We start from the raw sequence: 69,876 nt of genomic DNA on the forward strand, positions 1-69,876 counted from the left end.
TCACACACTTTCAGCCTAGCCTAAACCTACCTCACAGGGTTGTTGTGAGGATAAAATGAGGGAAGTACGCTGCCCCAAGTTTCTTAGAAGAAAGGCGAGATAACAATATGATTGATAGATAGATATCCTCTTTCTTAATCCTCTTTCTTAAAGAGGATTAAACTCCTCCTTAAGAAAACACCACTTCTTAGTGATGTTCTCACTGGGTTGTATCCTAATTTCTTATTCTGTGACTAGAAGCTCCTTCACAGAAGGGGAGTTGTGCTTACAGAAGGACCAGGATTCCAACCTCCCATTGCTGAAGAAGATAACTGCAGTTGTGGTGCAGAATATCTTCAGGGATTTGGCTGGCACATCCGTTCTTGATCCTTGCTTCATTTCACTACTACTACTACTACTAAATGAGGCGGTTCCCATGATCAGTGGGAGCTGCCTGGAGAGGGTTTGCGGGGAGAGTGGGGTGGGCTAAGCCAGCTCTCCCCACAGATGATCCAGCAGTCGGCTCTGGGTGGCCGAACTGGCCGCCCACACAACTACTGGCTCCGTTATGGAGCCGGCAGGGGCGGGGGGGATCAGGGGCCGTGCGGCCCCCATAAGGTCCAGCATGCCCTGCATGAGCACGCAGGGTATGCTAGAGAGACCCCTCGAGCCAAGAGGCTGCTTTTAAGCCTCCTGGTCGGAGGTCTACTTGTGAGTTGCCGCACCACGGAGCCGCACTGCCGCAACTCACGATCGTAGAGCTCGTGTTAGCGGAGCACTTACTCCGCTAACCTGGGCTTAGGGGAAGGCTATTTAAATGGGTGATCCGCTTAAGAACCACCGGTCTCGCAGCGGAGCCCGATGGTTTGCATGATGGGAGAAAAGCAGGCTAGCCTCCGCTAGCCCAATTTCCTCCCATCGTGTGAATAGCCTCAATATTTATATACTGCTCTTCACCAACATTCTTAATGTAGTTTACATAGAAAAATAAATAATACGTAAATAAAATGGTCCTCTGTCCCCAAAGGGCTCACAGTCTCAAAAGAAACATAAGGCAGATACCAGCAACAGCCTCTGGAGGGATGCTGTTCCAGGGCTGGATAGGGCCAGTTGCTCTGCCCTGCTAAACATAAGAGAATCACCACTTTAAACGGTGTCTTTTGCTCAGTTAGTGGGGGGTTTACTAGCAGGGAAGGAGCTGGATGTCAGACAGTGATCCCTCCCCTCCTCACACTCTGCCACTGATGTTCATGGTCTGATGTTTCTGTTAGACATGACTGGATATCTGAATTCAAATCCTACCTTAATTCTGCACTTACTGGGCACGAGAAGTCGTGCTTCCTCTGTACCTCAGCTGATACTTTGTGAAGTGGGTAATAGAATGGCTTTGGGCAAGTCAATTTCCCATATATAAGATGGCAGTAATAGCCACTCAGCTCAAAAGGATGTTGAGACAGGTGACAGATATAGATATAGATATAGATATAGATATAGATATAGATATAGATATAGATATAGATATGATCATAGTAAACAGGAGAGTACTGTTCAGGATTTCCACATTTCTACCTACACGTTGAATATCCCTAATCCGGACATCCGAAATCTGGAATGCTCCAAAATCCAGAAACCACCACGGCGTGTGCCCGCAGCACTGACTCGTTGCGGCTGAGCGCCTCGTAACAAAATAAACAACAAAACACTTTGGTGCTAGAGACTTTAAATAAAACCTAAAGAAAATAAAATACAGTGTACAGTAACCTTTCGTGTTTAGACTTGGATCCCATGCCCCAGATATCTCATTACAGTATGCAAATATTCCAAAAGCCGGAAAAGTCCAAAATCCGGAACACTTCTGGTCCCAAGCAGTTCGGATAAGGGATATTCAACCTGTATTTATTGCAACACATCTGAAATCAGGGAAGTCTGCCTTTCATGTTGCTATAGTGTTTGCATAGTAGTCAGAGCAAAGCCATGGAGAGGCCTCCTCCTGAAGCAGCTCAGTAATGGTAGGTTGGAGAGATGAACAGTTTAGCAATAGAGCATAGATTGATTCACCTCCTTCCAGTAGAAAATCTACTTAGACCTTCTGTGGAAAGCTCTTTGTAGTGAATGGCACCTGTGGGTTACTAATTTTGCAAACTGCACCTTTCTTTGCTTCCTGTGTTGTTCTGTACTTTCATATTACACATTTGATCTTGTTTCTGCTTGGCAGTAGAAACTGAATCTTTGGTGGTTTGTTCAGTAACATTTTGGCTATCAGCCAGTATTGACTCAAGGACAAATACTAGTTCAAGGGTCATATTTTGGCAAGGGACATTCTCTTATGCAAGTTGCCGGGATTGAATCATTATACCACACCATACATTCACATGTTTATTACAGTTCAAGACCAGAAAACAAACAAACAAAACAATACAGGGGAAACATTGACCAACTAGTGTTGCTAGTTCTTAAAAATCACAACTGATTTGTCCTGCAAGGGCATTTATTTATGTATCTGTTGATTTGACTATAGAGTGCCCTTACAAAAATTGCTCAGGGCAGTTTACATTAAAATAAAAACAACTAAAATAAATTGTTACAATCAGAAACTATAAAAACAACAGAAAACAATTAACAATTAAAACATTTAAAAGAGTATATATATATATATATATATATATATATATATATATATATATATACACACACACACATACATACACATATACACACACACACATACACACACACCCTGGAAAACCAGGCCAAATATTTCCACTTTAAAAAAACAGTTTATAAACCCTGGAAGGCTATGCCAAACAGATGGGTTTTAAGAGGTTTCCTGAAGGTCAATAATGAACTCAAATTACAGATTTCTGCTGGGAGTGCATTCCATAGCCCAGGAGCGGCTACAGAGAAGACCCACCTCTGAATCACCTCCAGTCGTGCGGATGGTAACTGAAGACGGACCTCCTCAGATGACCTTAATGTGCGGTGGGGATTGTGCAGAAGAAGGCGCTATCTAAGATAACTTGGACCTAAGCTGTTCAGGGCTTTAAAGGTAATAAACAGCACTTTGTATTTTGCCCGGAAACGTATCAGCAGCGAGTGTAACTGTTTCAAAACATGCATAATATGGTCATAACTGTGCTTTAAATATAGTATGTTCTTGATTGTATCATTTTAAAAAGTTTTTGGAAGTTTTTAAAATCCCACAGAATTTGCTCCATTAATTATTAATGCAGACTATGATGAACGAATGAATGAATACTGTAGCTCTATTACAATCATTGATCAGATGTACATACAAACAAATAATACTACATTCAGATAAGAATTCAGTCATACAGAATACACCAACATAGAAGCCTCTTGTAGTGGCGTCTAGGAAGCAAGGCTAGAAGTTAGCTGTTGGAGGATCTTAACAGCAGCCATAGAAAATTTGGCAACATTGTAGGTGATAGAAGGACTCCTGTGGGTCAAATGGGCCGTAAGCCAGAATTTGGCTTTTAAAAAGCCAAATCTGGTCACTCAGCGTCCTATCTGCATGAAGGAGTGTGGTGTAAAATTCAGCAGTTTGGCTGGGGAAGTGTGATAGCAGGGGAGACATAAGATTACACCGACTATCATTATAAAAAGAGCAAAACAGCAGCACATGGTGGACAGAATCGACCTCACCTGAGCCACAAGGGCAAATTTGACTGGTCAGAGGGATTTTCAAAAACCTTCCAGATAAGACTGCTGATGGTAGGGCATCTTATCATGCTCTGAGAAACACCCTGTGATGGCTCGGTAGAGAAAGTGACAGTAGGTAGCTAGCTGGTTCCTGGTTAAAGTCACCAAGGCGCCCTCTTATGGTCTCTGAAATGGGGCTTAAATCGTTCTGGTGTTCAATGTCCAAGATGCTCTGTTTGAGGACCTCCTTGGCTGGATGGTAATCTAATGAAGATAAAATATTCAGTAGAAAAGCCAAGTAATGACAATTTGCCCAATAGTGCTTATGTCCAGGTGAACTGAAACCTATCGGCCAGCACAAGGGGAATCAGCCCCAGAGGGAAGAAATGGATCTTGAGCCAATAATTGAGGATTAAAATCCATGCTTTTGTTTCCACCCTCTGTAGGCCTGTTTCCAACCTCAACACTGCATTGGAAATACTTTGGGGGGCCCTAAATACTGCTCTAATAAACTTCGATTGAATGATCTCCAATGGCCTATAATTAGCATAGGGGCCCAGTTGTGTGCCATATAAGAATTGAGCCAATGATTTAGCAGCAAATAGCTTAAATGCCGCAGGGATAATCTCTCCACCTTTGGAGTGAAAGAATGTTAATGTTGCTGATGTGCTCCTTTGTGCCTGTTGGGCAACATAGCCCACGTGGCCTTCCACGACCCTGTGGCATGAAAAACCACACCCAAATATTTAAAACTATTGCTCTGCTCTATATGATGACCTTCTATATACCAATTAAGTCTCTTAGGCCTCTGGGCAAAGACCATCACTTTGGATATCTGGAAATTAATTGCCAGGTGATTGTCCTTGCAATAATTAGCCTGGAGCCTAAGCACTCTCCTAAGGCCCTCTGGAGTTCGTGAGATGATGGCAGCGTCATTAATGCAGACTATGATTGTATTGGCTTTTTAAACAGCTGCTACATCATACTGCTGGCCCATGTGCAGCTTGTTTCCCATAGGGATCTGCACGAAGTGCGATTTGAAGTGTGATTCGAAACACATCCCTTGCATCTTTAAAACAGAAGAGAGCAGGTGCATACTAGCTCCTCCGCTGCTCACCACCAATTCAGAGTGCTCCTTCCGGCTATCTCCATGTGCCTTCCAGATACCATCCCAAATGTAGCCAGATAGCTTAGCCCTCCATTTTCTCCTGCTGTTCAAGAGCAGAAGAGGAACGAACAAAGGGTGTCCTTGGCCACCCTTGGCAGTGATGCCTGCTCTCGGTGGTGTGGCGGGGCAGGCAGCCACATTGTGGTTTGGTGACCAAGGCCAGCCAATAATTGTGGAATGCCCCTCCTAGAAACATTGTGGGAGATGGTTCATCCACAAACTGCCCATAATTTCATACATATGTGATATTTTCTACAGCAAACTTAATAAAATGATGTCAGAGGAATGAATGTAGAATGAACACATGTACTTAGCACGGTGCAACTCACAGAAGAGCTCAAGATGGATGCTGATGTGAGCATCCATTTTGCTCATATCAAATTAAATGCTTCCCATCACATACCCACTCTCAGAACATTTGGTTTCTACTATCATTACAGCATCAGCTGCGGTGGGGTAGTGGAGAAGCAGCTTGCCTAGGGAGCAAGAGGCTGTTAGTTGGAATCCCCACCGGTGTGGTTCCCAGACTGTGCCTAGTAAATATATATTTGTAGTCACCAATATCGGGCAGCAACAATATAGGAAGGTGCTGGAGGCAGATGCTCACTTCAGTGACAAAGGCATCATCTCATACTGCATGGGAGATGGCAATGGTAAATCACTCCTGTATTCTACCAAGAAACCACATGACTCTGTGGTCGCCAGGAGTCAACACCAACTCGATGGCACAATCTATCTATCATTACAGCATGGGCCAAAACCCCCTACAAAAAAACGGTATAGGATAGTTGTGGGTCATGGGTTAGAAAAATAAGTGGCCCTGAACAAAGACATATTCTGCTGGTAGATGATTTTTATCAAAATTGTTCAGAAGCACTGCCCTAATACACTAGAGGTGTGTGAAACATGCAACAAGATTTCTAGGCCTAGTACACAATTTGTATTCAGGCCCTACTATGTGACAGTCTAGTATGCTGTATGAGCTTTCACAGTGCACACTTGCACTTGAGCACAGAAACAATCTTTCTATGCTGTATTTTAAGAGTGTACTCATATACTATGGAAGTACATATATGTATATGACAAGAAGTATCCTCTGGACCAGTGATTCTCAAACTTGGGTCCTCAGGTGTTATTGGACTTCAACTCCCATAATCCTCAAGCAAAGGCCACTGGGACTGGGGATTATGGGAGTTGAAGTCCAATAACACCTGAGGACCCAAGTTTGAGAATCCCTGCTCTGGACCATTGTGGGTCCTGATGTTGCTAAACTGGCTTGTAGTGCCAGTAGTGTAGCATGGTCAGCTCTGAAGCCTCAGCTGCATTGTGTGAGCACTTCCCCATCACCACCCCTAGGCTGCTAAGGAGGAACACTGGAGCTGACCAACGAGGTATGGACACCATGGCTGCACCTGCATAGATATCTCCAGGGTGTCATTAATGGCTGTTGACACCAGTGATGGTGTTATCAGTAAGAAAGGCTTCTAGAGGCCTCTGCCAAGTAGGGTGCCCACTTTCTTGCTTCCTCTACTGTTTCTCAATAACTGAGGAAATCCCTGTAATTAAAAAAATAAAAAATGATATGAATTCTCAAAATCGATTTCCATTCATGTTTGGTGACCTCTCAAACAGGCCAACCTGTAATCCATTGCAGTAGAAAATTCAGGCACATAGGCACACATGTGTTCCAGTCCTGAAATTGCAATTGCTATCCCTTGGCACTGAGCGCCACTTTCTTGGTCCTCTCCCTTCACTGAATTCCCTGATAACATGTTTGCTACTGAAGATTCTAAATAAAAACAACTTGCTTTCTAGAGTTTCAATGGGCTGTGCCTATTCAATAGGCTGTGCACACTTAATTTGGTTTTAATCATTTAAAGAGCCAGCATGGTGCAATGGTTAGAGTGCTGGACTAGGACCGGGGAGAGCCGAGTTCAAATCCCCATTCAGCCATGAGACTTGCTGGGTGACTCTGGGCCAGTCACTTCTCTCTCAGCCTAACCTACCTCATAGGGTTGGATATAAACTGCAAAACAAAACAAAACAAAACCAAAAATAAAAACTTTAAATTCTTAACTCTAAATATTAGGAATGTGCATGGCAGTCATTACTGGAATCACTTAAGGCCCAATTCTAGTAATGATCAAATCATGCACCAGGGGGGCGCGCCCTGGATCGCAGTGAGCTGATAATTTTTATCAGCTCATGCACTGAGAGGGGCTTATCTTTACTGCAAATCCGGCTGTTTCTAAAGAAACCGACTGCCCAGAAGGCTGCCACAGTGGCAACGTTTCAAATTGCTACTTTGTCTTACCTTGTCACACCCTAAAATACAGCAGGGCAGGAAGTACGCCATTGCATTAACGGGGCGGGGGGGGGAGGATGGTTGCACCCTATAACGTAAGCAAAAGCAATGATTTGATTTGAAATGCCACCAACACAGCTGCCTTCTGTCCCAGATCTGCAAGAAAGGTAAGCCCTTCATCCTCAGATAATATCTGTTGCAAAGCTGATACAATGCAACATTGTATCGAGTTGATTATCAATATCAGGAACATTTTTCATCAGAATAATTTTTGGTGAAAAATGCCCCAATAGGAACTGGATCGAACTGGATCCCATTAAATATTTACATATATATTTAGTAAATATACTAAATATTTCATTTTTTAAAATTCAACCTGTCGCTTTTTGTTATTCAAGCCAGCGTGGTGTAGTGGTTAGAGTGCTGGACTACAACCGGGGAGACCCAAGTTCAAATCCCTATTCAGCCATGCTGGGTGACTCTGGGCCAGTCACTTCTCTCTCAGCCTAACCTACTTCACAGGGTTGTTGTGAGGAGAAACCTAAGTATGTAGTACACCGCTCTGGGCTCCTTGGAGGAAGAGCGGGATATAAAATGTAAAAATAATAATAAAATAATAATAGGCTCTTTGCCTGTGACATGCAGTATAACAATGACAGATTCCTAGGAATGTGCATGTAATATATTTGCTGTGGGAGGAGCAAAACATTGGATTTTCCCTGCAAAGCTTCACTGTTGCCATGAAAAGAACTCTGCTGTTTGCAGAATGCAAGACTCACCCTCTTTTCAGCCAAAATATAAACTCTAATTCTGTATCAAATCTAATGCTGTATCAAAACTAATTCACAGCCCTTCATGGATGTTTTGCAGAATAGCTTACCCACCCAAATAAACCACATCCTGGATTTCCTAAACAGCACATGGTGGAGGAGAAAATACTGTAAAAGTTAACTTTCAATTTCTGAGAAATGCTGGCATTCATCAAGCCCATCCTGCTTTCAAAAGTCCTGCTTTTAATCTCAGAGATGTGGCTGGTTGCTGACTCTGCATCCATTGGCGCAGCAGCTGTCCTTCTTTATCAGAGACACACAACTATTTTTCAAGTGAGACTCCTTGAATGTAGCATTTATGTTTGCTCATTTCACGTTTGTAAAATTGATTGGCTGGCTTGACAAAGTGTGTGTGTGTATGTCTGTGTGTGTGTGTGTGTGTGTGCGTGCATGCGTGCGCGTTGAAAGACATTCAGTTTAATCTGCTGAGATGATCACAGGAAAGAGAGAAAAACAAGTTTTCTCAGAGAAAAAAAACTTTGCTTATCTGTGTCCCGCTCAGTTCTTTTAAAGTTTTACCATTTGCATGGCCAGCATAAAGGCAAGACAGAAGAGGTTTTTTGGAGGTTATTTTGGAACATAAGAAGAGCAATGCCAGGTCAGAGCAAAAGTCCAGCATCCTGTTTCCCACAGTCGTCCACTGGATGCTAGGGGTGTGTGGAACCAGTTTGATTTGAACCAGGTTTGACTTGAACCGGGCTGCTTCAACCGATTCAAACCCAAACCAGACCGGCCTCCCAAAAGAGGGGGCCAGTTAGGGTTTAGGCCAAACCAAGCCCCGGTTGAATCAAACCAATTCGAACGGCATGGCAGCCACCATTTTGTCTGATGTGTTTACAAGCTCTCTCCCTTGCTGATTGGTTTACTACCAGTGCCTTCTGATGGGCTAGCAACCTCCTTTCTCCTGGTTGCCTTGTTAAACCCTGTGCAACATCAGCACAAACAGCATTCACGCATCTGTGGCCTCAATTTGCATGGTCAGTATGGTGTTGCTGACCACGCTAACGGCAGCCACGCATGCATGAACACCATGTACATGCTGATGGTGCTTGGGGCTTTTGGGGATGCACACTGCCCCAACTGGAAGCTGGAAGGGATGGCTTAGGCACATCCCTAATAGCCCGTGTTCTCTTACAATGTGTATTCTATCTAGATCTTCAGATTAGGTTAATCCAGCCTTTATTAAAATATTTGCCAGGTCATTCTGATGAATTTTTATATCATATATCTCTAATCTGATAACGATTTTAATATTACACACTGAGGCTATTCACCCGATTGTACAAAATCGGGCTAGCCTTCTTTCTACAATCATGAGAACCATTTTCTACAATCATGAGAACCATTGGGCTTGGCTGCGAGCCTGGTGGTTCTTGAGTGGGTAACCCACTCAAGTAGCCCTTAAACTCAGTTTTTGGGATCGTGAGTAGCCGCGGCACAGCTCTGCGGCGCAGCTACTTATGAGTAGACCCCCGGCTGGAGGCTGAAACGGCTCAGGGGTCTCCCCAGTATGCCCTGCGCGCTCATGCAGGGCATACTGGAGCTTCCAGGGGCTGCACAGCCCCCGATCTCCCCAGCTCCCACCCTGCTCGTCTGTGGGGAGAGTGGGCTTAGCCTGCTCTCCCCACTTAGCTTTACAAACCGGGTCTCACCGATCGTGAGACCCAGCTCACTACGTAGCCAAATTTTGTTTTCCAGCCACAAGAGTTCAACATGCCTTGGTAGCTCCTCCTTGACTGTACTGGTGTTGGAAAGTCTTTTACAAGTAGCTATATAGTTTTTAGTGTTAGCATTCTATTTATGATTATATGTTTTATTATGCTTCTCTCCAGACCTTTTTTATTGAGTAAATTAAAACATAGAAAGAGGGAACTGCAACAAAAAACAGACGTTTCAATGTATATACGTCAGCTTCAGTGTTCTATATCCCACTGTTTAAATGCCACACTTATAACCAAGACTTCCCCCATCTGATTAAACACCTGGGTAATACATAACAAATGGGGGAGGAGAGAGGAGAAGAAGGTTGATGACTCACAGCTATGCCTGGTTATTTCTGACACCAAGAGAGAGGCAAAAAAAAACCTGGAAGAGGGAGGGTATGACCACAAAAATGTTATCTGCACCCTTTAATGGCCTATGTACTTTAAGATTTCCCTCATTTCTTCTTTGCTTTTAACCTCTGCCTGTAGTTTATCCAAATATAATGCTTCCCTTATCTTCCTTTTAAGTGTGCAGTGTTCAGATTCTAAAATGCTTACTTTGGGAGGCATTGTATTATGTTTATTTTTCATATGTATCGACCATGGTTTCCCCCTGTTTATGTATTTAGAATCTGCTAGGTGTTCTTTGAATCTGGTGACAAGATATCTTCCTGTTTCCCATATGCAATTTTCACCACATTCTCCGCCAGTGATTTTATAGACAACCCCTTTCTGCCTGCAATTGCCTTCCCCATTTTCACAGTCTGGGCAGGCTTTAGTTTCACACTTGTATATCCTGGATTTCACTAACTGTTGCTTCAAGGTTTTAGTGGTTGAGCACACTACATTAGCCGTGATCCCATATTTCCTTAAACTTTTCTGGCATTGCCTAATAAAATTGTTAGAAATAAAGGGAATCTTTAACACAGGTAAGCCTACCTCATATTTGGAACTCCCTGTTCTTCTTAAGGGGAATTTATATCCATTTATCTCTGCTAGATTCTTAGCTTTTTCTATCATCTGTCCCTTCCTGAGATGAAACTTCAGCTGCTCTTTTAACTATATTTTTCACCGTTTGTACTTTGGTTGTTAGTGGATATGTCGAGTTACTATTTATAATTAAATTCTTTTTGGCTGGTTTTCTGTACCATTTAGTCTGTGGATTATCCTTCCTTACCCAGACAAATTTCTATTTCCAGGAAAGGTAACCACCCTTGACTATCTGGTGCTTCCTTGTTATACTTATACTCCCGCTCCTGTTCATATTGTCAAATACCTTGTCTGCTTGTGGTTTATTTCTGGTTATGTTTTATTATGATTGACAGTTCTGCTAGGTTATGTTTATTCTGGTCTAAGACTGTAATGAAGGCAAACTAATCCAATCTCTCAGCTGTGGTCGTGTGCCAGTGTGTGCTGCTCAGCCCGATTGCCCGAGCTCCCTCCTGGTTAGACTCCAGCCGAAGACATCGGATTGGCAAGAGTTTGTTTTTAGGTTTTGTACTTTGGTTTGTTTTTAGATTTAGCATTTGGTTTTAGGTTAGAGTACTTAAAAAAAAAATAGGGCCACGTTTGGGGGGAAGGGATGTCTTCTAGTGTATTTTAAACAAAGTTTTATTATTGTTTTATTGTCTTTAAGTTTTTGTTCATAATTCTTGGGTCCCAGGACAAAGGGTAGTATAGAAATGAAAGTACTAAAATAAAATAAAAAAATACAGGAGTTAGGCAATGAGAACCCATCAAGGCTGGTAGCACAGCATTTGTTTAAAAGCCAGTGCCATAGGGGACGGGAGAAAAGTGAGGAGGCCAATGAGTGAGCAGGCCAGCCTGACTGTGTCTTTTCCACAATAATATTTATGTTATTCAGTAACAGATCTCCAGCCTTTGGACTCTTCCCACCTTCCCATGTATATGATTTGTTAGCATTTCATAGCACAGGGAGCCTTGAATTAACTGACTTAATGATTCATTCAAGAGTATTATCACAAGGAACGTCCTCCTTAACTGATGTAAATTCTATCCTTTGTATGTATGCCTGCTGATTTCACAGAAACTTTTCTTTCCCAAACACTGGTGAAAATGAGCTCATGGGCATTTGTGGGACTTTTCCCAGGGGCGGGTTGCAATTCTGTGGAAGGAGAGCTGGTCTTGTGGTAGGAAGCATGATTTGTCCCCTTAGCTAAGCAGGGTCTGCCCTGGTTGCGTATGAATGAGAGACTAGAATTGTGAGCACTGTAAGATATTCCCCTCAGGGGATGGCACCACTCTGGGAAGAGCATCCAAGTTCCCTCCCTGGCATCTCCAAGATTGGACAGAAAGATTCCTGCCTGCAGCCTTGGAGAAGCCACTGTCCGTCTGTGTAGACAATACTGAGCTAGATGGACCTATGGTCTGACTCAGTATAAGGCAACTTCCTATGTTCCTAGCCCACTTATCTGGGAGTAAGCCCTATTACATTCAGTCGGAAATTCTCTTTCCAGCGGCGGAAATTCTCTTTCCAGCGCCCCCCCCCCCCTTCGGACGCCCATGAATGAGCTAACTTTGCTCCCTTGATATCATTACAACTTTAAGTTTTGCTTAGAAAATATACAAAACTTTCAGTGCTTGCTCTCCTGAAAGATACATTCTGCTCATAAGCTTGCTACCCTTTGTGAAATCCAGTTCTACATGATCACATTAAGGACCACTCAGTTAGATGTCTTTATAATAACATCCCATCTTAATTGTGTGACTGTGTGTGTGTGTGTGTGTGTGTGTGTGTGTACATTGTAAGCCTATTAACATCTTATGTTGTTGTTACTCTAGTCTGTCCCTAACTTTATCAAATACAGGGGCAGCTCGGGGGGGGCATGGGGGGAGCAAGCAGCCCCCCCATATAAGTAGCTTGCCCTCCCACTTACTCCCCTTTCTGTTTTAGAAATCTAATATGTGGAACACAGCTCACCCACCCATAAATGCACTTTGCCCCTTATGTGCCCCCCTCAATTTTTTTCTGCTGCCACCACTGATGAGGCCTCGTGACCTATGCTACCCAATGGGAGGATTTTCCTGCATTTCCCGAGATTTTAATTCCCAGGGCATTTTCTGGGAGATTGGGATTTTTTTAATAGTCTGGGTGAGGTCTGGAACCTATCTGTGTAAACAGCATGTTTCTACCTTTCATGGTTTGGTCTGGGAGCTTCATGTCAGTCACTGAGTGAATCAGTGAGGACTTGGAGTTTGCAAGCACCTTACCATCTTATCTCATGTTGACTCTAGTCTTTTCCTAGCCTAATGAGGTTTCATTTACCATGCTTTCCAATGGCAGATCCCCCCCCCCCAGATTTCCTGGGCAAGTAATGGCTTTTTCTGTGGGTTTGCATTTATTTGGTAGTCTGGGAAAGGTCTGGAACCTACCTGTGAAAACAGTATGTTTCTATCTTTGTGGTTTGGTCTAGGAATTTCATGTCAGTGTGTGAGTGAGGGGTCAGTGAGTCAGTCAGTCCCAAGCAACTTTGTATTATAGATAAGGGAGCGAGAATGATTTACAAGGAAACAGGGGGGGGAAAGGTGTGTAAAAATGTGGTGATAAAAAGTTCTCTTCCAGCCTGCTTGCAGTACAAAATAAGCCAGCGTGGTTTAGTGGCTAGAGTGCTGGACTAGGACCAGGGAGGCCTGAGTTCAAATCCCCATTCAGCCATGATACTAGCTGGGTGACTCTGGGCCAGTCACTTCTCTCTCAGCCTAACCTACTTCACAGGGTTGTTGTGAGGAGAAACTTAAGTATGTAGTACACTACTCTGGGCTCTTTGGAGGAAGAGCGGGATATAAAATGTAAAATAATAAATGTTAATAATAATAATAATAATAATAAATAATCTGCTGAAATAAGATCCTCCCCATCTCTGACAATTTTTAAAAAGTCTTTAAAGACATATCTGTTTACCCAGGCATTCTAATTAAATATTGTTTTAATAATTTTAACATTGTTTTAAAATATTGTTTTAAAATTTTAAATTGTTGTACTGTTTTAACTTTTTCTGTTGTTTTGTTTTAACTAATGTTTTAACCTTTTCTGTTGTCATTTATTTTGCTGTGTTGTAAACCGCCCAGAGATGTAAGTTTCGGGTGGTATAAAAATACGTTAAATAAATAAATACAAGCAATACAACAAAAAGGTAATTGACTACCGTTACAACAGGAAGCTCTACAGAGGAAGCTTCAGTGAAGCTTGGCCTGCCTTATGCAATAAAGAACTGTATGAGTTCTTTACAGCTCTAGGTATTTAGCTTAGAGAATGGAAGGAAGAGACCAAACCTTATCCTCCAGCTGAGCTCATTCAGTTGGGACAGCCACAACTTTCCAAACCCCATCTGGGAAAGCACCCACCCTTCAACTGTCCAGATTTTAAAACACGTCTGCCTTTTTCTTCCTATATGTTAGCTAAGTGTCTTCTCTTTTCCATTGCACAGTCAGTGCAGAGACATTGCCTACTCAATATGGATAGAAGCATTTGTGGGTTTTAATCTATATTTTCCTTTGCAGTGACGTTAAAATCTACATTGGTGGGACAGATTCATTCTCACTGAGGCAAGAAAAGGAACTGGTTCAACCCTGCCAGATACCTAAACCAGATAATTGTGCCAAAGTACAGCCGAGCTTTGACACAGGCACGATGCAACACCTTGCAAACAGCAGTCCTGGAAGGGAGAGATCAAAAAATTCCATACAAAGAACGTAGTCTCTGCAAATCGGGAGATATTGAAAGATATTGTTAATGTGCTCCTTTACAGTCAAGATACATTTGCTCACCGAGGCTTTTAATGAGATACCGTTTTAATATTTTGATGGTTTAATGTTTTGACGGGTTTTTAAAAATATTTTGATGGTTTTTAATAGTTTTAACATTGTTTTAAATTTTACATTGTTGTAATGTTTTAACCTTTTTATTCGTTGTTTTTATTGTATAATTGTAAACTGCCCAGAGACTTGCATTTTGGGCGGAATACAAAGATGTTAAATAAATAATCAATTAGTCAATTTTACCAAGATTTAGGGTATAAACATATAACCCCTTTTAGCACCTGTCATCCAGATTGTACAGATTCTTTTTCATCTTGCTTATCTTTTATCACGTGCCATGCCACTGTGCACATGATTGCTGCTGCAGCGACCAGCAAGGCATTCCGGAGGCTGAGAGCATCAAAGAGCGTGGTGTCCACAACGAGCTGTGTCGATGAGTGCTAATCGACAAGGCACCCAGTGCATTGGGGGATTTCCCCGGGAGACCAGCGCTCTAGGCGCTTGGCTCTACATCAGCGTGGGTCACAAGCAGCCTGCGCTGACACACAATGCCAGAGCCTGGGTTAATGGCGCGCTCGCTCCGTTAACCCAGGCTAAGAGCCGGGCTATAGCACTGGCTTTGGGACCGCAGCACCACTGGGATCTGCATGGATCCTGGCAATTCTGCTCATGAGAACAGCCTCTTTATCTGAAACAGTCCAGATTCTGCCACTAGTTATCTCCTTCAATTCTCTCATCGCCCATTTGAAAGTTTAATCTTGCTGCAGCCTTTGAATTCTCTTCAAAAGAAGGCAGAAAGTTCAGCGATGTTGGCTGATCCCTTGCCTACATTCCCTTTCCTTTCCAATTCCCACATCCACACTCAGCTGCCTTTGTTTACGACGACTGGCTTTGTTTACAGCCATATATCCCTGGTGTTTCTAGTCACTTCTTCCCTTTTTGCTGCCTAAGAAGCAACCAGAGATGGGTGGGCCTATGGTTTCGCTCTCCCTGGGGGCTGCTTCTTGACAGCTCCTTCCTCTCGAGCAAGAGCTCCCAGAGAGGGATCATCTGACCCCCTCACACAAAGCAACGGTAGGCAGTGTGGCCGGGGGAACTCATTCTCATCTCGTGTCTGGGAACAGGCACACTAAGCAGACACCGATGGGATGCAGTCTGATTGAAAGGAAAACAGAGAAGCCCAAAGGCCAAGGGAAAAAAGGGGTTGCCTTGTTAGACCCTGGCAGACAACACAATTGAGGAGCCAGCGTGGTGTAGTGGTTAGAGTGCTGGACTAGGACCAGGGAGACCTGAGTTTAAATCCCCATTCAGCCATGATACTTGCTGGGTGACTCTGGGCCAGTCACTTCTCTCTCAGCCTAACCTACTACTTCACAGGGTTGTTGTGAGGAGAAACCTAAGTATGTAGTACACCGCTCTGGGCTTCTTGGGGGAAGAGTGGGATATAATTTTTTTTTAAAAAAAATGATGGGAATGTACAGTAACCTCCAGATTCTGCCTTAGTCAAGGTATGCAGGAAAATGCAAAAGGCACCAATCAGGAAAAAGGTATGAATTGGGAAAGAGATTGTGCCTCACTGATGACACCTAATGGCCAAATTCTTGGAAACAAAATGCCAGAACAACATATTGAGGTTGTTCACACAACACGAGCTTACCCAAGCAGCCCATGTCATTTGGATGACTGCGAGGCCTCCTGACCCAGCAGCTGCACACCCGGATAGCCCAGATTTGCTACCTGGGCAAAAAGTGAGAGAGGAGGGAAAGGAGTCTATCCTGCCTCACTTTCTGGCCGTCTGCAGCGCAAGGGCTCTGGAAATGGCTTCCGGGATTGGCGGCCATAGAGCCCCGAGTACAGCACAGCCAGAGAGAGGAGTGCTACTGCACTGCAGCAGGCTGCCCCTCTGCTGCCTGCACAATACACTGTGGCATGCAAGAGGATTTCCTCCTCTCAATCCCATGTTGGGCATCCACCACTGCACTGGCCATGTGGGCTGCGGAGCCCCAAAGAGGCATCAATCATGTGGGATAAGGTAGGTGGGGCCCTGCCTTCCCGCAGCCCACCCCAGCCACTCTGGCAGAGTAAGATTAAGGTGGAACATAGGAAGCTGCCATATACTGAGTCAGACCATTGGTCTACCTAGCTCAGTATTGTCTTCACAGGCTGGCAGCGGCTTCTCCAAGGTTGCAGGCAGGAGTCTCTCTCAGCCCTCTCTTGGAGATGATGCCAGGGAGGGAACTCGAAACCTTCTGCTCTTCCCAGAGCAGCTCCATCCCCAGAGGGGAATATTTTACAGTGCTCGCATGTGGTCTCCCATTCAAATGCAAACAGGGCGGACCCAGCTTAGTTAATGGGACAAGTCATGCTTGCGATCACAAGACCAGCTCTCCTTTCCCAGGGGACCCAAAAGGCCAGTGCTCCCGGACCCCCATCTCCAGGGGGACCCTGCCACACCTCCACCTGCCTGCCACCCATTTGCATCCCTGTATCATCTGCTTTTACAATGCTGCTGCTGATCTCTGCTGTCGCAGCAATCCCATGCTTCCTTAACTCAGCTGTGGCGCTTGCTGCTCCCCTGCACATTCTTCTCATGCGCTGAGCTGCACCATCCAGTTGCTAGCAGCTCCACTAGGGTCTCTGCCTCATGCTCTGCAGCACTGCCTCAGGACTATGTGTGACTGCAGCCCAGCCCTCTCGTCAGTCCAGACACTCCCTGCCTGTCCTCTCCCTCCTGTCTCAGCAGTTTCTTTTTAAATTAACCAAGTTAGTTCCATCCAAATTAAATCCAAAGAACTTTATTAATCTGCTATAGTGGCCAGTGTACTCACATAGTAAGTATCTCCTATTGAACTCAGTAGGGCTTACTTTTGAATAAATGCATTCAAAATCAGGCACTAAATGTGTTTGGGGAAGGAATTCTCATAAATAAGCCTTAGTTTTCAGTAGAATCTATTTCCCAGTCAAGCCCCGATCCTATCCACAGTTGTTTGGAAAGACGTGCTATTGAAACCAGTGGAACTTGTTAGGAAGTAGATGGTTTTAGGAAGAGATGGAATTGCTTATTCTTAGGATGGCTCAGCTGTCTTTATTTTCACCACTACCACCCTCTTCCAGGTGCCTCTCCTGCTGCTCCTCAATCAAATTTTGTTACTGGTTTGAGCATGAGTGGCCAGCACCGGCTCAGCTACATATAGGAATGTACATTTCTCATTTTTAAAAGGACAGTTCTCTCTTCTCTTATTTCGGGTTTCTCCATATAGCTTCTCTCCTCTTCTCTTTTTGTGTATGTTGGGGTTTCAACCTAAAAAAAGAAAGAAAGAAAGAAAGATTAAGGAATAGAGAACTACAACACTTGGTTTCAAACTTTTACAGTTGGAAAGACTTTATATGAATACATTATTTGACAGGGTCAATAATTTAGACCTCTAGCCTTACAGTGATGCAGAAGCAAGTCCTACTAATTTCAAGGGAACATACTGTATTTCCAGATAAGACTGCAATTGTGACCCATTACAATTAACAGGTGTTTCACCATTGACTTCAATGGGAGCTACTAGATTGTCTTTTTAAGAGATTCAACCCCAAATGGGGTGCTCTAAAAAAACACACCCCACTATGGAAAGCTTCACCTACTGAGGCAAACCTACAGACCTCTCTGCACGGGGGAAGTGACATCAGATGTGGTTCAACTACACTGAGAGATGATGCTTCCATGTGGCAATTTGCATGAGTGGCAGAGCCTTTAAAAAAACAAAACACACACACACAAAAAACACCCACCATTTTAAATCACCCCTCAAAAGCAGTGCACAAGAGCGTTGACAAAAGATGACATACAAATGTCAGGGGCATAGCTATAATTAAATAAAGAACACATGTTTAATCAGTATGGCTTTTGTAATCAACCCATGCTCTTATGCTGGAACTTCATCTAGAACTCTGTGGATAAATAGTTCGGCAAGGTGGCAGCGTACCTTGTCTCCCTGACTTGGAGTGACCAGAAGTGCTGTGTGTCTGCACATCACAGGCGGGCCTGTGTGGGTCATGTGGGCGAGTGATGTTCGCGTGCCCACCCACGACGCATGCGCACACCGCACTGCTGGTCACTTCTGGTCAGGGAGACAATGGGGCGGCAAGGAGAAGGAGGTATGCTGTCGCCCCGCCGAACTATTTATCCACAGAGTGCTGGAGGGGGAAGCGTGTGGGGGGGGAGTGCACCCTCCCCCATCCTTAAAGCCACCCCACCCCCATGTTCCGAACCTGTTCGGCGTTCTAAGAATAGAACGCCAAACAGGTTCATCCACATCCCTAGTGTATAATGGAAATATGCAGTTCAACAAGACTTTTTTTGACTTCATCACTTGGGTTTGGGAAATAAAAACAGACTAAATGCAGAAATCACTTTGCTATAGCATGAAGGCAATTTTTCTGCACATGCAAATACACAGACTGAGTGGGGCTGGATTGCAGACACAAAAACTGGCAGTGCTACTGCTAACTGCCCCTTGCTGCAAAAAAGAAACAAACAAAAAAACAACAACCGCAAATCCCAAACAGCACACCCCTGCAAGCAAGGGGTTTCTCTTTCTGAAGCCAAAAAACCAAAGTGCCTTTTTCAGAGACCTCTTTCCCCTTAGATCAAAGCCCAGCCTGGGTTTTTGTTCCAGCTGATGGTGGTGCGACATCATTCGCTGGCCATTTTTTAAAGACCAGAACTCATCAAAACCTCAGAGCTATTTTGCACATTCAAAGGACACGTTTACAGCATTATCATCACACCTAAATGAATTAAGCAGTTTACAAATGTGTGAAATAAATAAATATCAAATAATACAGTCCTAACAAGGCTCTGTGGTCACCAGGAGTAGACACCGACTCAACGGCACACTTTAGCTTTCACACAGCTTCTAGCCCCAAAAAGCTCAAGCCCACCATAAGGAAAGGAGTATAAAGAGAGCCAACAAAAAGCAGCAATAAGTATTCTGTATTTTAAAAAAACCTAACAATTGCTAAGATTGTTAAAATGATTCTGTTCTAAGACTCAATGGCTCAAATTCTGCACTGGATGACACGAATGGATCAGCATCATCCTTGCGGCTGTGTGCATCTCAAACAGTACCCATGGTGTTGAGGAACAGCCCTGTTTGTTTATTTTGACATATACAACATCCTCTTCCTCCAGAAAGCCCAGAACAGTATACATGGTTATGTTTATCATCACAACAATCCTGATGTAGGTTAGACTGAGAGAGAAGTGACTGGACCAGAGTCACCAAGTGAGTTTCATGCCTGAATGGGGATTTGAACTCAGGTCTTCCTGGTCCTAGTCCAACACTCTATCTATTACACCATGTAATTTCACAATTGCAGTTGCATGATGCTACATCCATTATTTCCAATTTTGCCCTTTTAAGTAGCAGAAGAACAGGGCTGCTCCATAACACCACAGGTTATGTTCGAGACGCACACAGCAGCGTGGGTACTGAACCGTCCTTGTTACCCTGTGCAGAATGTGAGTCAGTATAAAAAAATTATTAAAACAAAAAGAAATAAATTGTTAGCTTTCAAAACCTTGTAGAAGAGTCATATTGTAAGGAAACACAGGCATATCTTTTAATATCTGAAATGGAGGAGCAGCAGAAAGTTCTAAGAGACCAAGCATAAACATCTTGGCACAGATTGCAGATTTTAGTATAGAATGTAACTGTCAAAATGGATCAAAAAAAGAATTTAGAAGAGAGAAACTCCAGGCAACAGACAGAACAAAAGGTTCTCAATGCAGTTTACATATCCGAAGGTATGAGAAAATGGTTCCCTCCCAGTCCACAAAGGGCTCACAATCTACCTACCTACTTACACAGACAGACAGACAACACCAGCAACCGCCACTGGAGAGATAATATGCTGGGCTGTATTAAGACAGTTACTCTCCCCCAGCTAAATTCAAGAGAGCCATCACTTTCACTTTTTAAAAAAGGTGTTTCTTGCCCAGTTACCAAGGGTGTACCCCTGCTTAATTTATTTTCACAACAACCCGGCAAGATGAGGCTATTCCACGTGTTGCCTTCTCCAACACGAGGAATAATCTTTACAATGGAAACAGTATGTTTTGTTATCTCTGTCTGTTTAGCTTTATGTTTTGATTTGGGCCTACTGTTTGGTTTAAATATTGTTTGCTATATGGACATAGACCCACCCAGGTCATGGAAAGGAAATCAAAACAGGTTAAAATATCAAAGTATTTTGGAACAATGGGCTATTTTTTTAAAAAAAAAATTAAGACACAAAGGAAGAGGTGTTGGACCTCTTCAAGGTTGAGCTTTCTTCTTGATAGAATCAGAAGACAAATGGGTCTCTCTCTTTTTTTGCAACCATCTGCGCAGGTTAGGGAATTGATATATCCAGCAGCTTCCTGATCCATGTTGGTACACACAGCCAACCCCACCTCCCACTTCAATTAAAAAAACAAACTCTCCTCCACAGCCCCAGCAACAAGAGGATAGTGAAGGAGTTACTTGCCAAGGGAGACTCACTGCAAACTTTCCTTCCCAGGAATAAAAAGACCCACTAATGTCAAAGGATAAACAGGTTTATTTATAGCACCCGGCTTGATCCAGACTTGTGGAAGCAACATGGCTCTCCACCATTTGTCCAACATTGGATCTCAGCTTGAGCTTTGCAGAAGACCCAGTCTTTCCCAAACTCTTCATGCTCCAAAACATGAGGTTAAGGAGAAGATTTAGGAAGGGTATGGGGAGAGGCTGCCTGCATATTGCTGCAGCAGCAAATGGATGCATCTCCCTCCCTTCTCCATTTGTAACCAATGTGTTCTGCTTGGAAATAATTAAAACCAAATAGAGCTTAAAAGTACTTAACTAGATGGATCCTGGTCAGCATCACTGAGCCGCTCCTGGAAGGCCCAGGGCCTTCAGACAGACCTACTGCTCATCCTTGAGACTACCTCTGTGTCCATAGCCTTTGTGAGGCGTTAGCCGAAGGACTCTCCCATAGCCCACCAACACAGGAGGAGGCCCATGGAGTCTAGTTTGCCAAGGGCCCCCAATACCTGAAGCCAGGTATCAACATGTGAGTGATTGTACCTGTGTACAGGTGAAGGATGCTGGACTAGTTAGGCCTTTGGCCTGATCCAGCAGGACTGTTCTTACATTCTCAGATCTACACCTGTGTACACTGTACACTCATTGTACGAGTGCTGAACATAACATGTGAATGGGCCTAGTTGTCACTGTTTTCTATATGATAAAATAAATGAGCTGTGTTGTAGCTTCATACAGTGGAGAGGGGATAAATTCAGTCTCAGGCACTATAGTCTCCAGCGCCACTCAAGGACACCTCAATGGTGTCCTTGATTGCACCATAAACGGTACTTAATTTTTTCCCATATGTGCATGCTGCCAATCATTCCTTGAGGGAAAGTAAAATGTCTTATTTAGGGATAATGGCCAACATGCTGACTAATGTTGTGTGTGTGTTGTGTGCAGCCAAAGGAAGAACACAGGTAGTAAATCCATAAATCCAATAAATAGAGTAAAGAGTTTCCTGGCACTTTAAAGGCACAGAAATTCACTGTGGCAGAATAAACCAGTTAGCTCTTAAAATAACTCAATAACTTTTGTTGGTTTTGCTTCAGGATTCAAACATAGCTCCTGCAATGATCAAAAGTGGGTAGGGATGTGCACAAATATTTTGGCAGGGCAGGAAGCGGCACCTTTAAGCATGAGTAAAGCAAGTCCCCGCTGCTTTTCTAGGCACGATGCTGCGGTGCTCAGAAGCCAGTACACGGCCTCAGGGCTTCACCAGCAGGATGCACATGGCCTCCACACATGTGCAGCGGCCATGAGCATGGCCAGCATGGTGTTGCTGACCACACAATTGACCTCCAGGCATATACGGTGGCCATGTGCGTCCCGCCAAAGTGCACAGACTGCTGGGTGAAGCCCCACAGCCACGTATGGACTTCTGAGCGGTGCAGCAGCAGAACAGCAGGTAAGGTCCTGCTTTACCCATGGTTAAAAGGTACTACTCCCCATCCTGCCGACCGATTCAGCAGGCTGTAACAAACTGATTCAGCATGCCTCTACTGGATGCACCCAATCAATTTGTGCACATCCCTAAAAACGGGGGAGGAGATACAAAACCCCTCCTCTAGCTGTGAGAAGTCCATCCACTTTTTAATATGAGCAGATTCACCCAAGGGAATATTCTGGGAGAGTAAAGCGTAAAACCCCTCCCTACGAGAAAGGCTTGAGCAGTCTTAGGCCTTCAGAAGTGTGTGACTAGGGCAGGACCCAATAAGGAGCGAAACTCTATAACAACAACAAGGATTTATTAATAATAAGATAAGGAAAACTATAGAGGCATCCACAATCAGAGCTTCCATTCAAGTTAAGTCTCCGCTTTCCTTACAGGAGTTGCTAGTCCAACCTCACTCCAAGGCCTCGAGGGAAGAACTGAATTCTAGCACACCCCTCCCCTGCCACTCTATGGGCTGTTGTAAACCCTGCCCCTCGCTCTGGATTGGGCCACCGGGATTTGATTCTCTGGGGCTTTCTTCCTTGTTTGGAGAAGCCGACCCTCCAAGCAGTTACTCTTGTTGAGGCCTAGTTCTCCCTCAAGCTTGGCTTTCTGCAATTTGTCAGTATCAAGAATAAATATTTGAAAGGTAAAACAGCACCACTAAATTACAAATTTATAATTTATAATAATATACCACTGTCACAGGAACTCAGAGATGACAAAACAAGAGATAGAGAAAAGCAAGTTATGAGCTAGGCAAAGTTAAATTCTTTCTAATCCCATTGAGGACAGAGTTAATAATTAACACCCACCCCATATAAATAATTTGGATCTAAAATTGCTTACATTTGGCTCAGTCATGCCCTTTCCATGTCAAATTAACAACATGCAATACACTGTCACATCACCATTCATGTTGATATTGCTATCAGAATCTGGAACCATCAGTTACCCGCTGTGACGTGTTTAATGAATTCTTTGTGGGGAAATAGATTCCGTCTCCACAATTACCTCAGTGTCTGATGTGAAGGTGTCCAGCGACTCCTCTTGTGTGGTTAAGTTGGATCAGTTCCAGTTTGTGACTCCTGAGGATGTGGACAAGCTGATTGGAATGGTGCGTCCTACTACCTGTTCTCTTGACCCTTGTCCGAAATGGCTCATACTATCTAGCAGGGAGGCTGTTGTAGAGGGCCTGGTAGAGATTATAAATGCTTCTCTGAGGGAGGGCAGGATGCCTCCCTGTCTTAAGAAGGCAATAATTAAACCTCTTCTAAAGAAGCCGCGTTGGATCCCTCAGAGTTAAGCATTTATAGGCCTGTCTCCAACCTTCTGTGGCTGGGAAAGGTAATTGAGAGGATGGTGACCTCTCAGCTCCAGACTGTATTGGAGGAAACTGATTATCTAGACCCATTTCAAATTGGCTTTTGGGTGGGCTATAGGGCGGAGACTGCCATGGTTTTCCTGATGGATGATCTCCAATTGGCAATTGACAGAGGAAGTGTGACTCTGTCGGTCCTTAATTGCCTTCTTAAGACAAGGAGGCATCCTGCCCTCCCTCAGAGAAGCATTTATAATCTCTACCAGGCCCTCTACAACAGCCTCCCTGCCAGATAGTCCCCAGCAAGGGACTTTGTGATATTGCCAGAAATGCTGCAGTTTGGAACAGTGCATGAAAAGCTAATCCACAATAGACCCATTCACACATTATGTTCAACACTCGTACAACAAGTGTACTGTGTACACAAGTACAGATCTGTACATAGATAAAGCCATTCACATGTTATGCTGAACAGGTACAGCAGCACACTTCCTATCTGCACCATGCATTTGAGGGGCCTGTACCCAGTTTCACTTTTAAAATGAACACAAGTACAGTCATTCACACAAACCTGAACAACCCAATGTCTGAATCAGGCATTCGGAAAATGATTTCTGCCTGGGTGGTGTACAAGCAACTCTCTGTGTGTAACTGTAGGGTAACTATAAGCCAGATACAGAAGGGATCGTGGGTGCTGGCCAGTGTTCCCTCTAACAGTGATCCCCAGATGTTGTTGACTACAACTCCCATAATCCCCAAGCAAAAGCCATTGCAGCCAGGGATTCTGGGGATTGTAGTCAACAACGTCTGGGAATCTCCATTAGAGGGGACACTGCTGCTGGCCCTATAGGTTTCATTAGACACTAGAGTACTACAGATGTATATCCTTTCCAAGGTCAAGAAGGATATTGTACTTCAGGATCTTCAGATCTTCAGGATCTGACACAGACAAACTTGCATTTGCATTGGCAACAAGGATATTTGACATGAACATCAGGTCAACAAAATATCTGCTTTCCCGAATACGACTCAGAGCAGTTTAGAAGTCTAATGAAAATGCCAAGTGGGGGAAAATTTCCAAGGGACAAAAGCACAGGTTTTAACACTAAACAAGTAACTGGCATACAATGGCGACATCTGGCGGGAGGAAAGAGAACAGATACATGGCGGTTTCAAGCACTGACGCTCAAGTGCTTGTAGAAGCTGTGGAACCGAAGACACTTTTCTTCACGTGACTTAACTTCCTGAAAGTGTTGCATTTCTCAGGGGTGTAGGAAGGACGTTGGAGTGGGCCCTGGGACCAAAAGTGGAGATGGGCTCCCGCCCTATCTTCTTCTTCAGAGAGGTGTGAGGGAGAGAGCCAATAGCAAGCTGTCACCCAGCCAATGGGCCCCACTCCCCCAGGGGACCAGGAGCACCCCCCCCATTTAGTTGTAGCTATGCCCATGGGGCATTTTCAGACAGCAGGCTTTACTGAGGGGTTACTGCAAGGCTTTACTGAGAATTTGAATTTGCCCCTCCCAAAAAACCAACACAAAAAGTGGATTTTTTTAAAAAAAAAATAGGGCTATGTTCTGATGCCCAATGAAAAATCAAAATCATGTGTGGAGTGCTTCCCAATAGCTCACAGGGACTTCAGTAAATCTAGCCGATATGTGAATGCACACCCTCCATTCCGGAGGAGAAGCGAGCTAAAAGTCCCATCTGAAATGTTCCTGGTGTTTCTCCTGCACTTATTTAAAGAAAAGGCAATCGCCAGCTGAAATGGAAAGACAATCCTTGCTTCTGTCGCATGGATTTCAATGTTAGAAGCATTGATGCTCTAGATAAAATTGAAGTGTGTATATACATTGCATTGTACATTACATAAAAGTGTGACACTCCACTTTTAAAAACTTTAATATGGTATTAAGGTTTTGCTCACTGCAGCGCTAAAGGTCAGCTCAAACTTTACTTCCCCACTCATCTGCACATTTAAAAACTCACACGTGACCTACTCCTGTGAGCAGTGCAAATTAGCACAAGGTGGTGGGGGCGGGGCGGGGCGGCCACAGAGCAGTTTCTATAAACAGGAAGCACTCTGACGCTCAATCTTTGTGATCAGGCATTTCTGATTTCAACATTCTGTGACTCCTCTCTTCGGATACCTCCACCAAGGGGGCGGGGTAATAATCAGTGGCAAAGCACCTTCTTTGTATGTAGAAGGCCCCCAGTTTAATCCATGGCATCCACAGGTAGGCCTAGGAGCAATCCCCATTTGAAACCTTGGATAGCTTTTGCCAGTCAGAGCAGACGAGGTGGAACTAGATGGACCAAGAGTCTGGCTCAAAAGAACGCAGCTTCATGTACTGATATGTATGGTTCACACAACCAGAACACTTACGGAATCTGCCCTTTCCTTAGCAGCACAAACCAATGAACACTGGGCATGAGCCCAGGGGCGTAGCTAGCCCGTCGGCTGCCTGTGTGCGGCCGTGGCGGGCGCCCCGATAACCCCGCCCCCTGCGTCTGACGTCAGACGCAGAGGATAGCCATGCCTGACGTCAGACGCAGGGGATAGCCCTTCGGCAGTTAAACAAAGGCTGGTGCCCAGGAGCGGCTCTTCCCTGCAGGAAAGAGACGCTTCTGGGCTGCGTTGCGAACACAGCACCAGTCTTAGCTCCTGAAGGGGCCGGGTGGCAGGGAAGGGGCCTTTGCAGGGAAGAGCTGCTCCTGGCTGGCACTGCGAACGCAGCACCAGCCTTTGTTTAGCTCTCGAAGGGGCCGTGCGGCCCCTGCTCGGGAGCTAAACTCCCACCCCCACTTCTGACGTCAGATGCAGGGGGCGTGTCAGGGCTGTGAATGGCGGCTCCTGATTGGGCACGGCCCGGGTTATTTGAACCCGTTCGCCCAATTATAGCTACGCCCCTGCATGAGCCCCTTTGAACATAGACTTGTTTCTGAGTAAACAAGCATGACATTCTAGTGAGTGAGTGAGAGAGAGAAATATTCTTAGGTTAATTTGTTTTAATTTGTTTGGAAGCCACATTCTCTGCCAAATGGCCTTCAAAGTTGTTGGCGTTCCAGTGCATCGTTCTTTTACACCAACTGTCATAATGACCACTAGGGACATTGGGAGTAGAGACAGTGAGTCAGGGTCTCCCTTGCTTTTCTACCTCTCTCTACATCTGATATGACTCTTCAGGTATTTCCTGTGCTGAATCAGAATTCCCTTCCTTTCCTCTTAGAGAGCAGATGGAGATCTCTCTCGCGCTCTCTCTCTCTCTCTCCCCCCCCCCACCTATTCATTGAGGCAAGTCTCACGATCAGTGAGACTCGCCGTAAGGAAGTTAGTGGGGAGAGCAGGCCTAGCCCACTGTCCCAGCAGACGATCAGTCCTGCAACCCTAGGCGGCCGGATTGGCCACCCACATGACTGCCAGCTTAGTCACAGAGCTGGTGGGGTCTGCAGGGATTGGGGGCCACATGGCCCCCAGAAGTTCCAGGATGCACGTGAACATTTGGGGCATCCTGGAGAGACCCCCCGAGCCCAGGAGCTGCTTGCCGCCTCCCAATTGGTGGTCTCCTTTAGGGGTATGCCCAAATGTTCTTCGGTGCCGGTGGGGGTAGTTCTTTAAGGGCAGGGGAGGGCGCACTCACCCCTCCCAGCGCATTTCCCCCACCGGTGCTCCGTTAATTTTAAGCCCCTCAGGGCGGCAGTGTTCCTCCCTGCCGCCCCGTTTCCCCCATCGGCCGGAAGAAGCAAGCGTGTGTGCACCTGTTGCTTGCACGCACGTGAGCGACTGGTGCACACGCGCTTGCTACTTCCGGCCTCTTCCGGCTGATGGGGGAAACGGGGCAGCAGAGAGGAACGCTGCTGCCCCGAGGGGCTTAAAAACAACGGAGCGTCGGTGGGGGAAATGCAGCGGGAGGAGTGAGTGCACCCTCCCCCACCCTTAAAGAACTACCCCCGCCGGCGCCGAAGCACCGCAACAGCCCTTGGAGCCGAAACGTTTCGGAGGCCTTTATAATGGCTTCCCAAACGTTTCAGGCACATTCCTAGTCTCCTTTTGTGTTGCTGCAGTGTGGAGCCGTGCTGTGGCAATACACAATCAAATAAACAGGGTTAGCGGAGCACTCACTCCACTAACCCCGTTTAAGGGGACAGCTGCAGAAGCAGGTCACCCACTCTGGAGAAACCAGGCTCGCCTGTGAGCCCGGTGGTTCTCACGCTTGGCTGAAATCGGGCTAGGCTCCCTTAGCCCAATTTTGGCCAATTGTGAGAATTGCCTCATTATGTAGTTCTTTAGATTAAGGATTAGGTCTTTCCTATCCAAAGGTGTTCTTCACCAGTAAATCTGCTTGATAATTTTTTCTACAAGACTGCAACATAGCTGCAACAACTAAACTCCGCATTCTACTCCTTAACTGGAGTGGGTGGCTTCTTTAGTGCTCTGCTAATTAAACTGGGGGATAAAAATTACAACCCCCAACAAAAGTGGCATACAATAAAAAAACAAATCGCAGCAATACATTAAAAGTTAGTAACAATCCCTCCAAAACATGATTACTAGATTAAAGCAGCAACACGTTAAAACATCACACAGCACAGCCATTAGTTAAAGGGAAACACCTTTACAAAACAAAAGGGTTTTCACCTACCATAGGAAGGAAGGAGGGAGGGAATCAGGCATCTCTCCTGAGTAAATTCATTCTATATACACTGGGTACCCCAACTGAGAAAACCTGGTCCCCATTCTCACCAACCTCTCCCAAACAATGAGATGAAGCAATGAGATGAAATGCACCATCTTCATCTCCTTCTCCATGGGGACCACTGCCTCTGTCAATTTTCTACCTGCTATGCAAGGCCCAGAGCCTTGGATTTCTACCTGCTATTCCAAGGCCCAGAGCCTCTGTTTTGGGTGAAGGGGGAAACCCACCGTGACAGCAGTTAAACAGCATTAAAAAATTACAACTATCCCATGGCTTCAGCCCAATCTTCTCAACATCATCCGAGACAACCAGATCCGGAGGTTAAAGGGAGAGGTGCGCCTAGGTAATTTTGGAGCCTGAACCTAAAGGCCTTTGGACACGCTGCCCCCCACTGCAAGTTAAGCATCATCCCCCCTACACACACACCATGAGATAAGAATATAAAACAGGTGTATTTATGCAAATAGGCATTAGCAGAAACATTTCAATAGTAACTTGACATATTCTCATCTCACATATTTCTTTCCCCACTCCCCGCTCACTCGAAAGCACCCGGCCCAAGTCATAATCACACTGGGTTGCCTGGTGCAGTGCAGGCCAGCAGCAACCACACCACCCAGGACAGACTAAAGAGGATGTGGGGGGCCCCCAGGGAGTGTGGAGGCCCTGGACTTTGGTCCCAAAGTCCAGGGGTAAGTGTGCCTCTGGTCAAAGAGACTATACTATATGGCAGGGTTGCAAAACTTCAGGTCTCCTGCAACTGTTGGACTCGATTACAAGTCCCATCATCCCCAAAATTGGCCACTGTGGCCAGGGACGGTGGGAGTCCCACACAGCTGGAGGTCCAAAGTTATCCATCCCTGCGATATGGCAAGCTGCAGCTACCAAACTCACGCTGTGAACGGGACAGGAGCTCTGCAGTCCTTGGCACCTGGTCACCCACCTAGCCATGCCTTTGCCAGCATGACAGTACATTTGCAGAGGAGCAGCGGCAGCAGGGGAAGCATGCCTTCATCTCCCGATTGTGTGGCTTCCAGCGGCATCTGGTGGGCCACTGTGTGAAATAGGATGCTGGACTAGATGGGCATTCTTGGGCCTGATCCAGCAGGGCTGTTCTTATCGTCTTCCTACGGTTAGCATTCAGTTACTGACCATAGCAAGATTTCAAACTCTTGTGTGTGAGGTTTGGCCGGCGGTCTGAGTTCTCAGAGATCAAAAACATGTTCCTATGCTCAAAAACCTGTTTTGATAAATCCAACAATCCTTGAATAAATGTTTTGCTTGGGAATCATCCATAGCCCATCCCAAACCATGTTGCAATCTTATGCAAACATCTCCCCTCTCGCTGAGCTCCTGGAATGCTTCCCTTTCCAAGAGCATGTGCGCATGTTGCTATGCCAACAAGGGCTCTTCTTCCAGGCAACCGTGTTTGTTTCAGTCTAACTTTACAACAGGTCAGCAGCACTGAAAGGAAACAGATGTTCCCCTGTCTTAAACAAAGACACTGGCCTTAAATTACCTTCCAACTTTGGTCCCAATTCAAAACTACGTCTCAGCATGACAGCTCGTTGTTTTCATCACGATGTACCAATGTTACAGCTGTTTGCAAACAGACATGCTCTTTGACTTCAACAGGCAACCCACAAGTGCTGACAGGATCAGAGCCTGAAGCAGCTACTATGCTCTCCTGTCTTACAGCTTTGTGAGGAAAAACAAGCAAACATATTATGTGCCACCCTTTAAAGCTGTGAAGCTGTTTCAGTCTCTCAGTGACTCCTAGTCTGAGAGCTATAGGCCACCTCCAGCCTCAGAGGCAGGATGTCTTTGAATACCAGTTGCAAGGGAGCAACGAGAGGAGAGGGGATATGCCCTCACCTCTTGCCCGTGGGCTTCTCAGAGGGAAACAGGATGCTGGATTAGATGGGCCTTGGGCCTGATCCAGCAGGGCTGTTCTTATGTCCAGTCCTGTTTCCCCTTCTGTCTTCTCTATCTCTGTGATCAAGTGAGGATGGTGCCTACCCAGACTTGCCTCTGCCTGAAAGAAAAATACTCAGATTTGCCTCTGCCTGAAAGCATGTCCTTCCTAATCCCAGATGTGAGGAAGCTAATGGTAATCCCTCAGTAAGAAGGAATAGACTCTCTAGTTAGAGGTGCACCTAGATAATTTTAGAGCCTGGACCGAAAGGCCTTTAGAACCCCACCCTGCAAATTAAGCATCATCATGCTCAGCCAAGCAACCATACCACCCAGGACAGACTAAAGAGGATTGGGGGGGGGGCTGTGGAGGCCCTGGACTTTGGCCCCAAAGTCCAGGGGTAAGAGCTCCTCTGTCTCTAGTACCTGCATGCTCCCAGGTACCCTTATTAGCAAGGCTTCATATGTCCCTCAGCACTGAGAACGGAGCACAACTGAGCCCCCTGCCTATCTCTGATGATGAAGCATGGCTCCCTTTTCAATGGCATTCTGTGCCATTGACAGCAATGATGCCCAGGTATTTAGGAGGTGATGCTTTCCTCATTACTCCATTTCTGAATGGAAGCTTTACTTACTTAATTTCTAGACATCAGATTGCTTTGGGAGCAAAAGGAGTAAGGTCAGTGGAAAAGGTGGCTGCCTGTGAGCATCTTTTACTATAATCAGGTAGTACAGAGGCTCCCAGCCTGTGGGGTTCCAGATGTACAATAAAATGTAGCTGGGAGTTGTAGCGTTCAGCAACATCTGGAGTAACACAGGTTGGGAAACCCGGAGCTGGTACAACAGTTATTGGTCAGGCTATTGCCAGGATCTGCAGGAGGTCATCATTCTAATGCTGAAAGACTTATACTGGCTTCCAAATTGCTTCTGGGTGCAATTCAAGGTGCTGGTGATCACCTTTAAAGTCCTTCAAGGTTTGGGCCCTAGGTACCTGAATGGTACCTGCTGCTCCAGAATGACTCTGGCTGCCTTACAAGAGTATGGGGGGGCGGGGGGGGGATTGTGGTGATTCCACAATCTATGTGGTGATTCCTCAAGTAGCAAGGTTGTCACGTATGCAAGGCAGGGCCTCTTCAGTGGTTTTCTATAGACTGTGGGACACTGTCCTGTGTCCTCCCAGCTGAGACCCATACTGATCCCTCTCTCCTAGCCTTCCACACTCAGCTGGAAATGATGTGGCTTACCCAAGCTTTGGGGGGTTGGGTAACAGGAACTGTGTGGTTAACTCACTGCTTTTTGCCATTACTGCAGACACTGATTTGACTTCAGATTTTCTTTTATGGTTGTTTTTTCCCCTATGTAATTTTCCCTATGTAAATTTTAATTTCCCCCTATTTTCCCCTATGTGGCCAGGAGATTGTTCTATGAAAGGCAGTATATTAAATGGAAAGAATAAATAAATGCATACACACAACAGCACATTTCAATGTGGAAAATGCTTCATAATTCTTTTGGCATATGTTTAGATGAGCTGGGTGTGAGTTGAGGCTGACAGGTAATGAGGGACCCAAGGCCCTGGAACTGGCTGAACATATTCCAACCTGCAGCCTCCTTACCTGCTCACGGAGCAAAGAGGCACCTTTCAAAAGTGGTGATTCTCTTTTTTGAGCAGCGGGAGAGCAACTGGCCCTACACAGCCCCAGCAATGCATCTCTCCAGTGGCTGTTGCTGGTGTCTATCTTATGGTTTTGGTTTGTTTGTTTGTTGTAAGATTGTGAGCCCTTTGGGGACAGGGAGCCTCTCTTTCTTTCTTTCTTTCTTTCTTTCTTTCTTTCTTTCTTTACCGCTTTGGGAACATTTGTTGAAAAGGTATATACATATAAATATAAACTTAAAATTAAATAAATTTAAATTTGTTGAAAAGGTATAGAAATATGCATTGAATTGTATTGTATTTTTTGGCATGTTCATACCCATTAATATCCAGCCAATGCAGCACATGTGCCTTCTTCTATGTGTCAGAAGTGGCTAGTGACAGTGACCAGTTACTGCATGAGACTTAGGCTAGTATCTGACTCACACCCTGGTCCCAGGCATGTTTACTAGGATGGAGGTTTCACTGCATTCGATGGGGCTTACTCTTGGGTAAGAGTGCACAGGATTGCAGCCTAAGGAGCCTGTGTTAAAGTTGCCAACAATTTTGCTAACAAGACCCATGTGTCTTTAGCAGCTGCATGATCACCAGATATCTACCAGGTGAAGCTTTTCCATCTCTATCATGCCAGGAAAAGATTTCCCCAATGAAAGTTCTGCTTCGTGCCTGGTAAAGGTACAGAAGCCTTGTGGGGAGGGGCTTGAGATTTTGCGATCAGCCACTACAGCAGAAAACCCATTGTTAAAATACTTGGCAACTGTAGTTGCAAAAAAAACCATGTTTGTATAATGAGCACAGGAGATTGAAGGAAAACCTGCCCTGCACGAAGAGCACTGCTTGGCCTGCTTGCATGTCGCTTTTGTTTGCTGCTGAAACATGTATCGCCAGCAGAGGGAGCTGGAGGACAACCTTTCCACCTTTTCAAAGCTTCTAGATAGCAACAATGAAAAAGGGTCAGATCGTCGTTGTAGTAAGCATTCCGGCGAAGTCTTATTGTACCAACTTGTAGATTGGAAAATACAGGTGTATCAACTATGCCCTTCATTGTAAACATGCCATAAATGGCTCCATTATTTGACCTCCAGTGCATTTACTACAAAACTGTAATCCTATGTGCTCTGCAGTCATTAGAAGTGCCATTGAATTCAACGGGACTTACTCTTGAATAAACCTGCAGAGGATCAAGCTGTGTTGTAGCATTTTAACAGTGGCTTGTGGATTACAGCCTACAGCACACAGAAAATATCCTATATCTAGTTTACAAGTAGAGTTTTTGCCCCTAAGTCTACCATTCTATTACTGGAGAGTACACCTCATGAAATCCAGTGCAACTTACAAATGAAATAAATGCTTGCTACCACAAGACCAGCTGTGCATGACTTGTCCCCTTAGCTAAGCAGGGTCCACCTGATGTGTGAACACTGTCAGATATTCCCCTCAGGGGATGGAGCCGCTCTGGGAAGAGCAGAAGGTTCCAAGTTCCCTCCCTGGCAGCATCTCCAAGATAGAGCTCAGAGAGATTCCTGCCTGCAACCTTGGAGAAGCCGCTGCCAGTCTGTGAAGACAATACTGAGCTAGATAGACTAATGTTCTGACAGTATATGGCAGCTTCCTATGATTGTGTTATTCTAGACCTTCCCAAGGAGGAGAAGGAACCTTATCTACTACTAATGCATGCTACTTGGTGCCTTGTCATCTGATTAAATAATGGGTTACATTTGAGTGGGGAGGGAGGGCATAAAGGGAAGGCCTTGAGAAGTTCCTTTTTCTTCTTGCAAGAGCTATCCTTTGGTTAGGAGCAAATGAAGCTAAGCTCTCTAAATGCAGTGTAGGATATCATGAGTGGCCCAGGGGGAGAATAGCTGCTGATGCATGTTTTAATGAAGATGCTTGTGGGGGAAATTGCCATGAAATTGCTCTTTCCTCTTTTGCTTTTTTCTTTCTTGCTGGGGGAGTATGTGAGCAACTGGACTCCAAAGACATTACTGACCTCTGCTCTCGATGTAGTGGAAGATGAGGGAAGGGTGAGTATTGCTATTGCCTTGAGTGCCAGGTTAAAAGGCACTTGCCCCACAAGTGAGTTGTGAAAGTGCTCTTTATAGTCTATGTGCCTGCCTGCTATTAGTACAAATATCTACTGCTTAAATACATGCCTGCCTCCCTCCCCTTTATAGGTTCCACTGTACTTTTATTAGAAACTTGGCACAAGATCAAGCAGTGATGTGACTGTGATTAAGGAAGGGAGGAAGCTTGTATGATATGCCGGCACCTGCGTCTGTGCCTACACAATAACTTGAATTAATCCTCTGGCTTTCTTTACAGGCAAACACCACTCTTGGCGAATCGCAGGAACTGAAACCACGTAAGCTTACCATCTATTCATTCATTCATTCATTCATTCATTCATTCGATTTCTATGCCGCCCTTCTAAAAATGGCTCAGGGATACACAGATAAATAATAAAAAAATAAGATGGAACCCTGTCCCCAAAGGGCTCGATCTAGAAAGAAACATAAGATAGACACCAGCAACAGTCACTGGAAGGTACTGTGCTGGGGGTGGATAGGGCCAGTTACTCTCCCCCTGCTAAATAAAGAGAACCACCATGTTTAAAAAGTGCCTCTTTGCCCAGTTAACAGGGGTTACCATCAAGTTAGCTTACCATCCAAGATAGTCTAATAGAGTATGGTGGCTTACCTGTGTGCAGAATCACTTGTATACATGTGCAGGTGCTTCTTGAGTGGTGTTGGGCTTTGTATGCATTGGCTTTAAGAAAGAAGACGACACTGGGGTGGCCCTAGTTACCAGTGGGTGATGGAAGTGATAATGTAATATATGGAGGATGGTCTCCTTTCTTCCAGAGTGTGGGCACTGCAACAAAGAATCTACAAGCAGTGCTCTTTCTTCTTGACTAAGTTTATGGGTTGACGTGCTGATAAATACTAGGAGGGAGAATTACTGGAGCAACGGCCAGTCCTGGCCACAACTTGTGAGAAGAGGCCGCTTCTCTTTGCCAAGGCACTTGATGACTGCATTTTAATTTCTACGATGTGTGCACGTTTTTCCTTGTATGTCCTCAGTCTCCCATCTTAGAACCACCAAGTTGCATCCCCATCTCCTGTGCTTGTCTTGCTTTTCTATCCATGATGAGCGAAGCAGTTTACAGAGGCAATAAACCCGTGTAAAGCAAAGCCTAGAAAACAGCACATCCGGACAGCCAGATATGAGCAGCGTGTTTCATATATGACTTCCAGAGGAGCAGCCACACTGGCTTGTTGTAGCAAATGCCTCAAATAGTCCTGTGGTTGCTTTAATGGGCTGCAGCCAGAGTTCATGCATCTGATGAAGTGGGCTCTGGTCCGTTAAAGCTTATGCCACGATGCATGCTAGTCTTGTAAGTGCCACATGACTTTGTTCTTATTATTTATTCATTCATTCATTCATTCATTCATTCATTCATTCAATTTCTATACTGCCCTTCCAAAAATGGCTCAGGGCGGGTTACACAGAGAAATAATAAATAAATAAGATGGCTCCCTGTCCCCAAAGGGCTCACAATCTAAAACAAAACTTAAGATAGACACCAGCAACAGTCACTGGAGGTACTGTGCTGAGGGTGGATAGGGCCAGTTACTCTCCCCCTGCTCAATAAAAAGAATCACCACGTTAAAAGGTGCCTCTTTGCCAAGTTAGCAGGAGTAAGGGTGAGTGTGCATGTGAGAGTGTTTGATGGGGGGAGAGAGAGAGAAAGAGGGTGTTCAACTCCACACCAATATGCATGCTGGAAGAGATGAATCTGAAGTGCTCTGAGAGAGGCAGGTAACAGGAGCCAGGCATTTCCACCCATGGGAGGGTGTTCATGGTTGGAAATTAGCTTTTTTGTTGGCTGTTGACCAGCACCTCTCAAGCTCGGCTTCAGTGTCAGGCTCAGCTGGGTAGGTTGCAAAGTTTATAGCTGAGTGATTAGGAGGTGCAGATTAGCAGGGAAACACAGGTGATGGCTGCAATGCAGCTTCGTGTTTCTGGAATCCGTCTGCTTTGTGACAGCTTCTGGGGCTGGGGATCTATATCTGGCAGGAGCATGCGGAACCAGAGCAACTCAGTCAAACAAAATAAGTCCATCTGCAGCAGCATTGGATGTGACATCCCAGGCATGGCTGCGGTTTGGTCACTTCTCAGACCTGTCTTTTCTCTGGCACTTGCCTACGAATCCTTTGGTTCTGGGTAATCCAGGGACCCGGTAGTTTGGTCTGGTATTGTCGTTTTTGTGCTCTTGATAGCAGTATTGCCCAAAGAAAATGGAGCAGGAAATATGAACTCCACATTCTCTTTAGCAGACCTTGTCCATGTGGCACAGTGATTGAACGGTGGGGATTAGTGGATTAGTGTGTTTTTCTGAGTCTTGCCGGAGCCTCAACAGTGGCTGCAAGTCAGCATGGAGGAGCCAGTGTTGTCAGCTTTTGACATGAACGTCAAATCCAACTCTTCCTGGAAGTAAAAAATGGTTTTTCAGGCTCATTCTTAATTCTGGATAATGTGAGTCCTGCTTTTATCTCTGGCAAGCATGTTAGTGGCCCTGTGAGGAACCTTTAGAGATGTTTTCTCTAGGCCTGAGGAATGACCAACAGCAAACCATCTCTCCCCACCAAAGAGTGGCAGCTCTTCTCTGGGTGTGTCTGAACCAGAATTTTGTAAAAGGCTAGCTATCTAAATCCACACAAGGTTGTGCATACTCCGCAGCTAGTGATCTGTTGCCAGGTGCACTTTCCCTCCCTCCCACCCACACATCCCAGAATCAGCGTTTATGCTGCAAGATATTATATTTTATAATATCCATTGCACAACATGTTTGGAAGAGGTTTTGAGCTCTCTTCTGGCTTTTGTGTAGATCAAGGTGTGAACCAGACAGTTCCAAGTTCAAATCTCCCCCCACCATGAACTTGCCTGATAGAGCCTAAGCAGCGCCCTCATCCTCTGCTTCCCATCTGAAATGTGGGGAAAAGACTGACCGACCGGCAAAGGTTGCTCTAAGGCTTAAGGAGAGAGCAAGTAGACCATTTAATGCTTTGAAAAACTTGATATACACTAAGCTTTTTGTCCTGTCTTGCATTGCTCTTCAAATCCTTTTTTCCTTTTTTAATAGTGTAAGTTGTTCCATAGCACCCATTTAACTAGACACCTTGTTAACCCTTTCCCCTCTTGCTAACTCCTTTTAGCAGAACCGGAATGGCAAGCTTGTCTCAAGAGTTTGTTGGTTTGGCACAATGCATTTTCTATCATCCAAAGCCATACTTTGCAATATGGGGGTGGGGGCAAGGTATGAGCTGCAGGCAGGAAAGGCATGGGATGCAGCAACCTTGCTGAAGCTAAGCGAGGTCTGGTCAGGGCCTGGATAGGAGATCACCTGTGATCGGTGGCATTATTTTGTAGTACATGCGGCAAACTTCTGAAAAAATGAGACCTTAAGCATCATCATTTGTGTTTGAAGTTCCCTTGTTTAGCCGCCGTGTGTGTGTGTGTGTGTGTGTGTGTGTGTGTGTGTGTGTGTGTGTGGTTTTATGGTACAGTCCTAGGCATGTTTACTCAGAGGCAAATCCCGCAGTGTTCAGTGAGGCATATGCTTACGTGAGTGTGCATAAGATTGCAACCTAAGCATGTGTGCAAAAGCAGGGATACCTGTACAATGGCAAAGAATAGAAATCTGTCTAAAATTAAAACAAAATTAAAAAGGATGCTCAAGAGCCTTGGGGGAAGAAGGAATGATGCATTGCCCTCATCTGGATAATTATAGGCCAGTCTCCAATATCCCTTGGATGGGCAAGATAATTGAGAGGGTGGTGGCTGATTAACTCCAGGCAGTTTTGGAAGATACTGATTATCTAGACCCATTTCAAACTGGCTTTAGAGCAGGCTATGGGATGGAGAGACAGCCTTGGTCGGCCTGATGGATGATCTCTACTAGGAAATAGACAGAGGGAGTGTGACTCTATAGGTTCCTTTGGACCTTTCTGCAGCTTTCAATATTGTCGACCATGGTATCCTTCTAGATCACCTGGGGGATTTGGGAATAGGTGGCACTGTTTTGCAGTGGTTCGGGTAGATTCCAGATGGTGTCACTTAGAGCTACTCACTCTCTGAAGCGAGAGCTATTGTATAGTGTCCCTCAGGGCTCCATCCTATCTCCGATGCTTTTTAACATCTAAATGAAATCGCTGGGTGAGATCATCAGGAGATTTGGAGCAGTGTGTCATCAATGACATCCAAATCTATTCCTCCATAACATCATCATCAGGAAATGGCATAGCCCTCCTAAATGCCTGCCTTTTACAGGCAGTAATGGACTGGATGAGGGTTAATATTAATAAATTAAAGCTGAATCCAAGCAAGACGGAGGTACTCATGGTGAGGGGTCATACTTCGAGAGACATGATAGATCTTCCTGTTCTGGATGGAGTTGCATTCCCTCCAAAAAAAACCCAGGTACATAGCTTGGGAGTGCGTCTGGATCCAGGCCTCACTCTGGTTTCTCAGGTTGATGCTATGGTCAGGAGCGCTTTCTATCAACTCCAGTTGATACAACTGCTGCATCCGTTCCTTGAAGATAATAATCTCAGAACTGTGGTGCACTCTCTGTTAGCCTCTAAGCTTGACTACTGCAATGAGCTCTACGTGGGGCTGCCTTTGTATGTAGTTCAGAAACTTCAGTTGGTTCAAAATGCAGTGGTTAGATTGGTCTCTAGGGTTTCTTGGAGAAACCATATTATGCCTATTTTAAAGGAATTGAATTGGCTGCCAATAGGTTTCAATGCAAAATACAAAGTGCTTAAAGCCCTAAATGGCTTAGGAGGACTGGGTTACCTGGAAGAGCGCCTCGTTCTGCGTGATCCCCACCACACATTAAGATCATCGAGAGAGGTCTGTCTCCATATACCGCCAGCAAACCTGGTGGTGACTCAGGAGTGGGCCTTCTCTGTAGTAATTCCTAGGCTGTAGAATGTGCTCCCTATAGACATTCGTGGTTTAACATCTTTAAACGTAAAGGGTGCCATCAAGTCGATTCCGACTCCTGGCGCCCACAGAGCGCGGTGGTTTTCTTTGGTAGAATACAGGAGAGGTTTACCATTGCCTCTTCCCACGCAGTCTGAGATGATGCCTTTCAGCATCTTCCTATATCTCTGCTGCCTGATATAGTAGCAGCAGGGATTCGAACCGCAACCTTCTGCTTGTTAGTCAAGCATTTCCCTGCTGCAGCCACTTAAGGTGACTCTTAAGACACACTTTTTTAGCCAGGCTTTAAGTAATCTTTGAATTAAATTTTTAATTGCTGTTTAAATTTTTTTATTTGCTGTGATTTCTGAATTTTTTAGATTCCTGTTTCAGTAGCTGGTTTTGTTTTTGTGAACTGCCTAGAGCCTTTGGAGTCAGGTGGTATATAAATTAATTTACATAAATAAATCTATTATGAAATTGTTTCAACTGTTTAAGATAGGAAGTATTTAGGATGTCACTAGTATGCTGTCAAAAGATGCACTGTGGCAGGGATTCTGAACCTTTGGTCTCCAGATGCTGGACTACAACTCCCATCATCCTCAGTCACAATAGCCAAAGACTATTGTGTCTGAAGATTATGGGTGTTGTAGTCTAAGCCAAAAATCAAGTGTACCAGGATCTCTGAACCACAAAACCATCAACAATAATGCAAATCCAGCAAATGTATAACTACTAATAGATCATATAAAGACAGGCACATCGTTATAATTCTCCAGGTAATCCCATCGAAACAAAGCTTATAAAATGTCATATTCCGTCATGATGAAATCATCCTCTCTAATAACTTGGTGTCCATCCGTGGACAACCAAGCGTGTGTCCGTGCCTCCCTCGGCCGTTCTGCGCATGCGCGGAGCGCATGCGCAGAACGGCCGAGTCAGAAACGGACACAGGCACCAGGCAGCCATCTTGGTTGCTTCACCCGGCCGTGGAAAGGCCAGAAGCGGCCGCCACGAAGCCGGGGTAAAGGAAAGGCTGAGCTGCGCCCCCAAGGGACAACTGCTGGTGTCCTCATCCCTGGGGGGGATGGGGAAGGGAGGGGGCGCTGCGCTGTGCTCTCCCTTGCTGGGGAGGGGAGAGCCTGGTGGAAGGAGGTCCCAGCGGCTGGAGGGGAGGATGGAGCAGGCCGCTGCTCCTACCTTGCTCGCCCGCTGCTGTGCGCCCCAGAGCGGAACAGGCAGCCCCTGCCTGCGGCTTGCCTTGCTGGTGCTTGCTGCTGCCAGGCACAGGTCTGCTGTGCGCTGCTCGTGGGCTCTGGCCGGCGGCCGCCTTCCACGGACCTTCCACGTGGGTCCTCCAGGAAGGAGGGCGGAGGAGCAGCCGTCGCTGCGCCCTCCCTGCCGCCGCTCCTCGCTGCTCCTGGCCTGCAGGCAGCAGCGGCTAGAGCGGGGTTGGCGGGACCAGCGGCGGCTGGCCGGAGAGCAAATCTGTAGAGGCTGCTTTTCCACAGGAGTCCCCCCGAAAGCAGTTTGCCTAGAGAACTCATCAGCAGGAGATCAGTGGCTCGCTGGCCCCAGAGGGCTCCCACTTCCAAAGACAAGCGCCTCTGGCAGACGGAACAAGGGGGGGGGAACCAAGAGAGAGGGAAGGGTAAATTAGAAAAGGGTGGAGGAAAACAAAGACAGAGAGAAAGAGAGAGAGAGAGAGAGAGAGAGACAGACAAAAAGACAGACAGACAGCGAAAGACAAAACAAGGAATGAGGGAGGAGAGACAGAGAGAGGGAAAGGGAGAGCAAGAAAAGGAAGGAAAGGAAAGAAAGGAAGAGAGATGGGGGGGCGGGAACCAATAGAAAGGAAGAATGCTTAAAGGGGGGGGAAAGCTAGCGCCCGTTGTTATAACAGGCTTAAAAATACTAGTAAAGTGAATAAGTATATATATCCAACAATATCTATTCCCAGCTCCTAGTACTTTATACTTTGAAGCTTAGCAAGCCACTGAGTTGGTCCCCACACAGACCTCTCATTTATACTAACTATAAGCAACCCTCTCTAACAAACCAAGAGTGTTTAAAAAAAGGGACCTCCTCCAAGGACCGTCCATTTTTTTCCTAAATGCTCCCAAATGAATATGTAAAATCGCTTCATTTATGTAGGTAAGTCTGGTTTTCTTAAAGAACTTCCTAAAGATCCTCCCAATGTATATTAAAAATATCACTTACTATTGCTCCAGGCCCAAGTTATAGAGTGAATTACCGTGAGAAGGTACTATCATTTCATCATGATGGTGTAAGACAGTTTATAAGCTTTGTTTTGATGGGAATGCACTAGGAGAATGATAATTATGTGCTTGACTTTATATGATCTATTAATATTTGTATAGTGTGTTGGATCTTTATTATTGTTGAAGGAATTATAGTCCGACAACATCTGAAGACTAAAAGTTGGGAACCCCTACACTAAGGTTAACAGAAGAACCTGCTGTCAGTGAGGAAGGATGAGTAGATGGGCATGTAGCTATGTGACAAGATGGAGAAGTTGCCTCCTGTTCTTTTCACACAAGTCAGTTCTGTTGTTTTCTAACATAATTCTTGCCTTCTAATGCTAGATCTCCCCTGGATATCCATGTACATTCCTGAGAGAAGCTGCCACCAAGAACTGAGAGAGAAACATGGGGAGTTTTCCCCCCCAACACATCCCAATGGCTTTGAAGGGAATATCTGGTGCAACTGGACTGTTTGGGCAGGCTCTAGGAAACACATCATTATTTATATTAAAGGATTTAAAAGTGACGAGGGCTGTGACAACAATAAGGATAAGATTTTCTTTGATGGAGTTTCTTCCCTAGCAGAGAACACTGTGGTATATGCTTGCTGGAAGAAAGAGATATTTGTCTTTGCTACTTATGCTCGAGGTGTCCATGTGGTCTTCTTGATGAGACATTCCGCCAAACCTAGGAAAGAAAGGTTTTTAGGGAAGTACTACATCTTTAAGCATCGAGGAACTAAGCCTACCAAGGATGCTGTTAGCTTTGAAGTGTCTACTCCAGAACCAAACCAGCTGATTACTGACAACGTTCCTCAGTCTAACAAAGAACCATGGGTCTTCATGCCAGACCATGAAAACCCTAGTTTATCTGCACGTCATAGTACTGACAAGACACCTGAGCTTAATGAGTCCTTGCAAGCCAAAAGAGCAAATGCACACAGTGCCGCTCTTACAGGCTCTGTTCAGCAAGCTACAAGGTATCTAAACCAAATGTTGGCCAGTCTCTACCTACTCCCCACATCATCAGACAGTGAAAAGTCTCCTTGCAGTCTAAAGTCTCCTGGAGAACAAACAGCAGCCCTTAGCTCTTCAAGCACTGAAGAGATTCTAGTGTACCTGGGTGAATCAGCTGTTGCTTCAGATGTTCTTTCTGAGGTTCCTTTCTTAGATTTGTCACCCCTAATAGAACCTTCCAGTCTGGTAGGACGAATGGAATTTCCAAGCAGAAAACCATTAAGTACCAACGTGGGGGCCTCTGTTAAAGGTAATTTACAGACAGGAAGTGAATCGGCACAGCCAGTTTATCTTGGCTTGGCTACACATTCTCTGAATCTAGCCTATGGCATGGTAGCCACCACTACAGTAGAAGTGACCACTGAAGCTAGTTCTCAGGGTTACAAAAAGATTATACCAATGAACTTCCAGGCAAGCATCTTGTCTCATAATGTGGTTGGCAGAGATGCCACCGGCTTTGAGGCTTCCTCACTATTTAGCCCTGAGCAGAATTGCACAAGTACAAAGATTTATGAGGACCACCTGCTTTTCCATTCCAAGACATCAAAGAGAGGCACACTGGAAGGTCAGCCTGAAAGTTCTATGCTAATATACAATGATGTTGACATGGTTAGTGAATGGGAAACTGGAACTGCATCAATCTTTGAGGACGCCACTAAGATGTTGGGTATTGATCCCATTTTAGAAAGCTTTGTGGAGGGCAGTAACCAGCTAAAACTCCCTTCAGCTACAACAGAGCTGTGGAGCATTCTGGAAGGTGGACTCCATCTGAGGCCCAGAAACGGTTACCATGAGCAATCAAGTGATGATATCTTCCTAAATCTGCCCTCTGTGATGCCAGGTGGGTCAGGCAAGTTTAACTTAGAAGCACAAAGCAGCCATCTTCTGGAAATGGCTACAAAACATGAGTCTTTTCTCTCACCTAGTGAAACCGCAGTTGTCCCTTCCGCTGCTACAGGCTTGGTGCTTTCCCCATTCCAGCAGGATCTCATTCTCTCTTTAGGGACAACAGACTCTGTTCCTTTTCCTGCTATGGAACTGGAGCCTTCACTCTCCCACAGCACAGCAGCGACCCTTTTGCTTGCCATTCCAGATATAGAGCCTACCCCCTTGGAATTGGAACATGCTCTCTCCCCATCTATGGCACTGATCTCTTGGTTCACATCTATAGAACCAGAGCAGACCCTTTCCCTAGCTGCCATGCTTCTGAAGCCCACTGTTTCTAAACATGACCCCATGGCCTCTGAAGTCACTGTAGCAGACCTTTCTCTAGGTGGTGAAGAGCTGGAGCCCATCCTTTCTGAACCGGAGTATGCCTATGGTGAAACGGCAACCATTTTGGGAGCAGCTACAAAACTGGAGGCTATTCCCTCTGCAAATGTTGCAATTCCAGAGTCTGCCCTGACACCAAGAACCACAGTAAATTCTCTAACAGCTACAGAGACCATGTCTGCTTTAGCCCAAGATAATGAAATTACCCTTTCCTTTGGATTATGGATGGCAAATGCAGTTAAAACCAAGGTCCCTTTGAGAAGTTCTTGCTGCCAACAAGCACCACATGCTTCTGAAGAGGAGGAAATGCCTTTAGGTACACTTTGCTCCTCTAGTTTGCCTGTTCCTAGGATGGGAGCTCCATATCATGATCACTATACAGCTTTTGTTTCTACAGAACTAGAACACCTTTCCCCAAGCACTGAAGCATTCCCAATTGGGCAACCTTTATTGGAAGGAAAATATGGTGATGGTTTTCCTACAAAGCCTGGAAAGGGACACAGAAATTATCTCTCCAAACCCTTCGATTTGGCATCGGAGCAGGATCCATCCCTTGGTAGGTTTACAGCAAGCAAACGACTAACAGGATGTATACCTGATCAAAATGGAAACTAAATAAAATAAGGTTAGAAGTGCAATTTACAGTCAGACTATCAGGTTTTTTGTCCTTTAGTAGCTCCCACATAAGGAAGAGGCAGCAAGAAATCTTTAGTTGAGAAGCAGTGAAAATCTCTTTAAAATAATTCTCCCCAAGAGGGGAAAATGGACCTGCATTACAATCCTTTATCAATTTGAATAGCTAGTAAAGAAAGTCACTGATGAAAATTATGGGTTGACACATGTCTGATTCATCTTGTAAACTTTAGATGAACAAAGGGATCTACAAGGTAGCTTAAAAAAACCCCTCAGAATATGACTACATTCGGGATTTTAAAGATATTTTATGTAAGCCTCCAATTTTATATTACATATTTATTGATCAGATTGCTGGACATTTGACTCTTTTTCTAGTTGGCTAACAATATAAAAAATATCAGTGTTTAGCTAATAAATATGTTTGTAAATTGCACTCTTGATCTTTATTTTATTCAGATTTACAGTAAGTGCATGTTCTCCTCTGAATGAATTGGTCACCAAAATTCCCTTCATTGTGTCAGTTGTGCATGAAAATGAACATTCAGAGTGTGACTGGCTCTGGCTCTAACTGGACAACATTTATCCAATGCTCTTCACACACCAAGATGGAGGCTCTAGCTATGCTACCAGTGATGCCCTTAACAGTGGTGGTGAAGGTAGACTCCATAGCCCAATAAAATTTTGGGAAATAACATAATACTGGATTGAATTTAGCTGGAAATTCCCTGGAATTTAGTGTTGGTGGTCATAATGTTCCTGGAACTCTTGTCAAGATGCAGACGCAGACAGATATGCAGGCCTCCATCAGATTTTGAGAATAACGTGATTTATAAAGTAGGGCAACTGTGAAACCACATAGGTGTGTTTTATCATTTAATTATAATTTCTCACTGGGTCATACTCATAATTGTTTAAAGAAAATGGGAAAGGGACATGGCTAAGCATAGGTGAGATAGCTTTTCTAGAACCATTGTATGAGAATATTGTCATTTTCTATCTTTGCTGCAGAAGAAGTGCCATTCATTTACTGCATGTACCTTAGATGAGTTTCCTACTGTTTGTTTTTTTTTTAAAAAAATCTAGTACAAACCCAAAACCAATTCAAGGCTGTGGTATAAAACCAGAGAACTGGTTGATCTTAAGCAGGAAATGGTATAATGTGATACAGGACAATCCGGCAGACATCAAAGCATGTATTCATGGATAGCAAAACCGGTGCTAGCCCATGCATCTCTGTGCCTTGCAGGAGGGCTGTGAACCATGCAGGAGGGTGTGAGAACTTCAGGAGTGGTATACATGGAGGAATTTCCAAATGAAGTAGTCAGATGCTTCCCAAGAATGTCACAAGGCTGAGACTACATGTAGCAAGGGTGGGAGAGATGAGGATCAAGGTTGGCGCTATAATATAATGGGGTGGATGGGTTCAAAGAACCCAGACTGCCTGACTCTGCCCACCCCCCAGCTCCAGCTGTAAGTAGTCATTTCCCAGTTGTGTTTTTTGCTAGGTGTGTGTTTTGTTTGTTCTCTCTATGAAGGAGAAAACTAACAAAACATGCACCCAACAATGAACATGGCTGGGAAATGAGCTCTGGAGGGCTTGTGTGGCCAGAGCCCCGAAGGGCCTGATCAAGCCCTTTGGAGCTCATTCCCAGCCAGCGTTGGTTGGATGGCTGCATCTATTTTCCCTTCTCTCTCTTGAGCAAACTGGGTTCTTTGACATGATGTGCAAGGGGCGTCAATGGTGCACATGCACTGCGTGCACCTGGCAAGACCACCAGGGATCAGTCTGGGCTCCTTCCTCTTACGTCTTCAAAATAACAATGCATTCTGTCCCCATCTTGACCAGACAATGAATGTATAGCTTCGGATGACCAAGCAGTGCACAGTGGCTACTTATAGCCTTGGCATTCAGTTGCTATATCTACCTTGTGAACTTTTCTGTAGTGATTGCCCCCTCCCCGCCCATGGTGATTCTGGTACTACTGTGTCCTTTTACCCTCTACTTCTGTGGTACTATGGAAAGGAGTGTGGTAATACTGAGTTCATTAAGTGACTGGTCGCTTCAGAGGACCAGTTCCTATGGGAGTCACCCACATGCTACGATTAATTCCTCTCCATACTTTTCGTTAACACGATAAATGTATCGTTGCTTCTTTGCACATAATTCTCAAGGATGTTCTTCTATTGGATATCTCTTAATACAGTACAACACTTGTTTCTGAATAAGTCACCATTCATTAACTCTTTGTAATATAACTTTAGTGGGCATCCCAGAGATAAATATTCCCCCCACCCAACTAAGTATTGGCTTAGGATATATGGCTAATGTTGGAGATTAGCCAAAGATTTACAATTGTGGCAGGTTTTCTGCTATATCTGGGTAGGTAGGTCAAAACTTGTGCGAAGGGAAACAATTCCATATTTTTGTTTTGGAGCACCTATTGATCCAGTATGAAGATATTCTCTCCTTTTCCTTAATCCTGTTTTCAAACATTCACTCCTAGAACAGATCAAAGTTGAAAGCTCTGCAACTTGCATAGCTTGTGCCAACCACTCTTGCCTTAATCTTAGTACTGCTGTTTTCAAGTAACCTTTCAAATGACTTTGGACGATGGAGAAGCCTGTAAACAGAAGCCTGTTTTCCTTAGGAAATCACAGTGATTCTTGTGATCACTAGTACTCAACTGAAGTATTCAACTCAAATTTGCTTTTCTTTTAAACAGCTGTTTCTTCCTAACTGTTTATTAGACATCTTGTTTTTCACAGAAACATTTGGGTAATTCTATTTTCCTCTGATTACTAGTTATTAGACCAATGTTTTATGTTTGCTCTGTATTTCATTCCTAATGAAAGTAATACTTCATCAAATTTAAATATTTCCTTGGTTGAGAGTGATGAGCAGTAAAAGAATCTTGAAAAACTGTTATTGGCTGATAGTATTTTCTCACCTGTAATAATTACCGAGCAATTGGTGCTCCTAAATGTGGTGTTTTTTGACAGTCCCTATTCCTGGTTGTAGACATGTCCTGTCTGCTTTATAGTCCCCTAGGATGCCATAGTATATTTCCTAACAAAAAATTGAAATGTGCTAAATGCATCTTCTCTGTTAATTTTATTTAGTATAAAATGTCCTGTTGGAAATATCTGAAGTTTATCTAATCCAGCACCCACCCTGACTCCACAAAGAGAGAAGAATCCTCAGTTTTCAATACCTTTTAAAAGATGAGCTTGCAAGAGCCTGGGAAGGGCATTTTCTATGGCCAAATTGACCAGACAGCTTGACCTGGGTCTCAGGAAAATTCAGGCTTCATTAGGCCTACAGAGTAAGAGATATGCCCTGTCTGCTTTTCAGACTGGGCCTTCTGAATTCCTCTTCCTTTGGGAAAAGAGAATTTTGATATAATATCTTATAAGCATTTATCCTTATTAGGGGCCATGCTAATCTTCTCTGTATTGTTTCAGTTTTTAGTATATGTGCTGAGCACAGAGCTTTTATATTTCAGATGGTGGTTGGAATAAGAGAAGACTGAAACCACTTTGCTCCCCAACTTTCTCCTTTGCAAATATAGACACTGAACATTCTCCAGATATGATCAGAGTAGTTATTTGTACTTGTCACTCAGCAGCACTTGATTTTAATGGTTGATATTTCATAATATTTGACAGTTGCTGGGATGCAGTGGTATTTAGTCCTTGTCAGCACTGTTAACTGGTATGAAATGAAAATCAGTGGTTTTCAAACTGTCTACCTGCAGATAAGACTTTCTCTGTACATTAGCATCTGTTGTGGAATCTCTGCACATTGCTGAGGCACACTTAGTTCATACAGGTAGTGGGCCTTGCAGTCATCTGCTGTGAACTGAATGTGAGCCCTGACACACACCTGATGTTCCCCTATGGCCAAGCACTGCAGATCAATAATATTGATCAAGCTACTGTGTGTGTGTGTGTGTGTGTGTGTGTGTGTGTGTGTGTGTGTGTCTTTGTTTTGGTTTTTACTGAGGCGCTCCAATAACCTTCTTAAAAACCAAGGTTTCCTGGAAGCTAGTTTGAAAACTGCTGATTTGATTGTTAACATGCAATGGGAATCTGGATTTAACAAGCGGTGCTTAGAAGACTTTTGTATTTGAAGCCGGCCATAATGTAGACATACCAAGAAGTCTAAAGCATTTGAACTGTTTAAAACACCACACTCACACTGAATCTGAGAAGCTTTGAAGCAAAATTCATTCAGACAAAATAAATGACAACCCTGGACCAATTGCTGAATTTCAACTATTTGGGAATAACAACTCTAGAATGAGTAGATGGGACCAAAACAGTATTGCTAGATAACTTTTAAAAAGCTGATGTGTGATGAAAGGTCCCTGTGGATCTACATGTAATTTGACCACATCTGCTTGATCACTAATTGTGCAGTACTTCTGTGGAAATAGCAAAGAGCAGTTGCAAAATAAAGCAAGCAAAAAGAGGTGAATGGCTATCACCAGAACCGTGAGAGATAAAAACAAGTTGCTCTGGTAAGAACTAATCTGCCTACTTAACTTTTACTATAATCTTAAATAATTACCATCCTCATAAATTCACATTCCTCACTTCAGCCTTAAATGTTTATGCATCCGCCAACTTGAATTGGGGTGGATGACATCGCCACAAACTGCGCCATTAAGGTGTCCCTATGTGTCCCTGTAGCAAATTTGGTTCAAATTGGTTAGGTGGCCTCTAAATTAAACCAGTTACACCTCAAATGTTCATGTGCCTGTCATCTTGAATTGGGGTGGGTGACTTCATCAAAACTACACCATTGAGGTATCCCTATATGTCCCTACCCAATTTGGTTCATATTGGACCAGGCATTGCGAAGTTGATGGAACAGTACACACAGAGAGAGAGAGAGAGAGAATGCCAGGTGATCTCATAAGTTTACTTTAAGGAAAGTAGGCTAAAAATGAAAATTCTGCACTCAGAGGGCAGGATTCTGTGACATTACAAGTGATGCGTACTGAGAAATTTTATGTAATTTATTCAGGTTTTCCTAGCCATGGAGAGGGGAAAGGACCAACAAAGATGTTCACACTTCCCCACCACCACTACTAGAAACCTCCTGTAGTTCCCCTCCCACTAATTTAGCTCTTATGATCTCAACAGACATTGCTGTTGCAATTTCAGGTGTATCTTTTCAACCAGACAGGCTATAAAACCTTTGAAAACAAGAGCTGCCTTAGTGAGACTGAATTTTGAGCTCAATGCTGAATCTGAGCATGGCTGAGAAGTGGAATACAACTAAGTCTGCACTTTTTCTGGAATCCTGTGGAATTGTGGCCAGGACCCAAATACATCAGGGAGAAAGAGTACATTTTACTCCTGCTTGTGGGTGAGGAGTGAACAGCCCTATTACCATTAAGAAAAGAGTCTAAATTGTAGATCACGCTTGCCATGTTTAAGCAAATTCTTTTCTCTGTGTTTATATGGGGGATCTGGATTATAGTGAGAGGTACAGGAAACTTGAACAGTTTCTAGTTCGAGAGTGACACACACACTCAAAAGTAAGTCTGAGTTCTGTAGTTCCTGCCAGCAATTCCTGTGTATAGACAGAAGCAATGCATAGAGATAATAGAAATACTGAAGTTAATCCACCCTATTATCTAGATAGGGAAATTCCAGCTTCACTATGAGAGCCATTTTTTTGTTACCTCAGGCAGACGGGATTTTTGTCCATAGAAATCAATTGAGAAATCCAAGATTTTAGCATAGCTGTGAATGGGCAGCAGTATTCACCACCACCACCCTTCCTGCTAAACAAAAGTTGGCAGAAAAGACAGGAGTTGATGTTCTCAGCTTGGGAGCAGTGGAAGCTAGTGCTACAAATGACTTCCAGATCCTGGGACCTATGTGAATAAAGCTGCCTGACTTGGGAGTATACACTGTGTGTCTTAGGGACAGAGAACAAGGCCCAAAGGGCATTTATCACTTGGGCAGAAGCTCTCTTACCCCTGGACTTCGGAGCCAAAGTCCATGGCCTACACACCCCCAAGGTTCCACCAAATCCTCTTTAGTCTGTCCTGGGTGGTGTGGTTTGTGCCCTCAGGAACTTATGTGTTTAAAAAATGATGCTTAAATTGCAGCAGGGGTCCTCCAAGGGCTTTTAGGTCCAGGCTCCAAAATTACCTAGGTGCATCTCTGCACTTGGGTATAGTTAATACACATTTCTGGATATAAAATACAAATTTGGCAGCCAAAACCATAAGTAGCATAAGCTAGGGCAAGTAAAAGAAGCCAAAGGATATCAGTCAATTCTCCAATTCTTGGAATTTGGTGGTGGGGAGGGGATAGTGTTACAAATATGTACCTGGTCCAAGGAAATTGTGCTTGGTCACTGATTGTGCCACCCATACATCCTTAGGTGCATGTTTCAAGCTATATGCTCTTGGAAAAAGTCCTGCTGATTTCCACAGGGCTCTTCTGGAATAAGTGGACTGGAGATAAGAGCATAATCAGCAAAAGTAGTTCTGAGTTTGAATGCTTAAAGATGAAGCTATTAAACATGTAGTGAATATCAAAGAGAAAAAGGTAACCTTCCAGATGAATAAACCAGATAATTAGTGAGATGTTGACTTCACACCTCTTTCTCTTCCATCTGCAGAGTTGGGATTCCCTTGGCTGTTGATGTATCTTCCTGTAAAAAGTTGCCACGTTACTTTGAAGGAGGAAGCTGGGACTTTTTCTCCTCCAGTTCTTAGTAGGCACACCAATAACTGGTGCAACTGGACCATCTGGGCTGGTCCTAAGAAGCATATATTGATTTACATAGAAGGATTTGAGGGGAACTCAGATTGTGACGAAAACCAGGATATGATCATATTTCAAGGGATCTTGTCGAGTGTTGAAAGCAAAGTAGCTTATGTCTGTGGAAATCATGGAACTTTGATCTTTGCTGCTCAGGCTGTGGCTGCCCATGTAGTGTTTTTGTCAAAAGCTGTTTCTCGAAACCATAGTCATAAGCATTTTAAAGGAAAGTATTATATATTTGAAGATTATGAAACATCAGATTTGACGGGTGGTGGTGTGGCTGCTGAAGATCCAGTTTTGCAATCAAACAACAGTTTTATATTTTCCCCTAAGTCGTATGTAATGCACTCTAGACATATTTTGGACTTTGTAAAGACCAGCAGAAAGGCTAGGAATGAAACCAATCTGCCAGGGGCTAGCAGAGAGAGGTGGGACAAAACTGACAACACAACTAGTTCAGAAGCATCCCTAAGCTCCACACAAGCTTCTCTCTCTAAAGCCATAGGAAACGTTACCTTGAATGTTCTTGACCTGAAGAGGGTGCAGGCTGCAGGATCATCTGTTGATGATGAGAACAGAAGTAGGCATAAAACTCTTCCTGTCAGTATAAGTAAAACTCCAGCCTTGGGAGCAAGTAGTAATGAGGAAAAAGCCACAACGTACAAACCAACTGTCCCTTCAGCCTTTCCACAGCTATCCCAGAGGTTCAGAATGATGACAAAACTGGAGGTAGTGAAAGATTCTGGAATGACCACTGAATCGGCCAGCCTTGGAAATAATGGCCATATGACCACAATCTGGAGGCTGGCATACCTGAAAGGTACTGGAAGAACAGCTTTTAGAAAAACTGCCTTTCCAAATGATGTTGCTTTTCCACATGTCTCCTTGGAAAAGCAGAAAACTCCAGCTTCTCCTCCTCAGAGTAGCCCAGAGGTGAAGGAAGAACTGATTGGCCAGTCACTGCAATCTAATGCTGGGCTCCCTAGGAAGATGATGGATGTAATGGAGTTTCAACACGTGGAAGGTAAGGATGCACTTGAACAGATGAACCATCACAGTTATAAAGAAGATAATGGCAACAGGGATCAGTTTGTGGCAGAAGCTGCTCCCAGGGGAGGGAATGGAGCTGAGCCTCTGATTACAGAAATACCAGCAACTCCTACCATTAGAAGAAAATTCCATCTGACCAGTTTGGGCCGCCCTAAGGTGCTGAATGCCCCTCCTTTGCTGAGGACACTTAATGGTGGCCTCACGGGCACCACCACTTTAAATCGACAGGTTGTTCTCTTCAGTAACTTGAACATCACCACCACAGAGACAGCTGTTACCTCACGTCCTGAGGATTCAGGAACCAGATGCACAGGTTGCTCACAAAGGAAGGGCCTGAACCCCACTCCTCCCTACTTCCCTTCTGGTTGGTTGCTGAGCAAGAAAATATCCTTGGGAGGAGAACATAAAAACAATTCTTATGGTAAGTTTGTGGGTATCTTGTTCTTTAGTGGCTGACCTACCTGTTGTGAGTGATTAACTGGAGAAAGAGTTAAGAGTGTTGTAACAACAAATCCTGGCTGAGTAGTGTGTTAGTTTGCCTAGGGAAATCTGGCTTAACTGCTTTGAAGCTGCAATCTTTTGATCACTCAACCTTTCTTGTTTTTGCAAAGCTCTGTATAGAAATCAAATTGGGAAAATGGTTAGTAGAAAAACACAAATTTGTAACACATGAAATCAAAGCTGCTTTACACCTTCCATGTTGTATACATGTAAATGTTCACACAAAATGTATGGATGCAACTGTATTTGCAGCCTCATGTGTCACATAGGTACACATGCCAGGGAGCTTGGAATTGTTGCAGCTACGGTCTGCACATCTGCCATTACATAATGTTCACACAGACTTTTAACTGGAATTTAATTTTAATAATTTGTTTTGATAACTTGTTTTATGATACTGTTTTTATTGTTTTGTGATTTTTAATCTGTTTTGACTGTTTTATATTAAATTTCTTACACTGTTGTGCGAGATGTACATATCAGGTGGTATAAAAATAAGATAGATAAATAAATAAATGTGTAACATGACACCAGCTATTAAGATGTTCCAATGGCAGGGAGGAATTTTACTTTTCATGACTGATTCCAGTCGTTATATACTTCTGAGTGCTATTTTCTGCTTTTATGGAAGCTGCAATAGAACTGCCATGTTCATATTCTAGACTGAAACCTTTCCATTGTTCCTCCTCCACAGAGATTGTTTCCATCTTTAGGTCACATGAAAATGATACCAAATTTGAATCCCAACACAATCCTGGAGGTAACGTGATTCTCTTTCTCCTCTCCACCTTGAGGGTGGGAGAAGCAGTTGTCTTCTCTGTATAAATTGATTGTCTTAAAGGGTCAGTGACCTGAAAGAACACCAACTGTTAATAAGTAATAGTCAAGGTGAAAGTAAGCCCTTTATGGCAGAGAACAGTTTACTATTGGGAAGTTAATAGCCTAAGGTGCTGTCGGTTTTAGATATGTAGCAATAGGATGCGAATGTGGCTTTGCTGTTTTGACTGTCCTTACTGTATTTTGGCAACTTTTGGGTCTTCTACAGATGTTCTATTTGAAATAACTTTCAGCACAGAACACAAAGGACAGATGCCCCCAAATGGGAGTGAGCAGGAAAAAGCCCTCATAGAATCCATTAAGCTTCAGGTAAACAAACAAATGACACTGAATGTGTCAAAACATGTTTGATAAGTAGTAGGTAAGTCTTATTTATTTAATGTCAGCCTTCCTATTCAATAATTTGGCAGCAGGACTATTTATGGCAAAGCTGTTGAAACAAGAGCAGCCTCAAGTCTTTGTCTTTTTTTTTTTAATGGGGTGGGGGTGGGGTGGTGCCCTGGCCTACAGTAGATCGTGTGTGTGTGTCTGTGTGTCTGTCTCCAAATAGAGGTATACAGAACAAAATAAGACTGGATTAGGCTAGATTTCCAGGTATGATATTGAAGAAATAGCACAGCATTTGGACACTTTAAGAGTGCCTGATCTGAATTTGTAGCCCCCTGGAGGGGTAGCCATTTCTGGGTGACTTGCATTTGAAGGCAATGAAGCACATGGGTTGGGTAGGGAAAGTGTCTAACCAGCAGGAGAGGAACAAAAGTAGCAGGGTAGAATTAGATGACTGGGCTTAAAGGTAAATGCATCTCCTTAGTAAGAACTGTAAAATCAGTTGGCTTTATCTCTTTGAGAATACGCCTAGTGGGAGTGCTCTCTGTGCAGTGTACAAAATCAGATCACTGTCTCCTAATGTGTAAATCATCCACCATGAAAAAGTTTTTTTCTTTTTTCAAATAACTGTGGTGTTGACATTTCTGTCTCGACTGCCACTGAACAACAGTTGGATATCTGTCATATAAACCCATAGTGGGCATTCTTTCTCCAGGTCCAAGAAAGAGTGAAACTCCTCTCAAATGAAGTCAAAGAAGTCAGATTAAAAGAGATCATAAGGAAGAAAAGAAAGGAAATGAAAAGGTATGGTGGCTGAGTTGTAGGTTGCCTTGTGATATGAAATGTATTGATGCACCTTGAAATAAACTGCTGTTCTGCATCAGGTGCATCTATGAAAATAGCTAATATTATTTCTGATTCATCCTCTTTCCACTGCTCTAAGAAACTTTAAACTTGCATGCTACGTTTCCTCCCCAGATTTATATCTCCCATCAGTGCATCAATCCCTTAGTTAGTCTGCGCATTCATTTGACAAACGGAAAATAATTTAAACCACTTCAATTTTTATACATAGAAAAAATGGTCCAAACCTGCTGTTCACATTCTGGCTGCATCTAAAACCAGAAGAAAAGAACATCTCTCACGTAATACATTCTCAGCTGAAAGACCTCCGTGGCACCTCCGTGGGAGTTGGAGAGCTTCGGCTGGTTTCAGTGGGAGGTATGTGAGCTGTGGTGGTGAGTTACACTGTTTATGGAGAAATATAAAAATAAAGGACAATTATAAAATAAGAAAGAAAGCAGAAGTGGAAGCATTAGCAATTCAATGAACGAGATTGTGCAAAAATGGCAATAAACTGCGTGGACTGTTTGGAGGAAAGAATAACTGCTTGATCCACCGAAAACTGGTGGTTTCAGTGTCAGCAGCATCGGTCACATATGCCAGGCTTAACCAATAGGATAGTTTTCAATATACATTCATCTTGTATTGTTAGGTATTTAAAAGATCTGGGTCCACAGCCCCAAATTGGCCACAGTGTCTTCACAATCGACAGAAAATCTTGCCAACTGTCATTCCCAAACGCTCTAACAGCTTTTCTCCACAAAGGGGTTTCCCAGACACAACTGCAGGGCTTGTCTCTGCCAGCCACACTTGGTATGGGATTTAACTCCTTCCTTTCCAGATATACGGATTATTCTCAAATCTCATTTCCTCACAGAGGGGCATGGATTTCTTCCTAAATGTACATGGCCAACTCATAGTTTTAAAGGCAGAAGGGACCTTGAAATCTATCCAATCCAAAGAGGATGAGGAAGGCCCTAGGTACCCAACCATCCTTCTAATCTGGGAAATATTCACATTCTGTGTGCAAAATATGTGGTCAATCAAGATTTGTCTCATTGGAATTCCACTGGGGCAAATAATTCATGCACCCGAATGTCTTGAGCAATATCTGCGTGCATACTTGAATACTCATACTTGGCAGGTTTGTTCATCAATAAGGGGAAAATATCCCGACTTCATGGACATTGCAAATATTTACACTGGTCACACTTTTTCTCTGGCTATTTCTGGATTTCTTCCAGGCTTCTGGAGACTTCTAAAGCCTCCATGGGACTTGAATAACAAAGGCAGCACCTGGCAAGAAAAGCAGTTGAGAGGCTTTTAGAAGTCAGCGGCATCAACTGAGAGCTGAATTGCAGGAAATTTTGTGTGTGGTGGGAGTCCGTTTCTGGTGTAGCCCCAACAGAGTACATGTAACATGATTAATGATGCAGTTACCCTGGAGTTTATTTATTTAAAATATTTCTATACCGCCCAGAACTTGCATCTCTGGGCGGTTTACAATCATTGTAAATTACTTAGGCCTGGAGCTCTGGACAAATTGGATTGTTGGGGGAAAGTAGGAGGTGTTTGGCTTTTTAAAATTGATAATGGATATGGTGGAGTAGAGGTGCGACCTCTTTTCTCACCTTCCTATCTCGTGAGGTGATTCTAATTCCTTAAATGCTCCAGTGTTTACCATCACGGGATAACTGGATCAAAGAAGTTTGACTAATACGAACTTCCTGCCTGAAGAAAATAGCTCTCAACATCCAGGAAAAGCCAACTTTTCAGTGAAGAGATGTTTGATCCATTCTGAATAATCCTGCCATGGGTTGAGATTAAGTAAACACCATGGCTGGGCCTGTTTGTGTATGTGGTTGCCCTCTGTGTACAGACTGTGTTTGATTGTTCTAAAATTCAAAGCCAAAGCTTTAACTGCAGGAGCCTGTTGTCTTGTGCTTGTTCTGCTATGACCAGGAGACAAAAGTTTGTAAGTGGTACTACAAAAGGAAAAGATGAATGTACATTGAAAACTATCCTATTGGTTAAGCCTGGCATATGTGACCGTAAAGCATGCTGCTTAGAAGTTCAAGCCCTTAATACAGAACTGCTCTCTTCTGTCTTTGCATGCCAGATGTGAATGAGTGCACCTCAGGAATAGGACTATGTGGTGATGAGTCAATCTGCCTCAATGGATATGGTACATACTTCTGTCAATGCAAAGAAGAGTATGAGGACCGTTCTTCGACAAAATTGGGTACCCTGTGTGTTCGTAGTCCACGAGCAGGTATATATTTCTAAAGCTACAGCTCTAACTGCCTATTGCAGGGTGGGTTGAATACGATTAGCTAGAATCATTGTGTAACTGTATGAAAAATGTCCTGAAATAAAACTGATCATAATTGGTGTACTACTCCACAGTGAAATTTATGAAACTGGTATGTCCATCCCAAAAGAAGTTACACTTGTGCTGAATGCAGAAAGAAAAGATTGTGCAGTCGAGTCGGTGTCGACTCCCGGCAACCACAAAGCCATGTGGTTTTCTTGATAGAATACAAGAGTGGTTTACCATTGCCTTCTTCCACGCAGTATGAGATGACTGCTGTTGTCATTGAAGTTGGCATCCGCCTCCAGCACCCTGCTATATCACTGCTGCTGCCCGATATAGTTGACTACAGATATATTTACTAGGCACAGCCTCTTGCTACCGAGGCAAGCTGCTTCCCCCACTGCAGCTAATAAATTCTTCCTACTATCAGCGGGGAAATGGCTTGACTACCAAGCCAGAGGTCACTGGTTCGAATCCCCGCTCGTATGTTTCCCAGACTATGGGAAATACCAATCGGGCAGCAGTGACATAGGAAGATGCTAAAAGGCTTCATCTCATACTGCACAGGAGGAGGCTCCTGCCTCCTCCTATATTCTACCAAACCCCTCCTATATGCTACCAAAGATGACCACAGGGCTCTGTGGAGTCGACACCAGGAGTCGACACCGACTCAACAGCACACTTTACTTTACTGTCTTACAGTGTTCTCTCTTCACCCAAACATGCAAACCAAACTAGGAGCTAATTGTAGAGGAAGAGACCTGGAAAGCTAGCCTCCCTTAGCTTGTTCTATCTATAACCTATTGACCAAACTACTTGGAATGTGAAGCACATATTGAATGTGAAAACATTCACGAATGGAATGAGTTTAATGAAATAGTTTTCTTTCTCTGTAGGCATTGGCTCCTTGTACAGCTACACAGAGATCCTTGTAGGAACCACTGTCTTTTTCATCTCTGCCCTTGTAGTGGTGATCAGTGTGCTGTGTACAATAGTAAAGAAGAAATGTACAAAGGACAATGTACACTTTCAAGAGGCTGCCTTGTCGGGGACACCAGCATCCTCACATTTGAGGCCCACTGCCTTTGATCAGAATAACATCCATAATCTCCTTACTCTAGACCCTGCCCAGTTAAAACTTAGAGCCAAACCACCGGAATGGCCCTTGCAACTGAAGACTAGTCCTAGTGAAATGTACAGAGTATCTATCGAGCAGTCTGAATGCTTATAAAAAAAGATTTCAGACCCCCTTTTTCTTACTAGTATTAAACACTTTTATTTATTCTGATGGAGCAAATACAGCTTTCTGTTTCTTGGCACATTGTAAACTATTTTTGTGTTACCCTTTCCTTCTATACCTTAGTGACCGTTTAACTTGTATGATATATTTTTTCTCCCAATGTTTTGGCCAATATATCTATATCTATATATTTTTGTCTGGATTTGTGTAAAATAGGAATGAAACCAGCTATGGTTAATGGCTGTTAATAAAATCTGGAAATTTGCTCTCCATGAATCCTTGGATGATGATCAAAATGGATGCAGGGGGGATAAGGACTGTCAAGCCGATTCAGGGCCAAATCAGATTTTGCCAGGAAAGAGTATCTCAAGCCGCAGGCCTGTCTCTTCTCTACATATCTGCCCAGTAATGTCTGGTGTAGGGCAGATGGCAGGATGAAATAGTTTTACTGTCCCCTTTATTTGTCTGTGCTGGGCCATCTAAGCCTGATGCCATAATATGTGGCGTTCTATTAGACAACTGCCAAGGAGAGGTGGAGCTGCTGCTTGCGGGGGTGACCCTACATTCCGCATTGAATATGGTTGCCTCAATGAGCCGAACTTACTATATGGGCTACAATCTACCTCCCTCTTATCAAGAAAGACAAAAAGCTTGTTTGTCCTTTATACAACAGCACTATAAAGTTATTGAATTTTATTGCTGTAACCAATAAGATTGGCTATAGCCGCCTTACATCATGTGTGTTTTGTATTTCTGGAGAGATGACACTTTGTGTGTTTAGTGCAGTGATATACTGCAGGGACTGATGTACCCAAGTGCTGCGTAAAGTGTGAATTGGCTCAAACGAAACCCCTAGAGGGAGCTATCGCTGGGTTATCTCTACTCTCTGTAAAGGTAAAGTGTGCTGTTGAGTTGGTGTCGACTTCTGGCGCCCCCAGAGCCCTGTGGTTGTCTTTGGTAGAATACAAGAGGGGTTTACCATTGCCATCTCCTGCGCAGTATGAGAAGATGCCTTTCAGCACCTTCCTATATCGCTGCTGCCCGAAATCGGTGTTTCCCATCATCTGGGAAACATGCCAGCAGGGATTCGAACCAGCAGCCTCTGGCTTGCTAATCAAGTCAACTTGCTGGTTTTTTTAATGATGGGTCTGAAGCTCTTTGCTCTTCAGAAACGGCGTGACTTCAAAACATTCAGTATTACTGGAGACAGCTAGTGCTTTCTTTTAAAAACCACTGGAGATGGTGCATGCTTACTAAAATCCTGTAAGGAAATTAGACTTCTGTTATATCTCTATAGTAATGTCACCAAGGCCCAGACAATGGTGTGAGGGTACTCAATACTATTAGGCTGTTGAGAACTGCTTAGCTTTAAGAATCTGTTCTAGAATTTATAACCTGGTTTCCCCCCCCCCCCTTCATTTTTACACATTCCCAAAGCAGGTACAAGCCTAGAGAACAAGCTTAGCAATCAGCAGCTCAGTGAGAGCCCCAGTGAAACTGTTGTAAGGGTGCCCAAAGGAACCGCACCCTACCATTATTAGAGAGAACTTAGCTGGTTCTATTACTTGATGACTGCCCCAGTATGATTTAACCATCAATAAAATCTACAAGTAGTTAATTTTTAAGACCGAGTTTTGTCCACAAGGCGACAGTGTTTCCCACAGAATTGTCCTTGGCTAGCAATTCTATTGCAGCGGATACTAACACCCTCTCATGGTTCTTTTCATGTATCAGTTATTGTTGGCATCAAAAACAGCCCTTAAGCCTCTTATATGTATATAGAGCCAGAATCCAAGTGTTTCTAAGTTGGGCAAGCTGGGTTGATCAAAGCAATGCTTAAGTGCTTGCTTAAACCAGCAAGGCAAGCTGGATGTGTCAAATGTCTGTAACAGTGATTCTGATTCCCTGATCAAAGTAGGGTGATACATATATTAGGACTAATTAAAATATCACAAGATAGTGAGCAAAGTTCTGAGTTCTTCAGAGCTCTTCATCAGTCCAGATGTTAAGCAGTACTAACGGCAGTGGGGATGGGGGCCACAGTCGGAAATCCCCAAAATCTGTGGTTTGTAACAGGCTTAAGACGGTGTGCAGGAGAATGCAAAGTCAGTCGGAAGAGCCTCTACTAGGTGCAAGACCACACCGCTCCAAGGACTAATGAAACAAAGAGACAGAAATGGCTGAGAGCAGAAGAAAATAGAAATGTAACAGTAGTCTAGCAAAGCAGGGTACACTAGGCAGAGGCTCAGTAAAAGCCAAACTGGGTGGTATTACCTAGTGGTTGGAGGACATATAACCTAATTAAGTCTCATCTTCAGATGAGTGGAAGAGCAATACAAAGGGTGAGGGAGTCAAGTCTTGAAAGGTGGTGAAGGTGATGAGAAGAGGCTGCCAAGCAAACAGCCTCCTCTCTTCAGCCTGTGCCCCCTTTAATTGTGGCATTAATTGTGGAAGGGTGGCATTTTGTGCCTTGCTTCAGGCATCCAAATACCTTATGCTACCCCTGTGAAGTAGGGCATGATGGCAAAGCCTTCATAAAGCATTGTAATAAAACCACACAACAGTAAAGGTAAAGTGTGCCGTCAAGTTGATTTTGACTCCTGGCACCCACAGAGCCCTGTGGTTTTCTTTGGTAGAATACAGGAGGGGTTGACCATTGCCGCCTCCCGCACAGTATGAGATGATGCCTTTCAGCATCTTCCTATATCGCTGCTGCCTGACATAGGAAAATGCTAATAGACCTAACCATTCAGTTTATTAGATGACACTGCTGTGCAGTTTTGTTGAGCTGCTTTATGAAGAAAATGAGCATGCCATTGCCTTTGCTTTGACAGAGATTAAAACTGAAATGCAATGGGAGCACCAATTCTAGCTGAGGTGTTTTTGGTTAATCTATTCCTTGATCCAGGCCAGCTTTTGAATGGGGCTTTAGTTACTTGTACTGTATTCCAGTCCAGGAGTAGAGGCGGGGCTAACATACAGCCAGCAGCAAGAGCACTGAAAAGCAGTCTGCACGTGCCTCTCTGTACATAATATCTATTTCATTAAAGTATTGATATTCCACGGCCTTGTCCTTGCATACCACAACTCTTTCCTCTGGATTCTACACTAGCAGTTCTGTTTATACACTGTTGTGAGTTACCATTGTTCTCTTTTTCCCCAATAATTTTTTTATTCAATTTTTCCACAACATAAGACACACACACACACACGACTTCCATCTCATCATTAGAACAAGTATCAATTACAATACCAAAAGCTTACCTGTAGCTTAATCATTCTTCCTCCAGTTAAATCATACAAAAGTCAGCTCTAGGGCATTTTAAAAACATTTTTGTTACCACTCAAAAGCCTGATACAAATCCATTTTATAATATGTTTTGTTACCGTTGTTCTCAAACCTCTTCAAGAGAGATTTCTTGCCTAGCATCATGATAAAGTCCCAAGCTCTGTGGTTTATAACAGTCTTAAATTACAAGATCGTGTAGAGGAAATGCTTGATGGAGTGGAGAAAGTGCCATATCAGGTTTGTGGAGCTCATGGCTGAGTGCCTTTTGAAGGTGCCTTTTGAAGGTCCCTTTAGTGCAGGGCTGCTCAGCTTTGGTCCTCTAGCTGTGTTTGGACTACAGTTCCCATAATCCCTAGCCAAAGCGGCCAATAGCCAGGGATTATGGGTGTTATAGGTCAACATCTGCAGGTGGTCATTGTACAGGGTGTGTTATGGGTGGGGCAGCTGTGTTGGTGGTCACCATTTTTTTTAACCTATAGTGCAATGCTACCACTGTTGTGTTATTGGGTGCAATAGCAAGGGCAAAGGTGAAAAAAGATGGCGGGCAGCTGCCAAAGAACACTCCAAACTGCTGCTGCTAAGGTTGGCCCCAGAGGTCCCTGTAGGAAATTTTGGAGCCTAGACCTAAAGACCTCTAGAGGCACCCCCTTGCTGGAAACTCCCCCCCCCCATTAAGCATCATGCCCCTACACACAAGTCAAACACAGTATTTTTAATATGTGGGTTCTTGAGGGCATAAAACAGCAACTGAACTCACAAGCATGTAAGAATATAAAACAGGTATATTTATGCAAATATGCATTAACAGAAACATTTCAATACACAACTTGATATATTCCCATCCCACATATTTATTTCCCCACCCCTCCCCCATCTCTGAAGCTCCTGGCACAGGCATAATCACACTCTGCAGCCCAGTACAGTGTGGACCAGTGGTGACCACACCACCCAGCACAGATTAAAGAGGTTGTGGGGGGCAGGGCTGTGGAGGCCCTGGACTTCAAGAGCACTACTGGATATGACAAGGATTTGGAAGAAACTTGCTTCAGTGTCCATCTTTAGTTACTAGGGCCTTTTATGACCCTCCACTAGGACCTTTTAATGGTCCTTGATCTGCAACCAGTGTGTAAATTGGTTGATCCCTAATACCAGCCCTGAGTGGAAAAGGTTTCATGTCTGCTTAATTTGAGTAACTTCTACTAGGTTTTGCTACTGTTCTTGAAGAATAGCAAATTTAGCCATCCTGGAGAAGGAATCTCAGAAACGGGAGGAAGATTATCTTCTAGCCCTTGAACTTGGAACTTAATTTGTGGGGATTATATGCTGCACAACCACTACATAGTATACTGCCCAATGTGACTTTATTGACTTCTTCCTGGGACTTTAAGGGTGACCAAGGAAGGACATGAACTTATTTACTTTCTCCACATGGCTCATATTAGTCTTGTACTGAATAGTATAGAAGAGTGGGGAGAGCTTAACTTTTGAAAATCGAGCTTTTCTGAAGAAATCTGCTGCCTTCTGGGCAGCTATGGCATTTCCAAATGCTGATTTTCCTTCCCTGGTATCACTATAGAATGCAACAGGAAAGGAAGCAATGTCATGATGTTGAGTCCTTTTCCTTGTGCATTACTGGGGCGAGTGGGGAATGACAATGCCCTGTAGCTATAGGATATGACAACACACACCCCAACTAATGCACACAGAGGCGTAACTAGGGAAAACAGCGCCCGGGGCAAGCACTGAAATGGCGCCCCGCCGCCGCCCCCCCAACATACATCTGATGATACATCCCACATTACACTTAGGTTTTTCCTAACAAAAAATAAAAAATAAAAAATTTGGGGATCGGCGGGGGTCATGGCGGCGCCCCCCAAGTGGCACACAAAGATGGCGCCCGGGGCACATGCCCCCCCTGCCCCCCTGCCCCCCCTATCGTTACGCCTATGAATGCACAAGGAAAAGGATAGAACATCATGACACTACTTCCTTTCCTCGTGCATTCTAGGGCGAGACCAGAGAAGGAAAGGTGATGTTTTGAAATGCCGCTGCTGCAGCTGCCCCAAAGGCAGCTGATTTTTTTCCAGAAAAAGCCAGATCTTCAGTAAAGGTAAGCCTCGGCACACCCACTCCAGTGCATTGAGCCAACACCTATTATCAGCTCGATGCAATCCAGACAATTCCCTGCACCGTTAGCATGATGCCGAATGTCCTGGATTGGGATTGGCCCAAAAATACTGTTCATGCACAGCCCTACTTGATTAATTTAAAAGGGGTTTAGATGTATCCTCCATGAATTTGTCTCTCAATGACTCCTAATCATGATGGGCTATCAGTTAGCCCCTACAGTTAGCCCCTGCTAACTGGGCAAAGAGGCACCTTTTACCGTGGTGATTCTCTTTATTTAGCAGGGGGAGAGTAACTGGCCCTATCCACCCCCAGCATATCACCTCCAGTGACTGTTGCTGGTGTCTATCTTGTGTTTCTTTTTAGATTGTGAGCCCTTTGGGGACAGGGAGCCATCTTATTTGTTTGTTATTTCTCTGTGTAAACCGCCCTGAGCCATTTTTGGAAGGGTGGTGTAGAAATTGAAATAATAATAATAATAATAAAATAATAATAATAATAAATAATAATAATTAATAATATCACAGAATCATTATCTTGTCAAGATTTGGAGGTCTGCAAGACTTCCTCATGTCTGGCCGGTACCTGCTCCCCTGTAATTTCTACTCATCATTTCTAGTCCTCCCCTCAGGAGCAGCAGAAAAGATCTGCAGCTTATCAGGTTATATCCAGTTCAAAGGCATTATGCCTTGAAATATCAGTTGCTGGAGAGCAACAGCAGGAGGCGGCAGCAGCAGCAGCGGGAGGAGGCAGCAGCAGGAGGAGGAGGCAGCAGCAACAGCTGTTGCAGGTGCCACTGGCAGGGTGGCGGAGGCAGGAGGTGCCTTTAACTCTAAACTACTAGGTGCTTACCTCTCTTCCTGCCACGTCTGAAAGCTGTTGGGAGCAGCGGCATGCCACCTAGCACTCACTGCAGCAGAGGATTAGCTCTGCCACTCAACTGGTGGAGGCCATTTGCCTGGCCAGCAAATGGCCTCGGCGCATGCATGGAGGCCAGCTCAGGGGCAGAGCCAATCCTCTACTGCAGCAGGTGCTGGACAGTATGCTGCTGCTCACAACAGCTTTCAGGTGTGGCGGGAAGAGAGGTAAGCACCTAGTAAGTTAGAGTTAAAGAAGATGCCTCCTGCCACCACCACCCCCCTGGCAGTGCCCACACCAGCCGCTGCTGGGAGGAGAGGTCTATAGCCCCCATGTCCTGCTGGTGGACTTCTCAGAGGCATCTAGCTAGCTACCATGAGAACAGGATGCTGGGCTAGATGGACCTTTTGCTCTCATCCAGCAGGCTGTGATGTTCTTCCATTCTGCCCAGTCAAGAGCCATCACTGCTCAATCACTATTCTGGGGGAAATAACATGCAAAGAAGTGGAAGCATGCCTTCACGCCCAACATGCCTACTTGCTTCTAACTTCACTGTTTTCGCCCTCTTAAAAGTATTCTTATCCCAGCACTTTCCAACGGTTATTCACATGAACTGTATGGGAATTCATCCTACTTCCAGCAACAGGAGCGCTTAGCAAAGAGGCGAGGGACTCCTGTCGATGGGCTTGTACTGTGCTTTGCTCGATGGGGAGGAAGGAAGTTATTTGTCATGGCCTATTGGAGAGCTGCTAATGTTGTACTAATAGCAAAAATGTAATTTCACATTCCCAAGTGCTGTGTTTCGCCCACACAGCCAGCTTCATTCCAGCACAGCACAGCTATCTGATGAAAGATTTTGTGTCTGACGAATCCCAGCACTAAGTAACTGACTGCAGTGAGGCCCAGAGTGAATTATAATTAGCATTGCAATGCTAGGGTGGAAAAAAAAAAAAAACACCATAAGTAGTCCTTTTTGTTCTTAATAGTGTACTGATGAGTGTGGTGTTCCTGCTGTGTGTTCTACTTCCTTTGATATACAAAGGTCCTCCTTTGTTTAATTTCTGGGTTTGTGGAGTGGTGGGGAAAGGGTTCAGGATATCTGTAGCCCAAGTTTTCATGTGACCATGAATGCTGCCAGGCTGACCACCAACTAGCTGGCTCTTTAAGAGACCATTGTTGAGATCAGAAAGGCCTGTGTGCATCCCTGGGGCTCTGAAAACTACAGGAATGGTTACTCAGCACATAGCAAATCACGCCCCTGCTAACAAGCATGCCAATGCTTGTCTATGCAAGCTGGCCTTCTTTTGAGTGAATACTATACACCAGAGAGATCCAGATCATCACACACATCCCCTAGAGCCCCATCCATCACATCCCCTAGCCCCATCCACTACACTATGAGCCAGCATGGTGTAGTGGTTAGAGTGCTGGACTAGGACTGAGGAGACTGGGGTTCAAATCCCCATTCAGCCATGAGACTTGCTGGGTGACTCTGGGCCAGTCATTTCAATCTCAGCCTAACCTACTTCACAGGGTTGTTGTGAGGAGAAACTTAAGTATGTACTACACCGCTCCGGGCTCCTTGGAGGAAGAGCGGGATATAAAATGTAATCATCATCATCATCTCCTGGCCACTTCTTCATACACTGCGGTTTTCTCAACTTGTAAGTTAATCTCTATGTCAAGGAGAAAACACACACACACACATATATATAATTCAAAAATAGTTTGGGATTGGGGGTCCTGTCATAAAACTTACTGTCTGCTCCATATATTGTGTTTTCCTTACAAATGAGTGTGGTTTTTTTTTGTTTGTTTGTTTTTTAAGGAAGACCCATATATGCCATCTAGGTTTGCTGACTGGCAAAGAAAACAGAGTTCTTGAGACTTTAACAGCTGTCTGATATTTATCTTATTATTTATTTATTTATTTATTTATTTATTTATTTATTTATTTATTTATTGTTAAATTTATATACCGCCTTTCATTAAAAACAATCCCAAGGCAGTTTACAAAAGTTAAAAAACATATAATAAAAATTACAGTTAAAAGTATTAAGCTAAAAATATGAAAACAAATCTGATTTAAAATATATAATATACAAACACAAAAACTGTACATAGATAAAAACACATAGAAGCAGCAATAAAACAATCATGTAAAGGCCTGGATAAAAAGCCAAGATTTAACAAGCTTTCTAAAAACTGTGATGGAGTCCTAGGAGCGAATGACCACTGGGAGAGCATTCCAAAGTCTGGGGGCAGCAACAGAGAAGGCCCTGTCCCACTTGCACGACAACCAAGCCTTCCTCATTGTCAGCATCCGAAGCAGAGCCCCCTCAGATGGTCTTGTCAAGTGGGCAGCAACCCTTGGGAGCAGGCGGTCCCTCATGTATCCTGGGCCCAAACTGTTAAGGGCTTTAAAGGTCAAAAACAGCACCCTGAATTAGACCAGGAAACACTCTGGTAACAGGTGCAGCTCTTTCAAAATAGATGTGATGTGATCACATTGGGCAGCTCCAGATAGAACCCTAGCTGCCACATTTTGTACAAGCTGCAGTTTCTGGATATTCTTTAAGGGCAGCCCCACATAGAGCGCATTACAGTAATCCAGCCGTGACGTGACTAAGGCATGGGTAAATGTGGCCAGATCTGCCTTCTTGAGAAAGGGACGCAGCTGCCGCACTAGCCAAAGCCGTGCAAAGGCACCCCTGGCCACCGCCTCCACCTGAACTTCCAAAAGCAGAGCCGGGTCCAGTAATACCCCCAAGCTGCATACTTGCTCCTTCAAGGGGAGTGCAACCCCATCTAGAACAGGTAGAATCACCTCTTCCCGATTGGCTCTCCTACTGACCAACATTTCCTCCATCTTGTCCAGATTCAGTCTCAGTTTATTAGCCCACATCCAACCCACCACGGCCTCCAGCCCCCGATTCAGGACATCCACCGCCTCCCTAGGATCAGGTGACAAGGAGAGATAGAGCTGAGTGTCATCTGCATATTGCTGACAACTCAGTCCAAGTCTCCGGATGACCTCTCCCAGCAGCTTCATGTAGATGTTAAACAGCATGGGGGACAAGACCGAACCATGTGGGACCTCACAGGCCAATGGCCATGGGGCCGAGCAGTAGTCCCCCAGCACCACCTTCTTGACCCTCCCGCCAAGAAAGGCATGGAGCCACTCCAACATAGTACCTCCAATTCTCATACACAAGAGGCGGTGTAGAAGGATACCATGGTCGATGGTATCGAATGCCGCCAAGAGGTCCAGCAGAACGAACAGGGACGCACTCTCCCTGTCTAGTTCCCGGCAAAGGTCATCCACTAGAGTGACCAAGGCAGTCTCAGTCCCATATCCAGGGCAGAAGCCAGATTGAAAAGGGTCCAGATAATCCATATCATCCAAGACCCTCTGCAGCTGGGACACCACCACACGCTCTATCACCTTTCCCAAAAAGGGAAGGTTAGATACAGGTCTATAGTTGTCCAGGTTGGAGGAATCAAGGGAGGACTTTTAAAATAATGGTCTTACCACTGCCTCCTTGAGGCACGGCAGCATTCTGTCCTTCCTTAATGAAGCATTAATGATCATCTCCAACCATCTGCCTGTACCCTCCCTGGCAGCTTTTATTAGCCATGAAGGGCAAGGGTCAAGAGCGCAAAATGTCATCCGCACACTGCACAGGATCTTGTCCACGCCCTCAGGCTGCACCAACTGAAAAGAATCCAACACAACATGACCAGATGGTACCAAAGGCACATCTGCCGGAACTGCCAAAACTCTGTAGTCCAGTTCAGCACGGATGCGAGCGACTTTATCTGCAAAGTGGCAAGCAAACTGACCACCACCCCCGCAGAGGGCAGACGGAGCAGTCAAACTAAACCCCACCAGATGATGATCTGTCCATGACAAGGGAGTTATCTCAAACTCCCCCACCTCCAGATCATTTATGCAGCCATCAGTAGGTGGACTTCTTATAACGTGAAACTAAAGATGATCAGCTGCTAGGGGTTGTTGTAGACACCAACTAGGGGTTGCAGTGGCTTGTTGCCTTTTGCCACTTGAGGTGAAGGCAACGTGCTGCTTCCAGTCCTGCCTCTTTTCTTTGACCTCATGGTGACACCACTCCTCAATGGCCTCATCTCCCACCTCACTTGCCTTGACACAGTTCCTCTCTTCCCCCTGACCAACCTCACCTTCCAGCTGCACCCACGCCAGTGTTTGGTGAACTAATTGGCAGCTGCAGCATCCTGCTGGCCTCTCCTATTGTTTCAATTAAGATCCAACACCAGCTCTCTCTCTTCAGTACCAAAGTTCTCAGAGTCCCTCAGCCAACTGCCTTTGTAAGGTCCCAAGCCATTGTGGAGGGTTACTTGGGTGGCAGGGGAGCAGCAGAAACCTGGAGGTACTTAATGGTGGTGTGGGCTAGTAGAATTTGCAACATGTTTTACTGATCCTGCTTTTGTGCTTTCACCTGTGTTACATGAGACTGAAATGTGGGAGGGCCCAGCTCCCCACCATTTTAGCACAATGCCAGATCAAAAAGCCCAACAACCCTGAATCTTTGTATGTCATCAGGCTTGATCCTGCAAGTAGACTCAGAGCTCAGGAGCAGTCCAAGGGGAAAGCAAGAGGTTCCGCCATCATTTCCCCACTCCTCACCATTTGCTGACCTCTCCTGGGCTCTCATGCAGGCAGAACCGCAGATCTGCTTCTTCTGGCCCTCAAGCTCTCTGCTGGCCCCTCACATTATTGTCTGGGTCATTAAATAGATCCCAGCAACCAGCACCAATCTCATGAGAAGATGAGTCTCCATCCCAACCAAGCTTGTCCTCCCACAAGAGTAGTGCAGGAGGCCTGCTCTTCAGTCCTCCCTTTCCTCTCCCCCATGTCATCCCCAGGATTCTCTTAGGATCCACCTGCTCCCACAGGGAGCTCAGCTGCTTTTTCTTTGGTCAGCTCCTCTCTGGCTCTTGAGTGCGGTCATATGTGGCCACAGAAGGTCACGGGTGGTGGGCCTGATAAAATAATTTAAAAAATAATTTGCAGGCTAGATTATGGAGCTGAATGGGCTGCAGATGGCCGGCAGGTTGTGCACTGGAAACCTCTGCTTTAGACTGAAGCCAGAGACTGAGGGTTCAGTCTTGTTGTCTTTGGATGCGTTGCCTTCAAATCATCAAGCCTTTTTGCTGCATGAGGAATTCAGAGTTGGCTGGTATGGTTACATTTTTCAGCACAACAAGCTATCTAACAAAGTTGATGAAAGCCATATGTGTAGGAAAGCTGTGTGCTCAGATTTAGATAATAGTAAGAAATAGTAAGTTGGCCCAGAAAGTATAAAATCTGTCTGTCTTATAATTATCTGCACTAGTGTGATATAAAATTGGCTGTATTGTTGTTGTTGTTTTTCATTTTAAAAGTGAACCAGGCACAGCTAGGATCTATACTGCTGTATATGTGTTGAATATAATGGGCCAGTTTGGA

At 44.5% G+C, this 69,876-nt stretch overlaps 1 protein-coding gene, 1 long non-coding RNA gene and 1 pseudogene across 3 annotated transcripts; 1 reads left to right on the forward strand and 2 right to left on the reverse strand.

The window, feature by feature from the left end:
- Window positions 1-17,203: 17,203 nt before the first annotated feature.
- On the reverse strand, window positions 17,204-30,110 carry LOC128339848 (uncharacterized). The gene is made up of 2 exons (XR_008313258.1): window positions 29,993-30,110; window positions 17,204-17,725 (listed from the first exon to the last, which is right to left on the reverse strand). It is a non-coding gene; the product is annotated as an uncharacterized LOC128339848 (long non-coding RNA).
- A 3,652-nt stretch (window positions 30,111-33,762) lies between these two features.
- On the forward strand, window positions 33,763-58,393 carry LOC128339842 (uncharacterized). Of its 2 annotated transcripts, XM_053284317.1 has the most exons (11): window positions 33,763-34,065; window positions 34,364-34,403; window positions 41,635-43,896; window positions 43,978-44,136; window positions 50,860-52,476; window positions 53,251-53,316; window positions 53,602-53,702; window positions 54,436-54,524; window positions 54,796-54,941; window positions 56,683-56,835; window positions 57,774-58,393. In XM_053284317.1, exons 1-11 carry the CDS (start codon window positions 33,910-33,912, stop codon window positions 58,106-58,108), a joined length of 5,124 nt encoding a protein of 1,707 aa, XP_053140292.1. In that variant the 5' UTR covers window positions 33,763-33,909; the 3' UTR covers window positions 58,109-58,393. The 2 variants fall into 2 exon arrangements, with proteins under 2 accessions (XP_053140292.1, XP_053140291.1); XM_053284316.1 differs by having other exon boundaries at window positions 41,635-44,136.
- Window positions 47,604-47,701, reverse strand: LOC128341345 (uncharacterized; annotated as a pseudogene).
- Window positions 58,394-69,876: the final 11,483 nt, after the last annotated feature.

Source organism: Hemicordylus capensis, chromosome 1 (genome assembly GCF_027244095.1).
Source record: "Hemicordylus capensis ecotype Gifberg chromosome 1, rHemCap1.1.pri, whole genome shotgun sequence".
Taxonomy (NCBI): Eukaryota; Metazoa; Chordata; class Lepidosauria; order Squamata; family Cordylidae; genus Hemicordylus; species Hemicordylus capensis.

What these genes read in the sequence shown, in the direction of transcription:
- LOC128339842 (XM_053284316.1), top strand. Translation starts at nt 33,910, where the DNA reads ATGCATGTTTTAATGAAGATGCTTGTGGGGGAAATTGCCATGAAATTG. An exon ending in ATCGCAGGAACTGAAACCAC is followed by an intron (nt 34,404 to 41,634) that starts GTAAGCTTACCA and finishes TTCTAATGCTAG; the next exon opens with ATCTCCCCTGGATATCCATG. An exon ending in TGTTCGTAGTCCACGAGCAG is followed by an intron (nt 56,836 to 57,773) that starts GTATATATTTCT and finishes CTTTCTCTGTAG; the next exon opens with GCATTGGCTCCTTGTACAGC.